General features: G+C 32.5%; 7 protein-coding genes across 7 annotated transcripts; 2 read left to right on the forward strand and 5 right to left on the reverse strand.

Annotated features, from left to right (window-relative positions):
• On the forward strand, positions 1,379-3,077 carry LOC18595152 (flavin-dependent oxidoreductase FOX1). The gene has a single exon (XM_007022982.2). The coding sequence runs from the start codon at positions 1,379-1,381 to the stop codon at positions 2,990-2,992; it is 1,614 nt and encodes a 537-aa protein (XP_007023044.2). The 3' UTR covers positions 2,993-3,077.
• LOC18595153 (flavin-dependent oxidoreductase FOX5) lies at positions 5,140-6,816 on the forward strand. Its single transcript, XM_018122975.1, has one exon. It carries the CDS (start codon positions 5,147-5,149, stop codon positions 6,749-6,751), a length of 1,605 nt encoding a protein of 534 aa, XP_017978464.1. The 5' UTR covers positions 5,140-5,146; the 3' UTR covers positions 6,752-6,816.
• Positions 12,970-15,620, reverse strand: LOC108662400. Its single transcript, XM_018122732.1, has 2 exons — positions 14,400-15,620; positions 12,970-14,298 (listed from the first exon to the last, which is right to left on the reverse strand). Exons 1-2 carry the CDS (start codon positions 15,618-15,620, stop codon positions 12,970-12,972), a joined length of 2,550 nt encoding a protein of 849 aa, XP_017978221.1.
• On the reverse strand, positions 22,808-26,713 carry LOC108662401. The gene is made up of 4 exons (XM_018122733.1): positions 26,636-26,713; positions 25,961-26,080; positions 23,165-23,314; positions 22,808-23,067 (listed from the first exon to the last, which is right to left on the reverse strand). The coding sequence occupies exons 1-4, from the start codon at positions 26,711-26,713 to the stop codon at positions 22,813-22,815; spliced, it is 603 nt and encodes a 200-aa protein (XP_017978222.1). The 3' UTR covers positions 22,808-22,812.
• LOC108662402 lies at positions 38,228-40,147 on the reverse strand. The gene has a single exon (XM_018122734.1). The coding sequence runs from the start codon at positions 40,145-40,147 to the stop codon at positions 38,228-38,230; it is 1,920 nt and encodes a 639-aa protein (XP_017978223.1).
• LOC108662403 lies at positions 47,723-53,889 on the reverse strand. Its single transcript, XM_018122735.1, has 3 exons — positions 53,808-53,889; positions 50,978-51,055; positions 47,723-49,711 (listed from the first exon to the last, which is right to left on the reverse strand). Exon 3 carries the CDS (start codon positions 49,691-49,693, stop codon positions 47,723-47,725), a length of 1,971 nt encoding a protein of 656 aa, XP_017978224.1. The 5' UTR covers positions 49,694-49,711; positions 50,978-51,055; positions 53,808-53,889.
• Positions 63,041-64,689, reverse strand: LOC108662404. Its single transcript, XM_018122736.1, has 2 exons — positions 64,355-64,689; positions 63,041-64,241 (listed from the first exon to the last, which is right to left on the reverse strand). The coding sequence occupies exons 1-2, from the start codon at positions 64,687-64,689 to the stop codon at positions 63,041-63,043; spliced, it is 1,536 nt and encodes a 511-aa protein (XP_017978225.1).

Here is a 72,089-nt window from a genome sequence, read left to right on the forward strand (position 1 = left end):
ATTATTTTCCCTCAAGTGATCTTATTTATGTAACCATTACTTAATCTACCTATACTAGTATTTCTTCCCTTTTTAGCTCTTTTTTTTTAATTTTTTCTTTAATAACAAATTAATTTTAGAAAAGTGAAAAGTAAATTTAAAATATACAAATAAAATATTAAAAAAAAATAAGAATATAATTTTTAAACATCAAAAAATTTTTTTATTGATGTCATTTGACTCATAAGGGTTGCTCCGTCCAAAAGTGTTATAGATTGACCATGTAAAGACTGCGGATTGTGCCACTCTATCTTTTTTTCATATCTATGTGATCTTATATTTGGTGGACTGATTCGTATACTATTAATTCATCAAATAATGTTATTTCATACAAGTGTACAAATAAAAATTTAAAAATATTTTAAATAAATATCTTAAAATTATGAATATTTATTTTTTAAGCTTCTTAATTTTTAAATTTATTTATTAGTGAAGTGATATATTTAGTTCAATTCTATAACATATAAAATCCATGCATTGAGATAGTGTATCAAACACAAATCTTTTATCAAATAATTAAAAAAATAATGATATTTGTCATGAAAAAAATTATATTTGTCAAACAGCTAACAAAATATCATCCGATCTTCCAGTATTTTAATAAAATTAAAAGAAACTGAGTTCATGTCTTACCAAAAAGGGGGAAAAGTGGGAATGTGGCCCAGCATTGATTATCTTTTTCATAGGCACACGAAACTTTGTGCACGAAGTGATTATTTCCCTTAAGTTTTATTTTGTTTTCATTTTAGTCCTTATTTTCAAAATTAATGCAATTTTAACACAATATTTAAAATAATGTCTTTCTCCTAAGAAAATAGTGTTATTTTGTTTTATTTGGAAAATAGTGTCTTCTCCCAAGATATGGATAAATGCTATCTACTTCTTTTCTCTAAGGACTTAAGTGAAAAGCCTTCAAATCTTTTTAGGCTATAGTAAAATCTTATGAACTAGCAGGGTAGAAATTTTAATTTCTAAAAAACTAATGGGTAGAGCTGCGTGTCCCTGGAGGCCTAAGACCTTCTTGGCTGAATTATTGATACTAGTTTTGAAGTCCTAAAGTTTGAATCACACCGCTGACCACTGTGCTTACGATCAAAGAAATGTTTCTTAAAGTAAAATCGCCTAGAATCTGCAAAAATCCCTGCAGATTTCCCACTTCCTTATCCGGACACGCTTACTTTGGTATTAGAGTTATTAATTTTGCGACAGTATTAGCTGGCATTCACTCTATAATGACCTTCTGTTACTCTATAAATACACCATAGAATGGAAACAAAGAAGACTACACAAGCCAATTGGGTTGAGGTTGTGTGTACTTCTATAGTTTGCTAGCAGAAAAATGAGGGCGTCAAGGTCTATACTTTTACCATTTCTTTCAACCCTTTTGTTCTCGATTCCATTGGTGACATCATATTCAGCGCTTGATGATTTTCTCCAATGTCTTCCCAAACATTATTCCGATCCTTCTAAACCCATCGCTGATGCCATATACACTCCCACCAATCCTTCCTTTCAATCTGTTTACGAGCTGCATGCGTATAACCTTAGAGTTTTAACACAGGCAAATGCAACCCTGAAACCTATGGCCATTATAGCTGCTCTGCATGAATCTCATGCTCAAGCAACTATCTTTTGTGCAAAACATTTCGGTTTGCAGATACGACTTCGAAGCGGTGGACATGATTATGAGGGCCTTTCATTCGCGTCCTCTGTCCCATTTGTCATCCTTGATCTGTCTAATCTTCGATCTATACAGATTGATATGGCTAGAGAGACTGCATGGGTTCAGGCAGGGGCAACCACTGGAGAACTCTATTATCGGATTGCAGAGAGAAGCAATGTCCATGCTTTCCCAGCTGGAGTCTGCACCACCTTAGGCGTAGGCGGTCATTTAACTGGAGGTGGCTACGGGCCTATGATAAGAAAATTTGGGCTTTCTATAGATAATGTCATTGACGCGCAATTAATTGATGTCAATGGTAGAATCCTTGACAGAAAGTCCATGGGAGAGGATGTCTTTTGGGCTATCAGAGGTGGCGGTGGAACTAGCTTCGGAGTCATTCTCTCATGGAAGATCAAGCTGGTTCGAGTCCCTGCTAAAGTAACTGTTTTCGAAGTGAAAAAGACTTTGGAACAAGGGGCAACAGATCTTGTTTATAAGTGGCTACAAGTTGCCTATAAACTCGATGAAGACCTTTTTATCCGTATCACCCCCGTAGCCATCACTGGGAATGGCAAGGGCAACAAGACGGTACAAGTCTCTTTCATTGGCCATTTTCTTGGACAAACCGACAGGCTTCTCCAACTGGTGCAAGCTAGCTTTCCAGAATTGGGCTTGCAACGAAATGACTGTATAGAAATGAGTTGGATTGAATCCACGCTTTACTGGGCTGGCTTCCCCAACGGGACATCCGTTGACATTTTGCTCAATAGAGTGCCACAGAGCAAAGTCTTCTTCAAAACCAAGTCTGACTACGTTAAAAACGTGATTCCAAAGGCGGGTTTAGAAACCTTGTGGAAGATGATGATGCGAATAGAGAGCATATGGATCCAGATGAACCCTTATGGTGGAAGAATGGCTGAGATTCCCGAGTCTGAAACGGCATTCGCACACAGAGGTGGAAACCTTTACAAAGTTCAATACACCGTACACTGGTCGGAAGAGAGCAGTGAAGCCACCAAAAAGTACGTAGGATGGCTAAGAAAACTGTACTCTGCCATGGCTCCCTACGTCTCTAGTAGACCAAGGGAGGCATTTCTCAACTACAGGGATCTCGACATCGGCAGCAATGGCAGCAACAGCTCGGATTTTGCCGTTGCAAAAGTTTATGGCGCCAAGTATTTCAAAACTAATTTCCTGAGATTGGCACGAGTCAAGGCCAAGGTAGATCCCGAAAATTTCTTCAAAAACGAACAAAGTATTCCGCCATTTCCATCTTCGAAGTCAAAATGAGCACTATATACAAGCCTTTTTTAATTTGTTATTGTCAAAGAATTAGTAGTTCTTCGGGTTTATATTTGATACACTATCCATCAACCTTGTCATCTGGTCATCTTGATAATAAATAAATTTAAAAGTTGAAATTCTCAAAAATAAATTTTTACAATTTAAAAATATTTATTTTGAAAGATTTTTAAACTTTTACTTTTATACATTTGTGAGATAACACTCTACAGTGATTAATAGGATTCACCGTGAGTAATAGTGTATAAATACATCGACAATAAATAAAAATATAAACCTTAGTTTTTCTTGTTCATCAAATTAAAGTTTATCCTGGATATATGGTTGGCCACTTGGCCTATGTGATTAAACCGTCAATTTTTTTGTTTTATTTTGAAAGCCCTTTTATATGAATATTGATGCATTTCCATTTTTAGATACAAATAGAAAGTTTTGTTTGTAACAAACTATGAGGAAAAAAAAAGTTTACCAAATCAATATTAGTTCTTATTGGATGTTAAATTTTATGAGTTTAAGATTCTATTTAGAGCTACATACAAAACTCACCTTTTACCAAACATGCAGCTAGTATGGCTAATCCACGATTTTGGGGTTTAATCTATAAATGGTTATTTCGTAGAATAATCATTCAATGAACTAAGTTTGATCATTTAATTTAATTTAATGGCATACATTTTTTACTCAAAAAATTATATTCAAATCTTCTTTAAACAAATCAAAGTAAGAGTCTAATATTTAATAATCATCTTAAAAAATTAAGATAATAGTTTTAAAATATTTTTGCACATATATTTTATATTATTGACTATAAATATGATAAGTTACTAGACATTAGCAATATTATTTTTAAAATAATAACTTTGAAAAATATTATTTAATACATATCTAACATGACTTTTTATATTAGCCTTCTCTTGGCATCCATCATGGCTGGATGCAACCTTGCAGACTTGCAGTGCCGTCCAACGAAAATAGTATAGAAACAATTAAACCATATCTTCTTATTGATTACTCCCCCATTAATGTGCTGCAGAAATATTTTATTGTGAAACAATTATTTGTCAAAGTCAAATTCTTCTTTGAAGCAGCCTAATAATATGTATTAAGTCATAAAATGACATCTAAATTTTAAATATAAATTTGATTAAAAGCAAAAGCGTACTATAGTCTTCACAAAAATTTGGAACCCCTTACACCACATTTATATATATATATATAATTGGAGTATTTTTTTTTTTGGAAATCAATTGAACTTCTAACCTTTTCTTTAAAATTAATCAAAGCCCTTATTTAGATGTAAATTTTAATATCAACCGTTAATTAACTTCTTCTGTATGCTAGTTAGAATATAATTACCATTCCAAAAAATCATTTCAAATATATATTGCCGACCTAACATTTTTTGGACATGTGCCAAAAAAAGGAGATTGTCATTTATTGGGTATGTGTAGAATTAAATAAAAATACCAAGTATTTTATTTTGATACGGTACGCATTGGATTGCAACGGGGAATATTACTGGCTTGTAAAGGAAGGTAACGTGTACAACTTGGATTCGAGTAGAACGTTAGACTTCTAACTATTTGGAGTTTCTACATTAACTTACAATTTATTAACAAATTTTTTAATTATGCAAATTAATAACAAGATAAAATATTTGCATTAAAGTATTTAATTTAAGGTGGTCTGCTGCTAAGACCTTGACCTTGGCTACTCGGTGTAGGTTTTAGGAGAAAACTGTTTTTGGTTCAGCTGGCCCTGAGTCTTCTGGTGGTCTGGCATCTCGACGTGATCTTGATTGCTATGTGGTACTTTGTGCTGCGGCCGATCAAGGGCTAGTTAAGTTCAGGAATGTTTTGACTTTGCTTGATTGTAATCCAGGGCACTTTTTTAGTTTGAACTTGTAAAGACAATTCATTGCTTACCTCCCATTATGTGAAAGTCAACTATAAATATTTTAACTTGCAAACTTGTTAACATGTTACATCCGGCGTGACAATTTAGTTTACTAGAAAAGTCAAATCCAACAGGATCCTAGTCAGGGTTCAGCTTGAGTACATATCTTAAATATTCTTAACTCTCAACAAATACATATGCATTGATCAAAGGAAAACAAGAGAGAATTTAATCACCAACAGAAACATGAAGGCTTCAAACTCGATGCTATTGATCAGAATTGTTTACATCCTCTTTTTCTCAATTCCGTTGGTAAAATCAGATTCAGGTCTGGATAAGTTTCTGCGATGCCTTCCTAAACATTCCAATTCTTCTAAACCAATAACTGATTCCATATACACCCCCAATAATTCCTCCTTTCAATCTGTTTTGGAGTCAAGTGCAAATAACCTTAGATTTTTAACTCCTCTAACTCCGAAACCAGGGGCCATTATAGCAGCCCAGGATGAGTCCCATATCCAAGCAACCATTATTTGCGCAAAGCATTATGGCTTTCAAATAAGAACTCGGAGTGGTGGTCATGATCACGAGGGTCTTTCATATGTGTCTTATGTTCCATTCATTGTACTTGATCTGTTTAATCTTCGGTCTATCCAGATCGATTTGGAAAGTGAGACGGCATGGGTTCAAGCTGGGGCGACTATTGGGGAACTTTATTATCGGATTGCAGAGAGAAGTCAAGTCCATGGCTTCCCAGCAGGAATTTGTCCCACTGTGGGCATTGGTGGGCACGTCGGTGGAGGTGGCTACGGGCCCTTGATGAGAAAATATGGCCTCACTGTGGACAATGTCATTGATGCACAAATGATTGATGTCAATGGTAGGATACTAAACAGAGAGTCCATGGGAGAAGATGTATTTTGGGCTATCAATGGAGGTGGTGGAGCTAGTTTTGGGGTCATCCTCTCATGGAAAATCAAACTGGTTCGCGTTCCTGCGAAAGTCAATGTTTTCCAGGTGCTAAGGACTTTGGAACAAGGGGCAACAGATATTGTTTATCATTGGCAACAAGTTGCCCATAAACTACACCGAGATCTTTTTATCAGAGCCACGCCTGTTGGGGTAACTGGAACCAGTGGCAACAACACCGTCCAAGTTTCTTTCGTAGGTCAGTTTCTTGGAGGAACCGAAAGGCTTCTGCAACTGATGAATGCGAGCTTTCCTGAATTAAGTTTGAAGCAAGATAATTGCTTAGAAATGAGTTGGATTCGGTCTACCCTTTTTTGGGCTGGTTACCAAAATGGAACATCCGTTGATGTCTTGCTCAATAGAAGACAGAACAAATTTTTCTATAAAGTCAAGTCAGATTACGTCAAAGACGTGATTCCTGTGACTGGATTAGAAACCTTATGGAAATGGTTGATGGAAATTACTGATAGTAATTTTGTTGAAATGAGCCCCTATGGTGGTAGAATGGCTGAGATATCAGCATCCGAAACGCCATTTCCACATAGAGCTGGAAACCTTTACAAAATTGAGTATGGAGTATACTGGACGAATGGTAGCATGGAGGCCAGAAAACAGTACATCAACTGGTCAAGAAACGTACATGCTGCAATGGCTCCGTACGTCTCCAACAACCCAAGGGAGGCATTCCTCAACTATAGAGACCTTGACCTCGGCAGCAATGGCAGCAACTATACAGATTTTGAGGTTGCGGAAGTTTATGGAGCTAAGTACTTCAAGGGCAATTTCCTGAGATTGGCTCGAGTGAAGGCCATGGTTGACCCAGATAATTTCTTCAAAAATGAACAAAGTATTCCACCATTTCCACATCAAAACTCCCATTAGGAGGACGTTAAGCCTTGTTTTTATCTATTTTATTTCGTCCTACAATAATGCCTTGCTGGTTTATATATTATATATTATGTAGCATATTCTTATTGATATCATTGTGCAAAATCCTAACTAGATGTTTACAAAGAAAATGATGCAAGGTTCTCGACCTCTATTCACAACTAGTGCTTAAATCAATCAATCATGCTTAAAGTCCCTAATTAGTATTATAACAAACCTTAATCTAAACTTGAACTACATAAATCATGATCAAAATTAAAAAAAAATAAGAGAACAAAAAAGAGTACTCGAATCAATGATTACACGAACATGTACCTTCGAGTTAAAACTTACACAATAAAAACATATATATTTGGTGAAGAAACGATGAAGACAATTAACATAAATTTAAAAAAATAATGAAAAAAATTAACATAAAATAAGAAGACTTGAGAACATCACCTTACTAACTAACCGGGAATCTTTGCATCCTGAAACGAGTAAATCACCGGAGGCATTGGTCCTCATGACTACCCTTTCTTTAACATAATACTTATTTTCTGGTTTTTAAAGCTCCAAGTGCTCAATTCACCTCCAACTAGCATTGACAACAAGGTTGCCTTTGAGAATGTATAAATGCAGCATCCACGTATTTTATAAAACAGAATATTTGTTCAAGCACAGCCTGGCAGTGCTCATCATTCAAAAAAAAAAAAAAACTAACCGGGAATCTTTAGATCCATGCTAACCAAGAATCTTCTTAGTAAGCAAATGGGAAAATGACCAAATCATCCATTATCATTAGCTGAATGAAAAATTGAAGAATATTTAGTGAAAGTTGTGAAATTCTTTGATGAGATACGATTTAAAAAAAGATAAAAATGGATTTGGTGAAATTCTATGATGAGAAATTGAGAATGAAATAATCTAAAAATGGTGCTTGTTTAATTTTCTACCGAGCTTAGTAACACGAAATACCCAAAGGGATCTTAAACGTTTGCGGTTCTATTATAGATATCTTCAAACATTTGATTCCCTTCTCCATTTGATCCAAACAAGGATGATCTTTGTCGTCCATGAAGCAGAAGAGTCTTAAATTCTTGCTTTTCAAGATTATCGGATGCCCAGTAATTGTTAATTCTTGTCCTTGTTTGTGTTCGACTTATTGCATCGGAATTTCGTCATTTTTAAGTGAAAATAATTATGAGCCTTGTCAAAAGCTTAGGAGAGAATCCTAATAATTATTTTCACAAAGAAAATTATCTCTAAATAATTATAATAATGTAGACAAATAAAAATAAATGTGGCAAACCAAATTGTGAATAATTCACATATTGCATCATGATGCATATATATTTGTTTTCATCATATGGAAGCTAACTGGTGATGGAATTTTAAAGAATTTGTAAGTGAAAACTTTCTTGAAAATTTCTAAATGAAAAAATTCTCTAAAATTTTATCAAAATTATGAAAAAATTTAGATTTCTTTCTAATATCAAGGATTTTCATTTGCCCATGAGATAAAAGTAGACCTATCAATGGATTAGCGGGTTCACCAACTTGCGAGCTTAGCTTGAATCGAGCCTAGTCTTAGACAAGATTTTCTTGATCTGAGCCCAGTCCATGATATTATTATGTTATGAGATAAGAGTCCTTAGGCCGTACCTATTCAACAATTAGGGACACTATTGGCATTCGCAAGAAGAAAACCGAGAGCCTCCGATCGAACACTAGCCAATTGATCTTAACATTCATAAGATGACAACTTTTTAATATCAGGAGCAACAATGGAAGGATGGTTAACAGAGGGGCCTTTTTTCATTTTCCCAACACCCTTAACCACATCAGCCTAAGTTTTGTGCTGATGAGAGGCCTCAAACTTAGAGCAATTTTGAAAAGAGTCAAAAGACATGAAATTCCCAGTAAGAGCAGTCCTATCGTAGATGCTAACCAATTTTATATATACTAGGAAGACAGCCCGCGCGATGCTGCGGGTTGTTAATTAGATAAAAAAATTTCAATAATAGAAAGTTATTTATGAAGTAAATTAATTTTCTTACATAATAGTTGATTGTATATAAAGGAGAAAACAAATTTGTACATTTGTGGAAAATTGAAGTGTTAGAAGAACATAAGTAATAGAAATTGTATATTACATATTTGTAAAGTAAGAGGTGTTTATGTAGTTTTTGAAATATACATAAAAAATGGTGTAGACATATTGATAGTAGTAACAAAATAGTAGCATACAAAATTTGGTCATTGTGATATTATCTGTTGATTTTTTTCATATATATTGTTGTAATATGCACATAACAAAAACATTCTGCATATATGGCAGAACTTATTGCTTTGTCCAAAAAGTTTGATGCTTATTCCTTTGCTTGTGTTTTGCATCTCCTGTTTACATGATAGAATTACATACTTTTTATTTTGATTCTCTTTATGATATTATTGTGTACACACAAATTTCTCATCGAAATTTCTTGATTTGAAAATTATGAGACAAATACAAATATTTGATGAAGTGAGTGATGATCTTTGGAAATTCCTCTTATTAATTTTTTCAATTCGTCTTCAAGAGTCACAAACTTGAACTTAGTCTTGATCACGAACGTGCTTGATCTTCACGTCAAGGGTCTTCACGACTTAATCTTGATCACGAACGTACTTGATCTTCGCGTCAAGGGTCTTCACGACTTAGTCTTGATCACGAACTTGCTTGATCTTCGCATCAAGGGTCTTCACGACTTAGTCTTGATCATGAACGTGCTTCGCTTAATATCTTGATCACGAACTTCGCTTAATATCTTTATCACGAACTTCGTTTAATATCTTGATCACGAACTTCGTTGTCACTTGATCACGAACTTCATTGTTGCTTAATCTTTACTTCAAAAATCTTCTATTCTTTTTGATCTCTGAAATGCTCTCAATATTCAAATGCTCCCAATCTTCGAATGTCTTCGAATCTTCGAATGCCTCTGAATCTTCGAATGCCTCTGAATGAATGAAAATGGCTAGGGGGAGCCCTCTATTTATAATGTTTGGTGGGAGACTTTGATGAGAATATAATCTATTTGAATTATCTCTAAATTATTTTAATTTATTTAGAGATAAATCATGATGACTCATTAAAAGTCTTTGGATTGGTCGGACCTTGAGTCCTTGAATTTTGATTAGCCAAAGTTAGGTATTATCTCTAAATTATCTCAATTTATTATAGAGATAAATTAAATAATCCAATTTGAGTTTTATCTCTAAATTAATATAATTATTAGAGATAAATTAAATGACCAATGATTAAATTTTGATTGGTCAAAATATAAATATTATCTCTAAATTATTTTGATTTATTTAGAGATAAATTGAATGACCAATAACTAAATTTTGATTGGTCAAAAATATGAATATTATCTCTAAATTATCTTGATTTATTTAAAGATAAATTGAATGACCAATAACTAATTTTTTTGATTGGTTCAATTTAAATATTATCTTCAAATTATCTCAAGGGATAAATATATACCAATAGGTGAATTGGTTCAACTATATGTTTTTAAAATAATCCAACCAATAAATTAATTATTTTATAATTAATTACATGGTTATGACATCATTAAATCCACATGGCAGCACGTAATTGGCTGATAATTTTTTTCTCCTTCTACAAATGCCCCCTCAAGACTTGTTCACACATGATTTTGAATGTAACAAGTGGACAAGTCTTGAAATTTTAAAATTTTTAGGATTTCTTAAAATCCTAATGTGTCTTGGCATAGTTGCAATCCAAATTAAATTTGAATTATGCTTGCTCATTGGTAAGAGAATTATAATCTTGGAAGATGTATATTTCAATAAAACTACTTGAAGAAGTATATTGCAATAAAATTGTTTGAAGAAGTATATTGCAATAAAGCTATAATTTTGAAAGAGGTATATTGCAATAAAACTATTTAAAGAAATATATTGCAATTAGGATTACATTCCTTAATCAACAAGGACTTTGTCTTTTTACTCTATAAAAAGGGAATTCCCTTGTCAATTTGCACATCAAAATCAACTTGAGCATTACTGATATTCCATAAGCAAGCAAGACCGATTTTTTCATCTTCTCAAAATTATAAGGTATGCTGTCCTTTCTTTCTCTTCCCTTTATTAACATGGCAGTAGAATTCGCCTGCTTATGGGCTTTTTTAATTATGCAACTCCCATTATTTTGCATGCTAAAATCTTGCAAGCTGCCATTTATTCCAATTCCCAAACTACAAGCCGCCACTTGTTTTAATTCCCATGTTAAAAGCATGCAAGCCACCATTTATCCAATTGCCATGATAAGCCACCATTNAAAATCAACTTGAGCATTACGGATATTCCATAAGCAAGCAAGACCGATTTTTTCATCTTCTCAAAATTATAAGGTATGCTGTCCTTTCTTTCTCTTCCCTTTATTAACATGGCAGTAGAATTCGCCTGCTTATGGGCTTTTTTAATTATGCAACTCCCATTATTTTGCATGCTAAAATCTTGCAAGCTGCCATTTATTCCAATTCCCAAGCTACAAGCCGCCACTTGTTTTAATTCCCATGTTAAAAGCATGCAAGCCACCATTTATCTAATTGCCATGATAAGCCACCACTTGCCACGTTACAAAGCCAAAAGGGAGCCAAGAATTGGCTAAAGTCTTTTAATCCTCATGCTTTTGCCATGTTATACAACTAAGCCAAGATTTAAACAATTGACTAATGCCCACGTTACATCATCTTTCTGCCACATTTATAAGGCTCATGAACTTTGTATCTTGCCACATTACACACTTAGGAAAGAAAATTATATTAGCCATGATTTCTTTCAATTGATATGCAAGCCGCCACTTGTCTCCATTGCCATGCCAAACCACCATTCATCTTGCCACATTACATGAATATAGGCAAACATTCAAGAGGCCAAGAATTGGCCAATATGTTCTTATCAATTTCCTGTACGTACCATTGTAAATTGCCATGCCAAGGAAATCCAACGTTGCCATGATTTTTTTTTATTGCTTCTAACTTTTTTTTTTTTTTGTAAATTGTTGTTTTAGACTAATAATTTGATATTTTATTGACAGTTAAATCTCACACTTATCAGTCTATAATCAAAGCAAGCTCAAATTGAAGCAGAGAAATTGGCAGCAATTTAAAGTGATGCTCTTTATAATAGCACACAATTTATTTTTCTCGGAGAGTGCTCTTTATCATAGCACTTATTGATCCTTGGGGGGTGCTCTTCATAATAGCACACAATTTATTATCCTTGGAGGGTGCTCTTTATAATAGCACTTATTGATCCTTGGGAGGTGCTCTTTTAAACAGCACACAATTAATTATCCTTGGAGGGTGCTCTTTATAATAGCACTTGTTGATCCTTGGGAGGTGCTCTTTATTCTAGCACATAATTTATTATCCTTGGAGGGTGCTCTTTATAATAGCACTTGTTAATCTTTGGGAGGTGCTCTTTAAAATAGCACACAATTTATTATCACCATGGTATACTTCAAGGATTACAAAGATCTTTTCATTGTCTCCAAGAATGAAGATATGAAGAAGAGGTTGTTTCTTCCCATAGCGAAACTGTTGATTCAGCCTCGTTGAAAAACATAGTTGAAGAATACTTTGGACAAGTTTGTAAATTTATTGACCTTGAACCATCCTTCAATAGTACGTTTGATTTATTCTTCGATATTTTATCTTGGTAGCTTCATCATCATAAAGAATTGAGCCATGCTTGATGCAAGAGTTTTTTTTTTTTTTGTGGTGTGACTGAACTTGGCAATGGAACCAAGCTGCCTACGTACCTCCTAATACAAAGAAGGATCAAGTCATAACGTAGTTCATTTTTTTTTTTGCCTTAACTTTTGCCTAAATTGTCCTATTAAGTATTTTCAACTTAGCAAGCTTTTTTTTTTTTTGCCTTAACTTTTGCCTAAGTCGTCTTGTTAAGGATTTTCGACTTAGCAGGCTTTTTTTCTTTTTCGCCTTAACTTTTGTCTAAGTCGTCCTGTTAAGGATTTTCAACTTATCATGCTTTTTTTTTTTTTGAAGCAGTTTAAGCTCTTGCTAAGGAGCATTTGACCTTCAAGCATAATAACGTTTCAAGAATCTACCATTGATTGGGCCAACTCTTACTCCATCTTGATCAACAATTTTGTATGCGCCATTAGTGTAGACTTCTTGAACAACGTATGGTCCATCCTATTTTGAGAGAAATTTATTACTCATACGATGTGTAGTGTTTATGGGTCTTCGCACTGCAAGAACTAAGTCTCCCACTTGGAACGATCGTGGTTTAACTTTCTTGTTGAAAGCTTTAGACAATCGAGCTTGATAACATTCTAAGCGTTGTTGTGCTTCCAACCTTTTCTCATCCAATGCTTCAAGTTCTTCAAGGCGTAGGCGAACATTATCTTCATTTGAAAGACCTTCTTGAATGGCAATTCTCAATGATGGAATTTGACGCTCTAATGGGAGGACAACTTCCACACCATAAACAAGCGAATATGGAGTTGCTTGAGTAGGTGTACGAAATGTCGTACAATAAGCCCATAAAGCTTCCCCTATTTTCTCTGGCCAATCTTTCTTTGCCCGATTAGCAACTTTCTTGAGACGATTGCAAAAAGTCTTATTAAAAGCTTCTGCTAACCCATTTGCTGGTGCGTGGTACATAGAAGAATTATATTGATTGAAGTTAAATTGTGCACATAACTTCTCCATTATGAATTGTTTTCCATTATCTATTATGATGCATCGTGGCACGCCATAACGATAAATGATATTTGTTCTAATGAAGGTAGCAACAGTTTCTTTCTTTACTTCTCGATAAGAGGCTGCTTCCGCCCACTTTGAAAAGTATTCTGTGGCTGCGAGTATGTAGAGATGCCCTGTGGAACTCTTAGGTAATGGTCCAACCAAGTCGAGTCCCCAAGCATCAAATGGCCATGATGTAACTGTTGGGTGGAGTGGCTCAGGGGGCTGATGAATGAAATTGGCATGAAATTGACATGCTTGACATCTTTTAACATAGTCCATGCTATCCTTCACCGTTGTTGGCCAATAGTACCCCATTCTTTTGATTTGGAAGTGCAACTTGGCTCTAGATTGATGCGCCCCACAAATTCCTGAGTGAGCTTTTTGTAAAGCCTTGTATGCTTCTTCATCTCCTAAATAACGAAGAAAAACTCTGTCAAAGGAACGACAATATAGTGTATCTTTGAAATAAATAAATCGAGGAGCTCGACTTTTTATCTCTGTTTTATGTCTTGGATCATTAGGAAGCTTGCCATGCTCTAGATAGTCACTCAACGGTTGTCGCCAATCTTCTTTTCCCACTTCAAGGACTGAGACGACATTAGACTCTACGTCGACTTCTTCACTTAGAGTGATTGGTGGTATGATCCATCGCTTGCAAAGATGCACTTTTAATTCTGTATTTGGTGAGGCAATTGCTGACGCTAAATTAGCCAAATAATCTGCTTGCCTATTTTCTTTTCTAGGCACATGTTCTATGCTAGTTTTGTCAAACCACTTCAAAAGTTTTTTAACATAGTTGACATATGGCAAGAGCTCAAGCTTTTTAACTAAAGTGTAAGGACTTGGTTTATAACCAACTTAGAATCTCCAAACACCTTAAGTTGAGTGATTTGCATATCCACTGCCATCTCCAAACCTATGATCAAGGCTTGGTATTCTGCCACATTATTGGAACAATTTTTGATGAGAGTAAATGCGTAAGGCAATACTTCTCCTTCTGGGGTGATAAAAATGACTCCTGCACCTACCCCATCTTGTCGAGCTGCTCCATTAAAGTATAGCTTCCATGGCCTAGGGATTTCAATGCAAAGAACATCTTCATCTGGGAGATCTTCAAAAAATTTCCAATCATCTGGAATTGGATGGTTTGCAAGAAAATCTGCAAGTGCTTGTCCCTTGACAGCTTTTTGAGGGATGTATGTGATGTCGAACTCTTGTAACAAAAGAGCCCATTTTGCCAATCTCCCACTTAGCATTGATTTTGACATAAGATACTTGAGGGGATTTGCTCGTGAAATTAAGTGCACAGAATGAGCTTGCAAATAGTGCCTTAATTTCTTTATGGTAAAAATTAATGCCAAGCATGTCTTCTCAATGGGAGAATAATTTAATTCTGCACCATTAAGAGTTCTACTAAGGTAGTAAAGTGCATTTTCCTTTCCTTCATCATTTTGTGGTGCCAATAGTGCTCCTAAAGAGCGTTTTTGTGCCGCAACATAGAGGATTAATGGACGTCCTGGTGTAGGAGCCCTTAAAATTAGAGGCCTTAGTAGATAAGACTCTATGCTTTTAAAAGCATTACTACAAGACTCATCCCAAATAAAAGGCGTATCCTTTTTCATCAATCGACTGAATGGTTGACATCTACCAGCCAAGTTTGATATGAAGCGTCGAATATAAGCCAATCTTCCTTGCAAACTTTTAAGTTCGTGGAGATTGCTTGGCTCAGGCATTTTCATGATTGCATCTATTTTTGATTGATCAATTTCAATCCCACGATGGTGCACTATGAATCCTAAAAATTTTCCCGAAGATACTCCAAAAGCACACTTTAAAGGATTCATCCTCAATTGATATCGACGCAATCTCTCGAATACTTGGCAAAGATCTTCAAGATGATCAACCCTCTTTTTGGATTTAACCACCAAATCATCCACATAGCATTCAACATTCCTATGTAGCACATCATCGAAAATCTTTTGCATTGCCCTTTTATAAATGGCGCCTGCATTCTTTAACCCAAAAGGCATAACTTTGTAACAGTATATTCCTTTAGGAATTCGAAATGCAGTGAGCTCTTCGTCCTTTGGATCCATGAGAATTTAATTATAACCAGATGAGTCATCCATAAAAGATAAAGCCTGATGGCTAGTTGTTGCATCCACCATTATTTCTGTCAAAGGGAGAGGAAAATCATCCTTTGGGCAAGCATAGTTCAAGTCTCGAAAATTCACACAAACTCGAATTTGGTCATTCTCTTTCTAACTGGAACAGTATTTAAGATCCAAGTAGGGTACTTGACTTTTCGAATAAAGCCATCCTCAATGAGTTTATTGACCTCAACCTCTATTTGGGGAATCAAGTTAGGGTGAAGACATCGTTGAGCTTGTTTAATGGGTCGAACGCCTTTCTTTACTGCTAGGTGATGCACAGCAACTTTAGGGTCCAACCCTGGCATTTCTTTGTAAGTCCATGCAAAGACGTCTCGATACCTTGTCAAAAGGTCAATATAAGATTTTTCTTCTTCAAAAGTTAAACTAGCACTTATGAAGATTGGACGAGGATCTTCTGTAGTGCCTATGTTAACTTCTTTTAATTCATCAATTGTAGGTCGATTTCCTTCCTTTAATGACGGAGGAGCCTCTTGGATATCTTCTTCTTCAGATTTTTCATCACTTTTTACTATAGACATGTGATTACATGTGAAGATCTCCATTTCTTCTTGCTCTTCTTCTTCTAAAGATGAGGCTTGTTTAGTCACAATCATAGTGCACCTTCTAGCCTTTAATGTTTCATCATTTGTTACAATCCATTCACTTTTTCTTTTCATTCATGAAAGGATGATGCTATGAAAATCTTTTAATTCATATGTCACGAGGCTCTTTTTATTCCTCTTTTGTGAAGGTTTTCTTTTTACCCTCGAACTGATGGGATCTCTTAAAGTCTCTTTTGTATAATCTTTGTTGATATGATTAAATACTGAACCTCGATTTGAGGGCATGCTTAATCGATCAAAAACTGAAGTTCGAGTTGTGACTGTGCCCAAGCGATCGAAAACTGAAAGTTTAGATGACTCTACCGGGGTTTCTTCCTCATCGTCAACTTCAGTCGTTATATATCTTAAAGCTTCTTTATGAATCTTCAACTTTAAGGATGTAAATCCCAACCCTGATTTTGTAACTTTGACAACATTTGCCTTTTTTTGCCAAACTTTACGATTCTTGGAAGGATCTTGTGAAGTTTCTTTGGTTGGTTCACTAAGCTCATGTACCAACTTAGAAACTTCTTCTTGTTTGTAGCCAGCCCTTATTAGAAGCTTATAAGCATTAGGGTCGAAACCATTAGCTCTTTGAGAAAGAAGATCATCGTGTTCAACCAATGGCCATTTTGTTGGCCTTACGAATCCCTTCAATGGAGACTTAGTGAATTTTGACTCTTTTAAACTAGTAAGTGGCAAAGTCAAATTTTTTAAGCCTTCAATAAGGTCATTATTTTCCTTTGTAGATGAAGATGATTTCTTTCCCTTTCCCTTTGATGATTGTCCTTCGTCATTTCCCTGATCGCCTTTGGATTGTACTTCTTCGACAAAAGTACTTTCCAAGTAGAACTTAGCATCAGCCAAATGTGCCTCTGCTGTAGTAAATGGCTTAACATCTACTATGACTGTCTTCACTTGATCATTTCTACAATATTTGAAGCATTGATGAAGCGTCGATGATACTATACCATTTTTATGTATCCAAGGTCGCCCTAACAACATGTTATATGTTGTCTTAGCATCAATCACATGAAATAATGGATTAGATTCCATATCATCAATGAAAAGTTGAAGTCTAACTTTTCCTATAGATCTTTGCCATTCAAGATTACAACCTCGGATCATCAAGTGACTCTTTGATAATTCATCAAGAGGAATCCCAAGCTCTTTCATTGTTTTTAGTGGGAGTAAGTTGACAGTAGATCCATCATCTATTTGGATTCGATTGATCTTCTGTTCACGACTATATCCCTGAACAAAAAGAGGCCGATTATGAGGGGTAGACCCCAACAATAAGTCTTCGTCAAAAAATGTAATTGCTGCACCATAAGAGGAATTAGAATTGAACTTAAATTTTTCTTCACTCCCAACGTCTTCATCGATTTGGAAACATGATGTGGGAATTGGATTTTGATTTTTGAATTGCATTGGCATGAAATCATTCAAAGTGATTGGTCGTCTAGGCCTTTGCACCATCAAATTTTCACACTTGCCCATACTTATTTTTCTTGGCATTGCTTTTAGCATCATCTTCCTAGATGGTTGTTTCACCATTTTGGATCTTTTTGGCACTTGCATGTCCTTGGGAAGACTTTTCTTTTTTTTTCTCCGATGAGTAACTAGGATCCATCCTTCATTGTCTAGATCCTCACTTGTAAAGCCACAAGCTTTGCCCCCATTATCTTGAGGATTGGACATTTTTTTTACATTCGGAGTCAACATTATATAGTCGAAGGACCCGAACTTTATCTTGCTCCACACTTTAAGTGGAGAAAGCATGCTTGCTGTTGATGCTACATTTGCTGTAGCCATTTCTTCTTCAAACTCAATTTTCCCATCCTGGTATAAACTTATGATTTTGTCTTTTAAGACAAAACATTTTTCAATGGGGTGACCAATTAAACGATGGTACTTGTAGTAGTTTGAGTCATTTACTTGATCAGCTTCTTCCGATCGCTTCATTTCTGGCAATTGGATGAGCTTAGCTTTCAGAAGTTCTTCCAACATTCCTACGATATTTGAGTCAGGGAAAGGATACTTTTTCTCTTGTCTTTCTTTCAAAGATTCTTTCTTTTTATCCTGTGAGGGACTAGGCTTTGTTTCTTGGGTTTTCTTTGAATTGGCATTCATTTTGATAGGCTTGGTATTTACAGTCATAGACTGTTTTCCTTCGCCCTTATCTGCCAAAGCTTTGCCCCATTTGCGGAGATCTTGCTTACCTTTCCTTGGCTCTTGCACTGGAGGTCTTTGATTTCCAGCGGCTAACATGCTTAATTCCATGTCATGAGCGCGAGTAGCTAATTCCCCAAAAGTTTTAGGCTTAATGCCTTGAAGAATATAGCGTAACCCCCAATTCATCCCTTGGATGCACATATCAAGAGCTGAGGACTCAGACAATCGCTCTTTGCAATTAAGACTGAGATTTCTCCACCTATGGATATAATCAATCACAGGCTCATCTTTCCATTGGTGCGAACTTGTAAGTTCAATCATACTCACCACACGTCGAGTGCTATAGAAGCGATTAAGGAACTCACGTTCTAATTGCTCCCAATTATCAATCATCCCAAGCTCTAAGTCTGTGTACCAATCAAAAGCATTGCCTTTTAAAGAGCGAACAAACTGCTTCACCATAAGATCACCATAAGTGCCAGCGTTGTTACAAGTTTCTATGAAGTGTGCAACATGTTGACGAGGATTTCCTTTACCATCAAACTGTTGGAACTTTGGTGGCTGATAGTTTGGTGGCATCTTCATGCGATCAATCCTTTGAGAATATGGCTTGGCATATGTGTATGAAGGTTGAGTGACACTTTCCACTTGTTCCTTGATGGCTTCTTTGATGAGTTCCTTCAATTGATTGATGACTGCTTCATTAGATTTTTGTTGGAGATTATTTTCCACTTCTGTAGTGGAATTCTCCTCATTATCTTGGCGTTGATTTTGACCAAGATTCATTGGTGCCTTTCCAGTAAGGCTACTAAATTTTGCCATCATTGAGGTAATTTGTTCATCCTTTTCTCTGATGCTTGTTGTTAGAGATTCCACAGTCTTTGCAAGAAGCGCAACTTGTTCTTCTAGAGATGACAACCATCATTCCAGAATCGACTTTTGATAAAGAGCTTTGGTGAGGGGATGATGAAACAGAGCTACTGCTTGAGTAGCCATCATATTCCTTGAGTTGATTGGTACTTAATCCTTTAGAGGAAGCAAGTTGCATGGTAAGGACTTCTTCGGAACTTGGAGAAGAAGCATCATACAAAGGATTTTGGGTTAAGGACTGTGAGAGTTTGATCATACAATTTAGTAAGAGCTTCTGTTTTTCTCCGAGTACCATATGGATGTGTTGGAACATCTGTGCTTGATGATGAGGTTGGAAAGACTATAGGATTCACTCTAGCAGGCTTGACAATAGGTTTATTGGCGATACTCCTCTTACGAGCCATTTCAACTTGGAGATATTTGGAGATTTGCTTGAAGAAAGAAGATGAGAGGCAGAGATTGTCCCACTAGGTGTGCCAGAAATTTGTACACACAAATTTCTCGTCGAAATTTCTTGACTTGAAAATTATGAGACAAATACAAATATTTGATGAAGTGAGTGATGATCTCTGGAAATTACTCTGATTAATTTCTTCAATTCATCTTCAAGAGTCACAAACTTGGACTTAGTCTTGATCACGAACGTGCTTGATCTTCGCGTCAAGGGTCTTCACGACTTAATCTTCATACGGACGTACTTGATCTTCGCGTCAAGGGTCTTCACGGCTTAGTCTTGATCACGAATTTGCTTGATCTTCGTGTCAAGGGTATTCACGACTTAGTCTTGATCACGAACTTGCTTGATCTTCGCATCAAGGGTTTTCACGACTTAGTCTTGATCACGAACGTGCTTCACTTAATATCTTGATCACGAACTTCGCTTAATATCTTTATCACGAACTTCGCTTAATATCTTGATCACGAACTTCGTTGTTGCTTGATCACGAACTTCATTGTTGCTTGATCTTTACTTCAGAAATCTTCTATTCTTCTTGATCTCTAAAATGCTCTCAATCTTCGAATGCTCCCAATCTTCGAATGCCTCTGAATCTTCGAATGCCCCTGAATCTTTGAATGCCTCTGAATGAATGAAAATGGCTAGGGGGNCTTCGAATGCCTCTGAATCTTCGAATGCCTCTGAATCTTCAAATGCCTCTAAAATGAATGAAAATGGCTAGGGGGAGCCCTCTATTTATAATGTTTGGTGGGAGACTTTAATGAGAATGTAATCTCTTTGAATTATCTCTAAAATTATTTTAATTATTTAGAGATAAATCATGATGACTCATAAATAGTCTTTTGATTGGTCGGACCTTGAGTCCTTGAATTTTGATTGGCCGAAGTTAGGTATTATCTCTAAATTATCTCAATTTATTAGAGATAAATTAAATAATCCAATTTGAGTTTTATCTCTAAATTAATATAATTATTATAGATAAATTAAATGACCAATAATTAAATTTTGATTGGTCAAAATATAAATATTATCTCTAAATTATTTTGATTTATTTAGAGATAAATTGAATGACTAATAACTAAATTTTGATTGGTCAAAAATATGAATATTATCTCTAAATTATCTTGATTTATTTAGAGATAAATTGAATGACCAATAACTAATTTTTTGATTGGTCCAATTTAAATATTATTTTCAAATTATCTCAAGGGATAAATATATATCAATAAGAGAATTGGTTCAACTATATGTCTTTAAAATAATCCAACCAATAAATTCATTATTTTATAATTAATTACATGGTTATGACATCATTAAATCCACATGGCAGCACGTAATTGGCTGATAATTTTTTTCTCCTTCTACATATTGTTGTAAAAAAAAAGTAAGTGAATCGAAAGAGTTTACCTATTCAATTTTCATCTTCTTTCCTAAGGACTCCTCTGGAAATAATTCCTTTGCAACTTGTACATTTGTTGGTGATGGTGGCATTTCCAATTGGTTGTCTTGGATTGTCAGCAATGATGGTTGGGAACATATAGGTTGTTCATTTGTACATTTTGGATGTTGCAGTTGAGGAGTCTGTCAGGTTGGCAAAGTCAAAGATTTTGAAAATTGTGAGTCCAGCTTCTATTGCTTTTCCTGTAAGGCCAACTTTGAATGTTTTTCTTGCATTGATGAGTGTTTTGACAGGAAGTGGAAGTACCATTTTGTCTATTGTTTTGATTGCAACCAACTCACCAATGGTAGCACCGATTAGCTTTTCAGCTTGTTGACCAAAAGCAAGCAGTTGAATTTTTCCAGTTAGATCTTCAACTATTAGTTCCAAAATCATTCTGCAGTGAAAGTTGAAAATTTGCATCATTTGTACAATTTATAAAAATAAATTTTTTAGTAATGCCAATTGGAAGAAACTTTAAAGGTACTTACGTTAAAACTGGTGTTTTTTCATCATGGATCGGGCACCAAAATTTGCCAGCACAGAATCGCAAACCTACTGCACATTGATTACAGGCGTTGTAGTACCATCCGTTTGGTGCTTGAACATCAATGATGTTTGCAGTGAGTTGGAACTTTGTATTCTATCATTTTCAAAAACAATATTGTGTGCATGTAAAAAACAGTATGATTTTTGTTTCATTAAGGATGTTAAACTACTGATTTTTGTTTATTTGTTAGAAAGAGGTAGAAGTATATTTTACCAATGCCTTTTTTGGTTCAATTGCCAGCAGATCAGCTACATGAATGTCTGAGACTGTGGATTGTTGTGTAGAGTGAAATTGAGTGCATGCTTCCAACAGTTGAAGGTCTGCTTGTATGGGTTGTTTTTGGTATCTAGTAAATAATGATGCATTGTTAGTTTTTTTGTTTTTTCTGTTAATGTTAATATTTATTGTTGAATGTAATAACAAAAGGGTGATAACATTACCTTTGTTTGAGTTCATGGACCTCTGAAATTTCAGGATCAATGTATATTCTTATTGCTGAGCAAGATGATGCATACAATGATCCTACAAATTGGCAGCACTTATTTGTTAGTATATTTTGTATGTATAATATGCAATGCTGTTAGTATAATGCTAATATAAGATATACTCACGCATGTAAGTTTTAATCATCAATCCAGCAAATGCAAGCACAACATTTGTGTTTCTCTGTAGTATTTCTTGTTCTTGAATGGATAATGCTATATCTCCATACAACACAACTTTTAAGCTCTCACAACTGTATGAAATTATGAAATAGTGCTAGTTATTAGTTATGAAATTATTGTAGTATAATTCTAAAAATTTCAAAGTTAATATTATTTTTCATTTACCTTGCATTTTGGATGTAGATGTCTCGTTTTTGAACAGGAACATCTCTATTGTTTAGTTGCACTTTTGTTACAGGTGTTATTGTTGTGACAATGCCAATAACATCTAATGTTATTTCATGCAAAAACAATTAAGAAAAAATGAGAAAAGTTGTTGTAAAATAAACTATGATTTTGTAGTGTATTTTTAAGGTTACCTGTCAAGATTTTTTTTTTTTATATCTTATCAGGAAGATCTTTGAAGTGAACAAAATTGAAGTAGTAGTCTGGATATTGAGTGTTGTCTTCAACAATTTCTTTTACTTCTGACATTCTTGATAGAACTATCATCAGGTCTTCAGGAAGAACATTGAAGTTGTGCTTTGATTTCATAATTCGATACTTGTCAATGAGATAGACAGCACCTTCTTTCAACATTGGTATAAATAGAGGTGCATCAAAACCTCTAATCATCGCTTGCATAACATTTTTCTGTGAGTAGGAATAATGATTAAGTTAAAAACTTGTTTTATTGTTTGATATATTGTTTTTTACAATTAGGCAGAGAAAATGGTGTTGTGAAATTTACCTTGACATCAGCAATTAAAAAGTCAAGACTGAGTAGATTTTTTGGATTGTTTGGAGTTGTAGATTTCCAAATCCTAAGAATCTTGACTTTGATTGGTGTTGGTGGTTTGAACAGCTGTAAGTCAATAAGATATTCATTATCCATTTCTTCCTGCAAAAGCAGAATGGAAAAAGGTAATTAGTTTTCAATTGAAACAGTAATCATAATTGGTAAAAATTATAATCAATGGAGTTAGTAGTTATGGACATTAGGTTGTAAGAATATGAAATATAAAAATTTATTTTACACTTAAAATGAATAATAATATTCAAGTATAATAAACAAAAAGATATTAATTAAATCAACAATATGTACAGGAAATAGTGCAGAAAATAAAATACTATAAATATCAAATATAATCAATTTGTAGTCAATAAAGTATAATATAGGAAAGAAAACATAGAGAATTGTCTTAAAGAAAGGAAGAAATTGCAATGACCTGGTTGTAAATGGATACAGTTTGCAACAGATTATGAGATCCACAAATGAAACAGCTAATAATGTAGTAAAAGTTGAGGTGCAAAAGATAAGAGGATCTAATTAGATAAAAGGTACTAATGCTGAGGCTAAGGAATGTTAGAAAGAAAGAGGTTGTATGCAGTTAAGCATGATAGGGATTTGTTGGATTGTTAGTGTTTTTGTGTCTGTCAGCAACAAAATGTTTTTCTTATTGCTAAGTTCTTTTGTTGAAAGTGAATTTGTTTTTTTGTGTCTTTTTAATTGAAATGCAGGGTTGTTTTGTTTTTGAGTGCTGTGTGGTCTCTTTGGGAAAAAGGATGGAAAGCTGTAGGTTTTTTTGTTCCCTATAGCTCTATACAGGGGTTGACACCTATACTACGAATTGTCTGTATGTATTTGGTTGTATAGTTTTATGATCAATACAAATTTTTTGAACTTCAAAAAAATATTTGATATTTGAAAAGTAATAGAATAAAAGAAAGGAAAATAATAAAAACAAATTCTTAAACACTTCAAATTGAAACATCTTATCATGAAACTGATAAATATCAAAATTATATGGAACAATCAAAACAATAAAATAGTAAAAAAAAACAGAGGTCTTCTTATTAGTTAAAGAACAACCAAACCATAACAGAAAAATTGACTTAGACAAAATAAAGTATTCCTGTAGCTTATATATTGTAAAACTTATTGTTTTATGCACATAGAAGATACAAAACATAAGCTAACATTAAACTATTGAAAGAAAAAAAAGAATCCCTAACAATCAGTGAAGAAAAAAAAAGAATAATAAGAAAAAAGTACAGTCTTTGGAAACTAATGGAATACAAAAAAATCAAATAGCAGAACATACACAAACGAAAACCAGTGAACAATATTAGACAAAGTAAATGTTTGTATTACAAATAAACACAATCTAACTATAATAACAAAACCAAAAAAATACATCATTGATAATCAATCAAAAACAAAAAACAATAATAAGAAAAAAATAGAACCTTTCGAGATGAGTGAAACAGATAAAAACAAAGAACCAGAATGTAGATAAACCAAAAAGGCAAAGAGTAATCTAGAAGCTAAACGTGTCTCTTATAAACAAAAAGAAATAAATGTGTCTCTTACAAAGAAAAAAAAAGTATAATATTTATAATACAAAAAGGCAAAGGAATTGGAAAAACTGATAAATAGTGGGACAAACTCAAATGACCGGTCAATAACAGTGCCTGCATTAACATAAAAATTATACAGAAAAGTCATGCCAACTGACAATTGACATGACGAAGGAAGAGAATATAAATTTGTATATACTTTATGGTTTTCTTGTTTCTAATGATCAAAACGACACAGTTTCAAAAACTAATAAAACTCTAACAGCAAAACCCAACCTCTCACAGTAGTACCTAAATCAAAATCCACTAAATAAGTTAACTATTCAATGTTCCTAAAAATTTTCTGATTTTATCTATCAGGAACATAAGAATATGATCAATCGATACTGATAGAACCACAATTTATGAACACATATAACCACAACTTATATTAAACGATGTGAACTAAAAATAAATGGGATATGTAAATACCTTTAACATATAATAATGTTAAATTCAAAATGCCACCCCCTTCCCAAAAGGCAAAACTGTGGTGTATATCATAAACCTTTGCCATATCTATTTGATAAAAATCAATCTCAAACTATTTGCATAAAATTGACGAAAATCTTTATAATAGTAAAATAGAGAACATGATTACCACTTAGATATCAATTAAAGGAACGCCACTACAGTATGAAAAAACAAAGTTAGACATGAATAATAAATCGTAGCAATCAAACTCAACGAAATGTTAAAAATCCTTTAATTCAGACTAAATACTGTTCAATAGTTAAACATAGCATTTGTTTTTTCACAAAAAGACTGAATATTCAAAAATAAAATAGCAAAAAGAATAAAGTGAGCTTCAAAAAGAGTGAAATATGCAATATTAATAAATTTAATTTTTCCTAAACCCCTCCCTCAGTCCAACCAAAATTAAGAAGATAGTGATAAAACGACAATAAATCCCAATTGCAATAACAAATAGTGAATCATATAATACAAAAACAGATGATATGCTTAGAGTGGTTAGGTCTTGTGACGATCATCATCGGATGATTCGGCAAGACCTTGGACTTCTTCGATCTGTAACTCCTTGCCATCGAGCTCTAAAATCTGTTGGATCTATCGCCTTTCTACTTCCTCTCTTATTTCCTTGTTTTGAGCACTTTGCTGTTTTTTCTCTTTTTTCTCTTTTCATTACCTTGTCCCTGCCACCGAAACCGTCGCCCACCCCACAACAATTTTCCCTTGGGAAACTGAAGAACCGTTCATTCCTTCTTCGCCCACTCTCTTCCCAATCAACCAAAAACGATTTATTGCCCTACCTTTCCCCATTAACCAACAAAAAACAATCGAATTCTTCTCTCCTTTGCCTCCGTTAAACCTTTCAACCACTGCAGTTCTTCATCCCTTCCTTTTTCAACTTTTTTTGTTTTCTCTACTTCTTTCAATAACTTCCGGCTGTCCCTATCTTCTTGTTGTTCTTCTCCTTTCGTTGGATACAAATAAAACAAAAAAAAATCTAAAATGACTTGCTTCCTATTGTTCTTCTTTTTTCCTTGCAGGTGAACAAAAGGGAAAAAGAACCATAAAATCACTCACCGTCCTCAGCTAATAACAGGAAAAAACAATCTAACCCCACCAAAGGAGCAAAACGACGTTGTTTTTATCAAACAAAGGGGCAAAAGGCAAGAGTTGACAACCTGAAAACGACGTCGTTTGGATGGAAGAAAAAAAAATAGAACATCCAATTGAATGACACTTGTCATTCAATTGGACATACAATTGAATGAAATTAAAACAGTGACTCCTGATTCTCCTTTTATATATAGTATAGATATATATATATATATATATATATATATAATCCACTCACCTGGAAGATACAACTTCCAAAAAGTGGTGAAGCAGAGTGGAAACTGCTTTGATGCATGCTTCCTGAGTCAATGCGCATTTGACTGAAAGCAATGAAACTTTTAAAGCGAGGTTTGGATCGATTGATAAAAAAATTATCAATAAAAATAATATATAAAAGATATAGTATTTAATTTTTACTGAAGGGTAGTCTTATTATTTTTTTAATGTCATTTAAGAAAAAAAAGAGGTGGTCAAGGTGTAGAAGGAGAAAAATTATCAACCAATTACGTGTCGCCACATGGATTTAATGATGTCATAATCACATAATTAATTATAAAATAATTAATTTATTGGTTGGATTATTTTAAAGACATATAGTTGAACCAATTGGTATATATTTATCCATTGAGATAATTTAAAAATAATATTTAAATTGGACCAATCAAAAAATTAGTTATTGGTCATCTAATTTATCTCTAAATAAATTAAAATAATTTAGAGATAATATTTATACTTTTGACCAATCAAAAATTAGTTATTGGTTATCCAATTTATCTCTAAATAAATCAAAATAATTTAGAGATAGTATTCCTATATTTGACCAATCAAAATTTAATTATTGGTCATTTAATTTATCTCTAATAATTATATTAATTTAGAGATAAAATTGGATTGTTTAATTTATCTCTAAATAAATTGAGATAATTTAAAAATAATACCTAACTTCGGCCAATCAAAATTCAAAGACTCAAGGTCCGGCCAATCAAAAGACTTTTAATGAGTCATCATAATTTATCTATAAATAAATTAAAATAATTTAGAGATAATTTAAAGAGATTACATTCTCATCAAAGTTTCCCACCAAACATTATAAATAGGGGGCTCCTCCAAGCCATTTGATTCATTTAGAGGCATTTGAAGATTCAGAAGCATTCGAAGATTGGGAGCATTCGAAGATTGAGAGCATTTCAGAGATCAACAAGAATAGAAGATTTCTGAAGTTAAGATCAAGCAACAACGAAGTTCGTGATCAAGATATCAAGCGAAGTTCGTGATCAAGATACTGTGTTCATGATCAAGATTAAGTCATCAAGACCCTTGAAGCGAAGATCAAGTGTTCGTAATCAAGATTAAGTCGTCAAGACCCTTGAAGCAAAGATCAAACAAATTCGCAATCAAGACTAAATCCAAGTTCGTGACTCTTGAAGACGAATTGAAGAAATTAATTAGAGGAATTTACAGAGGTCATCACTCACATCATCAAATATTTGTATTTGTTTCATAATTTTCAAATCAAGAAATTTCGACGAGAAATTTGTGTGTACACAAGGATCTAAATTTTTCTTTAATTCAATGAAGAAAGAAAAAAAAAAAGAAATCTCACCCCCAAGAGCTGGTGAAGGAATGCTGGAGCCTCCTTTAATACTTCATAAGCAGCCAAGGAGCCTTGAATGAAAACAATTAAAGAGACTCATAAATTTATAGCACTGTAGAAAAGTTCTTTTAAAGGCTTGAAGCAAGGAATGTCCTTGAAATGAAAAGAAAAGAACCAAATTAAAAGCAAGCAGTCATAAAGATGGATTCTAGACCTTAGTTTTGTATAACCAACAAGGACAAGTAACAAATAGTGTCGTCTCATGAAATATGAGTTTAAAGGAATATATCAAGGCTTATGGTGCAAAAAGTGCATGTAAAATATTATTAATTACTCTTATTTTGTTAATTAGTGTTCTAATTAATTAAGAACAATTACTAAAATGTTATTTTTTACATTTTAAAACAAAAAATTATTTTTATTTCAAATGCAGTAATTGATAAATAGATAGATTGATGATTTAGGATACATTGAATGAAAATATTACTTTTAAAAATAACCTTACAAGTAATCTTTGCGGTGCATATCATATGCATCCACGTGTAATTCTATTTTTCCTTGGAGCATCTTTACGAGTGCATATGCATCCACATCTAATGCTATTCTTCCTTCACGCAATTGTCTGTTAGATTCTCAAGGGAGAAGACGAGCGTATTTCATCAACAAATTCAAAGAAGAAACAAGCAGGAGTGGGAAAATTTTATTACTTGGGAATTTCGTTATTTTTTCAAATTGTCAGAGGCCTTACAACTCTAAAAGTTACAATTTCCATACTAATTAGCTTGGTCCAAGACTCTTGTCTTGGACTTATGGTGGGCAATGGTAAATCAAGATCCTTTTGGAATGAAAAGTGGACTGATGACACTGGAAATGAAAGCCTATTGACTTTGTTCACAAGTGAATTAATGGAATTTTTAGAGAACGTTTGTAAGTCTCAAGTTTTCTAAATTTTTTTAAGTGAAAATAATTATGAGCTTTGTCAAAAGCTTTGGAGAGAATCCTAATATTTATTTTCACAACGAAAATTATCTCGAAATAATTATTATTTTTTTAAGTTAGAAGAATCTCTCGGGGGTAATAAAAAATATATGATTCGATCATCTATTATTTTTTTTGTCAAAATAAGATAATTTTATTAATATATAAAAATCGATACAATTACTAATATCCCAATTAAATAATTATAATGATATAGATAAATAAATGTGGTGTAGGAAATCGTGAAAAATTGGCAGATTGCATCATGATGCATATTTGATTTCATCATACGAAAGCCAACCAATGATGGATTTTTAAAGAAATCATAGGTGAAAACTTTCTTGAAAATTTTGAGATCAGAAAATTTTCTAAAATTTCATCAAATTATTTTAAGTTTAGATTTCTTTCCAATATCAGGGGTTTTCATTTACCCAAGAGATAAAAGTGTCATTTGTTTATTTCAAGAGATAATTTTAAGGCAAGAAAATAAACTAGTTTCTTAAAATTCTAGGATAATGACAAAAAGTCAAAAAAATAATAATAAAGAATAGAATTGAGAAAAATAAAACAAAAATAGAATAGGTTAAAATCAAAGTCCTTTTCCACAAAATATTCAATGAATCCAATAATGGAGCTTCTTCAAGGAAATAAGAATAGGACATATTGAATGAAAATATTACTTTTAAAAATAACCTTACAAGTAATCTTAGCAGAGCATATACGTCCGCATATGTAATTCTATTTTTCCTTTGAGCATCTTTAGGAGTGCATATGCCGCCACATCTAATGCTATTCTTCCTTCAAGCAATTGTCTGTTAGATTCTCAGGGCATAGCATGGAAAACAAGGAACCTATGTCATCAACAAATTCAAAGACGAAACAATTCATTAATGTACAAACAGGAGTGGGCAAATTAAAAATTAAAATAAACACATATTCATAAAGTATAAGATAATCAAGAAAATACCGACATCCTAATAATTATGATAAGTGGATTCTTGACACTGTGAGAAGGAAAGAATGGCAGTGGAGCATTGAACTACAGAGACAATTGCTTTGGTCACAAGTAAATCAATGGAATTTTCAGAAAACGTTGTAAATATCAAATTTTTTTAGTGAAAATAATTATGAGCCTTGCCAAAAGCTTTGGAGGGAATCCTAATAATTATTTTCATAAAGAAAATTATCTCTAAATGTAATATCTCGTGCCTTCGTTTAATTATCAATAAGATCGTGTCGATAAAACGAAAGGTCACTTGCTGCAAATTTAAGTGTCGAAAAATAGTTACGGGTGAAACGAATATTTTAAAATAAAATAATATCAAAATGTCAATATTTTATTAATCACAAAAATTAGTCTGAAAGGAGAGTATAAGACTAATTTAAGTGAGCGAGAAGAGGTAAGGAAGAATTGTGGAGAAAAATGACGGTAATTGTACCGCGTGATTTTATTAAATCGAGTTAACGTGGGTAAGTAAATATTTAAATATTATATTGACACCGCGTTGAAGTGTAACTTTAATATTTTGATTGTATACATGTGAAAGAAGAAAAAGAGAAGGAAATTAGAATTTTTAAACGTGTTGAAAGGATTAAATTTTAAAATATAAAAATTAAAAAGTTATGTAGTAAATAAAATGAAATTGAAGATTTATATATAAATTTTAATATTTAAAAAATTAAAATAAATAAATAATAATAAAATAAATAATAAAATAATTGAGAAATGATGGATGAGGATAAAGAAAAGTCAAATAAGAGGTAAAGTGAGATAAAGTGGAGAAATAGAAAGAAAATAGTTGATAAGTACATTAACTTGTCCAATTTATCTTTATATGTGAAAAGTCAATATCAAATAAATTATTATCTTTTTCCTTCTCACCATAATCGACACTTTAAGAAACAAAGAGTCAAAACCATTTTAAGGCAAGTGTGTTAAAAGGTGGGCCGGCCAAGTAAACAAAACTATGATAAAAGAAGTAGATAGAAAAAGGGGTGGGGGAACATTGACAAGAAACTTGTCATGTGTCGACCCCATCATGAAGCAACATTAGGCAAGCCTTTCTTTTGTCTCTTTCATTTTATCATCAGCCAATTGAGAAGATAAAAAAAAGGGAGAAAGAGCCGATTGTGAGTGAAAGATGTGGGGGCCGGCCAGTGCATATAATGAAAGAAGAAATGAAACAAATAAAAAAAAGGATGATGGGACAAGAGATGTCCGGTTTTTCTCCCCCAAACGGCAGCACATGAAATTAATATTTATTTGTCCTTTTTTCTTGCATCAGCCGGCCAATTAAAAAAAAATAAAAAGAGAGAGGAAGAGAGTGGTCTGGAGAGTTGGGACCCGAGAGACAGAAGGAAAATCTGCCAAGCCGGGAACAAAAGGAAAGAAAAAGAGAGAAGGGAGTTCGGCCAGACCAGGAGAGAAAAGAGAAGGAAGAAAGGACAGAAAAAGAGAGATGGAAGTTCGGCCGCACCAAAGAAAGAAAAGAAAGAAAGAAAGGGAGGAAAAGAAAGAGAGAAAGCTGGACTTGTGGTGACCGGGTTTTGATGAGAGAGAGACAGAGAGAGCTTGTGCTGTCCATCGATACTGGTTCATGAGAAGGCCGGCTGGAACAAGGAGGAAGATAAAGGGAAAGAGAAGAAAGGTGGAGACTTGGTCCACTCAGCCCAAATGAGAAGTACGAAAGTAAAGATAGTGTATTGTTGCGGTACGTCGGAGCAAGTAACGAGCAATCGGTAAATAGAAATAGTGATGTAATGTCTCATTATTGTAAGGTGCGCAGGAAATGTTTATTTTAAAATTTTTGTAATTATATATATATATATACATAAGTATGATTTATTTTACATGTAAAAATTATGAAAAATATGAATTGATAGAATTTTAAGAAATTTTGTGATTGTTATGATTTTAAAAGTGTTTTGAGTATATAGAATAAATTATACATAAAGTGTTCTAAATCAAAAAATAAGCTCTTCAAGATGATTTATATCTAAAAAATGTGTCTTATTATTTGTGTGGTGTGTATTTATAGAATTTATTACATATTTATCATGCTATTTTAGTATAAAAATATCATGCAAATATTTACAATGAAAATCTTATGAAAAGAGGGTTTTAGTATGATACGGTGATCAATATTTTGAGAATAATTTAAAATAATTTTTTGAAAATCAAATTTGAATTTTTAAAATGTTTTTGTTTAATCGAGAGATTCGATAGTAGATCGGATATCACATCGGTTAAGTGTGATTCTCGTGCACGAATGAGCTCTAGTTAGTGAACTTTCGGATTGTCAACGGATGAATAGGCGTGGCGGGGGTCACAACCTGTGATGTTTGTGTGCGTGACTAGGCCACCAGTGATAAGTGGTTGCGACCATTTGATATCTTCGATGTTGGTCAACATCGTTGAGACTGTCATGGCAATGTGGGTATCTGGTAGAAGTGATGCTCCCGGATGTTATTACGTGGTAGCGGGATCACGAGTTTATTTCTATTCCCTACTTGAGAGTGGCATCTTTGAGTTTTCAAACTCATATTTCTTTATATGGTGAAAACGAAATTAAACGGTTTTTCCGCAACTTTCTTATTTTTACGGTGAAATGAATTTTAACTTCTCGAATACGAGGCGATTTGTGATTTACATGTAAATTTAAATAACATTCAATTTTATAGGAGCTTGTCCGAATTTATTAATTTGATTTGAGTAAAATGTCAATTGATTTCGACGGTGATATTCTTTTATGTACAATTGTTTTAAATCAATATTTCAAATGATTGTCTTGAAAAAGGTTATTGATTTGTTTTTGAGTGGAAACTTTTATCTGCTTTGATTGATTTACCACTTGAAATGATTCCAATGCATAAGAAATTCTCACTTTTTCATACAAGGCACAAACTACCGTTCGAAATAAATAGTTTTTATAATCTTACATTTTAATATTCAAAATTATCTGTTGTTTACTTGTTTCCCATCTACGTCTTATTCATGGAACCGATGATTACTGAATCTGTGACACTCACACCTCTCTTTTTCCCTTTTTGCAGATAGGGATCGGCATAGCGTGTAATCATCGGCGCGTATGGTTCACTGTGGATAGGTAAAGGCATCTCATAGCATTTTTTCTCGAGTCGTTTCGTTGTTAAAGGTCGAGTTGTAGTACTTTGGTATTATTATGTAAATAAATATTAGTTTTGATATAAATTGTCAAACCCTGTTCTATAAAATAATTATGACGTCATTTACATGCTCAATCGAATATTTGCATATTTAGGAATTTCGAGAAATCGTTAAAAGACGATATTGCTCCTAACAGTACTATTAAGTCGATTAAATCTCGAATTAGTTCAAATAAGAGTTTTAAGCTAAAATTAAGAGTTTCACGTTCTAGGGATGACTCAAAATGGTAATTCAGAGTTCGATGATCAATTTGGAGTCAAACCAAAATTTTCACTATCTAGGGGCAAAATGGTCATTTGTCACTTGGGGACAAAATGAGAATTTTAAGAAAAGATTTTTTTTTGGCCCCATTTAACTTATTGGAGTATGATTTGAGTATTAGAGTATAATTTGAGGGTTTGGCAGTGAAAAAGTTTAATTCCGGTGATTTTTAGAGTGTAGGGGCAAAATCGTAATTTTTTCACCGACAGACAAAATTTGAGATTTTGAGAGAAATTAGATCACATTTGACAAATTGGAGAATAGTATGAGTATAAGGGATGAAAAATATATCAATGGGTAATTTTTCAATTTTTGAAGTAAATGTAATTTTTGACTTTTGCGGGAGTAAAAGTGTAAATTTTAAAAATTACTCCACCAAGACTTTGGATGAGTCTGAGAATTTTATCTAAGCTATGGATATATGGGACAAGTGTATGGTGAAAATTTGGAAACAAATGGATGGCTAGAATTTAAGAAATTAATAAAACAAAAAAAATGAATAAAATAATATTATCTTATTTTAGCCTTTAAAAAGGTCAAAATTTTCAGAATCTCATCTTCTTCAAGCCGTCCAAACCAGGAGGGAAAAGGGGGAAAAGAAATAAGAACCCTAGCTGAAAATTTTGGGGAAAATCAAGAGAAATCAAGAAATTAAGCATTAAAAAGGTAAATTTCATTGATTTTCCTTGTGATATTCACTACCCATGCATTTTTTTCTCATTTTCATGCAAAATTAGAAAGTGGGTATGGACACCCATGCTGGCCAAACCTCCATAGATGAGTTTTGAGCTTGAGTTTTAGTTGATTTTAATTGAATTAAGTAATTTTAGTTAGGTTATATTGAAATATAACAAAAATAAGTTAGAGAAATAACTTTCTCCCATTGAAACCCATTATGCCGAATTTTTTAGGGGAATATTGGCTGCTGATCTTGATGTTTTATTTGAGGAATTATGATGAATAATGATGAATTATGAGCCTAGAAAAATAATGAGAATTTTCGGAGAAAAAATATGAATTTTTACCCACTAGGGGTATTTTCGTAATTTGCTATCGAGACTGATAATTTGCATCACACTAAGGGACATTAAGTCAATTTGGGTGCAATTGAGGTATAGAAACTGAAAAAAATTAATTTGGAGTTTAAACAGACGCATATATCGATTTATCGGGTAAAAGATTGAAATAGGCTAACATCACGTTTAGGTAAAATTTAGACATTTTGCACTTCATATCATGCATTAGTAGCATAAAATTAGTTTATTTTGGTTTAGTACCAAAGTAGTAAACCTCTTAATTGTGCAATTTGTCAAGGTGGCGAATCCTCTTGTAAGGGCAAAGAAATCGCACCCGAGAAGTAATAGTTGGAGTACTCGAATTTAGTTTTCGAAAACTGTGAGTAAACTTATTATCGTCTTAATTATCTAGAGTAGTTTTATACAATTGTGTGATTTTATGAAAAATGGGTTTAAATGGTAAATTGCTATGTTTTAGAAGAAATTGTGATTTTATAAAATGATTTTATAAATTTTCTAAAAAATCGAATACTATTTTTGAAAATAGAGTAATTGGAGACTGCCTACTTGTGTTGTAAAATTATGATTTGAATTAAATGGCTTGTGATAAATTGGCATGATTGGCTGAATTTATACTTGTGTTGAAAAATATGAACTGTCTGTTTTGCCTTGATAAATTGGTTAGTAATGTAATTGCCATACTATGCCATTGAGATTTGATCAATTGGTGGATTATAGATTAGCTATTGCAGTGGTGGGGGGTTCCGTGGACCAGCCTATTAGAGGGGCACGGTAAACTCCTTTATATTCTCACCTCGGTCGTAGAGGCGCGTAAGGTATCTCCTGAGGTGGACTTTTTGAGTGTACTTTACGTTAACCACCACGTGAGAGTGAGACTCAGCCAACGCCAAGGAACGGTTGTGATGTTCAACGAAAAATGTGTTTTATGCGAAATATGAATTTTTAACAGCCTTGGTGGTCTCAGTGGGATACCTTGACGAAGGTACCCGCGAGAATGATTTTGGCAGGAGTCAAGTTTTGTGAGATATATAAGCCATGTTGATTAATTAAGTAAACTGAATATTCATGTTATGAAATATATATTGGAAAAGAATATTTTAATTCGTCTCCATTTACTCGTCTTTAGATAGTTTAGATGGTGTCTGTTTACTCACTGAGATTTTATAATCTCACCACCCTCAATTCCCCACATTTTAGTCTTGGGATAGCCGGTAGATAGCCGATTGCATCAAGGAATTCAGTTAGCCTTGCATCGACAAAATTGTAGGTTCACAGACTCGCATCTTATTGGTTAATTGGAGGCCCACGTGTCATTGTAAAAGTAATTTTATACTTTAGTTATTTGATTGAAAGTATGTATGAACATATTTAGCTTTTACACCATGTTTTTGGTGGGTTTTGGTGTTTTCGAAAAAAAATAACGAAAATGCCCCCATGAGTTAGAAAATAATATTTTATTGTTTTGATTTGAAAAAGACTTATGATTTCTTGAAATGCGAGATTTAATAACTGTCGCTCACTGGGGAGATGCATAAGCTGATACTAAGTCTTGCGGGGTTTCGATCGGTATTCGGGGTAATAAGTGCCTATCGAGACGTCGCGGAGGTTGTCACGGGCCCGATGGAGAGTTCCGGGTCGTGACATAAATGAAAATTTGAGATTTTTTTTGAACTCAATGTATTTAATCGTGATGTTATGACTTAAAGATCAAAATTGAATTACTATGCTTATTGTTGAATTTATGTTATAAATATATATGGTTTAAGTATTAATACGGTTTAGTAAAAGTGTACAATGAGTTATTGAGCAATTTCATTAAGGCTTGCTCGGGGACTTGAGGGGATCTCTCAGAGGTCTCGGATGTCGATAGCGACCAAAGAAGGGTCATTACACTAAAAACTTATAATAATATAGATAAATAAGAATAAATGTGAGAAACAAATTTGTGAATAATTTGCAAAATGCATCATGATGCATTTTTGTTTTAAGATTATATATATAAAATAAATTATTTTGTAACATAAATTTAGAATTTGATGGTATATTTCATCAGTGGTTAGGTTGAAGAGTAATTAAGACTGTAATTGTGTCTAAAAAAATTAAAAAAAAAAAGAGGGAGGAAGATTGATACGTAGCAACTACTTCATATAGAAACTTAAAACTATATATGAGGGCTTTGGCATATCCCTTACAGGTTCAGCCACCCTCTAGGGTTAGGATTATAGCCCCAGCTCTTTCATATCCCTATATATATATAATATATATATACTAATATAATATATATATATATATTAATATATATATATATTAAAACTAAAAAAGAAAACTCGAGTGCTTTATTGAATGATTTTGAATATTTAGTTTTCTATGGTTTGCAAAACAAATATTTATCATACATTTTTGTCAAGGAAAGAAGAATTATGGTGTATGAAATGGTAAATTAAAATAATTTTTTTAAAAAAATAAAATAAAATTGTGCTCAAATTACAAAATCTAAAATCAAATACTTTATTTTGAATATAAGAATGTGCTGAAATTACAATGAAATACACTGGTAAACTAAAATAAGCTTCAGGACTCTGATTCGGTAGAGTGGGTTGCTTGCCCATCTGGAGGAAAGTCAAGAGGACTAGAAGTTTTATGCGACCCGAATTTTTTGTGACAATTCTGTCGTGGTTGGCGAAGCTGTCTTAACACACGCGTAGTATGGACAGCATTGTAAGGCATTTCTTTTTTTTGAAAAATGATGTTATGAGCCTCAAACACCAATATGTCATTCCAAATCTCTTGCTTGTTGTAATAGATTTTCCATGGCATATTAATATGGTTCGGGTATTGAAAAGTTGTACATTTATATGATCCATAACACCTCAGCACTGTAAAGCGTTAATTGTATTGTTGCAGGAGACGTAAATACCTGATGCAAGTGATAGAGTTTTGGTGCTCTTATATGTTGCTTTGAGTGGTGGTTGGTGGTTGGTGATTGCTCTTATATTGTGATTGCCAATTTCCTTGTACGGGGATTCTCACAGGTCTTATTTAGATATTAGGAGGTAATTGCTTTATGGTTGATTTTGTTCATAAGCTTATATTGGCGGAAGGTGTTTTAGGGGGTTTTTGTTTTGCTTTGATTTTATCTATGAGGCTGTGTGTGCGATGGGATTGTACTTGGGCAGGTGGCGAAATGGTGTAGTTGTTGCATTTTTTTAGTGGGGATCTGGGTGAGACAATGGGGCGATATAGTGACTGAGTTTATTTGGTTTTGTTGAGGTGAGGTTTCTTCCAAAAGTTACGGCTGTGTCGTGGTTCTCCTTATATGATTACAGTGGTGTTGTGAGTTTTTTGCAAGGGATATAATTTGATAGATTTTCTTGGCGGCAGGGGAGCATATCTGATTCTACGTTGTCTTTAGGATACGTTCACTCGGCAGGATTTGGATGTTTACTGACTAGGTTGGATTCTTGGTGTTGTTTTTGATGGCTAGGGCTATGGAAATTGCTGTTATAAGGACTATGGTGTTCGTATCAGGTGTTTTCCTCCTTGTCTTGAACAGTTCCTCTCATATGAACTGTCTCTTTTCATTACTTGGCTTTATGCAAAGTTGACAAATAATCTGACTTGAGTAAACAATAAATAAATATTAAAACTAAAAATCAAAAACTCAAATTTTTTTATTGAATAATTTTGAAAATATAAACCATTGAATATCTAATAGAAATGTGCTTAAATTACAAGATCCAAAATGAAATACTTGACCTAAATATATGAATGTGCTTATGCCAATTGACGGTTTGTAGGGAGTTGGCCATCGCATAATTTCCTATCTTGGTATTGGCCACTGATGCCAAAATGTGCCATAAGAAGGCAAACGTGAGTGAGCAGTTCTCCGCCTTTGGCGAGTTGTCGACCATGCTCTTTCCATCCACAATGACCTGCGGCATATGTCAATAGTTCCACCCACACTTTATTCATCATCTCCCACTTTTCTTCCCTCCACCAGTTTCTCTTGCTCAGATTTTGCAATTTTTCCGCAAGATGGTAACCATTCCGAATAATACTATATTGCTGAGATCGAAGTAGTTCCAATTTTTGACACCCTTCAAGCAACTCTTGGTAGGCTTCTTCTATTTGTATGCCTTTCCTTCCTTTAAAAAAATCGAAGACGTCCTCACAGGCCATTCTGTATCTTATTTCACCAATCCCTTTGGGCAACATATTTGAACAAAAGACCAAAAGATAAAGCATGTACTCCGATAGGCATCTGCTGATTTTACTGCAGTTGAGACTATCGAGATCAGTTGTCTTAATATAATCGTGGTAACAGAGCTGGGTAGCAAAGTGCCAAAGAAGAATGCTTTCGTCAAATTCTACATCAATGGTGCTCCATTTAAGCTCATCGAGGAGCTTCATTTCATTAAGTACACATTCACCTCTGTAATTCAATAGTTTGATGCATGATATGCGACCAGAGTAAATTTCAAGCTCTTCAGTTCTCCTATGTAGATGATGGAAGATAAGGCGTTTTAGATCGTCATCTATCCCTTGCTGCCATTCCACATTCTGATGCTTCTCTAACATTTCATAGATGCCAAGTAACTGTTGAACTTTAATCCACATGGTTGCCTCCTTTGGAAGGCAAAAGCTCACAAGGTTGTACTTGGCTATGCTTCTCGACCACCTCTTATATTTTGTCACTTGTTCTAAAGAACATTTTTTTCGCGCAACCAGATAAAGCTTTAGCCAGTCAGAGGAAGCAAGCATGAGTAGCGCATAAACCTCCAAAACAACGGCTCCAACTAGCAATAAGTAAGTTATGGAAATGTCGACCGGTGAGTATTCATGCTCATCGATGATGATTGAGAAGGTAACCAATGCAGAAACAGAGGCCAAACAAGTAATGCAGCGGAAAAAGATCCCAATACATGAGTAGACTAGTCTTGCTTTGGTGTACAGCAAATCATACAAAAGTCCCAGCTCATATTCTACCATTTTGAAGGCCACTCTTGGTTCAAGTCCTCGAATTAATTTGTTGCAACGGTATCCCTGATGATGATCAAAGATAAGGTCTGCAAATAAACTTTGTAGCTTCTCAAAAAAGATAGCAACTAGAAGTGGGAACGAGTCAGGTCCACAATTTTCTGCCGGAAAGTGTAAACCAAACACATAGTGTAATGAGGAAGTTCTAAAATGCTTCGTGCTGGAGGACATGAGCACGTAAGTCCTTTCCCCATACTTGATAATTCCTGCAATGAACACTGGAATGGCTATACACGAGATGGTGGTGTCACCGTCAACCCAAGACCTCAATAACACATAAATTGCAACTCCAATCTCAAAAACAAGGCCAACAAGATGCCTTAGCCACAACTCATTGTCTTCTAAGGAGTAGGCAGTAATAGTGTCTGAGCCACCGAGGTGCAAGAGAAGGAATGGAGCCCAAAATGACTGCAGTGAGTGGTTTTGATTTGGAGCATTACTTCCCAGGGACCTGGCAAGAATGCCCAATGCAACAGTTGCCACCCAATCTGCTGACAAGTATGCAGACCAAACAAGGAAGTTGATCCATGTACTTGTCGTACTCTTTCTTTTGGAACCAAAGGCAACGAGTATTACCTGTAATGAGAGGCTGAGCAAAACCAACACTCGTATCTCCCAACCATTCCAAAGTTTAATCACTGTTTCAACGAGCGCCATTGCTGGTCTCTTACTTTGCCTAAAACATAAAATAGTGTTTGCGTCTATAACTATATTTATTTTGTGAAATCCCAAAAAGTGAACATAGGAAGATGGACAAAGAAAAAATGAAGATGAGAGCATTAACTTTCAAAATTTCTTTATTATTCTAATTCCATGATGTATTTTTTGTTATCAATTTCCTAATTGAAGAGTTTGTTAATATAAGAATGGTGTATATTAATTAATATAATAGGATGACAATATTATATTTTAGAAAAATAAACAACCAATGAGATATATAAATATAATAATTTTATTAATTTTTGACAGATAATTTTCATTAGTAAGATGTTTAGCAATTAAAAGTTAATTAATTTTAAATAATAATATAGTAAAAATTGACTAATTATAAAGGACATCTAATTCCATAATCGCATGTATATTATTATTTATTATATATTTACTATTATTAATATCATTTAAATAAAAAAGTTTGCAATGAAGCGTATTACTGATTAATGGTTATATTAGCAATATGCTAAAATTAAAGAAATTGCATTTAACTTATTGACTCTTTTTACAAAATTTTATGTTTTGGTTAATTCTATAAACCTTATAATTTTATATGTTACTTCTAATTATATATGAAAAATCTCTTCCTATACACTTGCAATCACCATGTATTTTTAGTTGGATATAAAATTTATCGAAACTCACTATTTATGTTAATCTTATAATTATTTAAAGTCTCAAATCATTTAATATAATACAAATTCTAGTTTGTGATATAGTTAAATTTAAATTTTATGAAGAATAATTTTTTTTATGGAAAGGGGATTCAAATCCATACTTTTAAATAGAGAGATCATGCACTAACTAATAAGCCAAATACTCAAGTGCTTATAAAAAATAATTTACTTTAATTAAAAGTTCAAGGTTAATAAGAAAAAAGACAGATAAAAATTAGACAGTTTATGCATCAATTGTAACATATAAAGAATTCCACTAGAAAAAGTTAACATATAAAGAATTAATTGAGAGTTATGTATGTACACAATTATTTACACAATTTTTATTTAAATATTAAAAGAATAAGGAGATTTGAACTCAAACTTTTTTAAAGAAAAAACATACACTTACTTTTAAGCTAAATACTCAAATTCATTATTATAAAGTAAAATTTTAAAGTACTAATATGATCAAATCAAATTGATTGTGGCTCTAACATGATATTACTTTTGAGTCTTAATCAATAAATCCACTCTCCTGAAAAATACAACCCCCAAGAAGTGGTGAAGCAGAGTGGAAACTGGCTTGATGCTTCCTGAACCAATGCGCCTTTGACTAAAAGGAATGAAACTTTTAAGTACTAATATGATCAAATCAAATAAGTAGGTAAAAATATTCCAATTCCCTAATCAAATGCCTTTAAAAAAAAAATCAAATAAGCAGGCACACAATCTAACATCATATTACTCATGAAGTCCTGATCAATTGATAATATTTATACATTTCCTATGATCAATATAACATCATTTTCTCCTCGATCCTCCTTTTGTAGTAGATCCTGTGTTGCTGCGCATTAACTGTTTTTTATATTTTTCAGTGTTGGGGTGTTGCGGACTTCATCTGTGCTTAATCTCAGCTTATATTCTGCATTGGTTTATAAAGTGTTGCAAGTGATGAAATAGTTCTATCGGTTGGGATATTGTTTTATTTTTGTTTTCTTAGTTTGACTGGTTCAGTTACAGACCTTTTTTCTTATAATTGAAAGAAGGAAGATTTGAACTCTATTCTCTATACATCAATCAATGAGTCAAATATTTAGGTGTAAATTCAGTTATAAACTTGTTTATATATTAATTTTTTTTTTAAATGTGATTTATTGAATTGCTTCTAACCCAACACGTCATAGGTAGTCTTTAGCTAATTGTCTTAAGACTCCCAATAACATAAAAGGTTTGGCTTGAGTGTAAACCTGTACAATTGCCAACATTCAACCACACAAAAAGAAATTGGTGCCTCTTACTAGAAAACTACCTTGCTACTTAATAAAATTGAATTTTGATTGAGCAAACAAAAATTAATAAAAAAACTATAAAATATATAGTATTTAGTTAAACTTCAGTCAAAGGGTAATATTATCATTTTATAAAATCATTAAAAAAAAAGAGGTGGTCAGACAACAAATGATACAATTTCATTTTTATATAATCATATTCAAGGATATAAACCTTTTTTTAGTTTTATGAAGAAAAAAAAAAAAGAAAACTCACCCCCAAGAGCTGGTGAAGGATTGCTGGAGCCTCCTTTGAAGCTTTCTAATCAGCCAATGTGCCTTGAATTAAAACAATGAAAGAGACTCATAAATTTATAGCAGTGAAGAAAAATTCTTTTAAAGGCATGAAGCAAGGAATGATAAGAGAAGAACAAATTTTGGACGTTTGCTTTGGCATTAAGTTATCCAAGTATCAAGGAAAAGTAATACAGCATGTCTCATGAAATAAGAGTTCAAAGGAATACATCAAGGCTTATGCTTCAGAAAATGCATCTAAAATATTATTAATTACTCAGATTTTGTTAATTAGTGCTCTAATTAATTAAGAACAATTAATAAAATGTTATTTTTTACATATTATAACAAAATTTATTATTTTAAAATATTTTATTTCAAATGCACTCATTGATAAATAAAAAGATTGATGATTGAAATACACTTAATGAAAATATTACTTTTGAAAATAACCTTACAAGCGTATTTGCAAGAAATCTTAGGAGTGAATATGCCTCCACATCTAATTCTAATTTTCCTTCAAGCAATTGTTTATTAGATTCTCAGGACAGAGCATGGAAAACGACGACCCCTTTTTTAATTATATAAAGTAAAAAAGAATTTTATTTAACGACGAACCTAATTCTATTGTTCGTTCGTGTCTTTGTTTGTCTACAACTTACATGAGAGTCTAATTATTTTTCCAAACTGTGAAAGGCCTTACAACTCTAAAAGGTACAACTTCAATAGTAATTAAATTGGTCTAAGACTCCTTCATATAAAATCCATATTCCTTCGTATAAATATATATCTCAAATAAATTTTCAAATGATTAGTGGATTGGTGTTGGTAGATTGCTCAAGCAAGCCTCTATTTGATCATTTATTTATTGTAAAATGTAAGTTTCTTTATGTAAATGAAAAAAATATGTATAAATGATAATTCATCAATATTTTAGTGTATTTTCTAATTTTTTTATATAATTATATGAATTATTATAAAAACACATTTCAAGTTTTGCGATACCATTTAAAGTAGATTCCATGAGTTAGGTGGTTCAACTTGCGAGTTTGGCTTGAATTGGACCCTTGATATTATTAATTTATGAAATAACAATCTTTGGGCCATACCCTATACAACAATAAGAGACACTTTTGATATTCTTGAAAGGAAAACCGAAAGGCCCCTAGCTAACACTAGCCAATTGGCCCTATGGTGTCTGTGGATTACCGTTGGAGATTGAGCACTTAAAAAACTTGCCTTGATGTTTGAAGGCTTCCATTCATAGGATTTTGAGCTTTGAGATTTTGACAATTAGGATTTGAAGGTATAACAATATTTTTACTACTAATTAATTACATTTTCTATGTTAAACAAACCAAATATTTGATTTTACTATTGAAAAGGATTTTAAATTCCACTGCAATAGGCTCTTGTTGATTGCATGATTTCCCAACAATCATCACTAGACAACCTTTTAATATCAGGAGCAACAATGGAAAGATGACTAACCAAGGGGCCTTTTCTCATTTTCCCAACACCCTTAACCACATCAGCATACGTTTTGCGCTGATGATAGGCCTCAAACCTAGAGCCATTTTGAAAACAATCAGAAGACCTAAAATTCTCAGTCAGTGCAGTCTTATGAAATTCGAGGAGAGAGTATAAGTAGTTATTCACCACATGTTGAGCATTTTAAAGAAAGTCACAAGACTTTTGACGCAGAAATCTAATGCTTTCTTATGGAAAGGCAAAGATACAAAAGCTACAAGAACTAAAGTTAATTAGCTGGGACTAAGGTTTCCATCCAAAGAATGAAGGGCGTTTAGCGTTTAGGCATCGAGAAGATCTCTCCTTGGAATAAAGCCTGTATGATGGAAAACCGTTTGGGCTATTCTTATTCAATCAGGGTCATAACGTGTTGCTTGCATCAAATCTTATATATGCACTAACAGGCAGAAGTCTGTGATCTATTCCTCTGTCTAGTGATTGCTCATGGGGGTGGAAGAAAATCTTGAAACTAAGAAACTATATCAAACCCTATGTGCAAAACATAATAGATTATGGAAAACCCACAGATTTTTGGTTTGATTGCTGCCAACCTAAAGGGCCTTTGTTGCTTATGCACTATAATTTCATGATCTCTTCCTTTTCAAGTAAAAATGGTAACTGCACTTGAGTATTTAACTCATTGATTGATACATGATCCATTGTCTAAAAAATAATATTCGAATCCTCTTCTCCAATTAAAAAAAAATAAAAGGGACAACTGTAGTTAATGTTGCACTCTTCCCTTTCAAGCAGAAAGGAACAATTGTCATTAATGCTGCAAGTTTGGTTTGGCCTTTGGCTAGATCAGATGATTTAGTAGAGACTCAATGCTCCTCATATGATGTTATTATTCTTAATCCGAGACGGAAAGATGAAGCCATCTGGACTTAGTCTAGCAATGGAATGGGAAGTTTACAATCTCTAGTACTTTGAATATCGTTAGACATAGAAAACCATCTTCTCTTGAGCCTTATAGAGAAGAAACACTGCTTACCTGTTACTTGAAGAAGAATACAATCGTTCGAGAGATTTTAATAATTTAGATAGATGACATGATTTTGAGGTCGAGACAGGAAAGGGGCATGAGATCAGGGTAGGGGATTTGCATTCATAGCTCTATCTTTATACATGTACAAATTAAATTCAAATTATACTTAAATGACTCTTAATTATCAAATCAATATATAATTAATGACATTCAATAAAAGAAACAAATTAGCAAATCAACGTATTAGTATATAGTTAAAAATTAGTCAAAATACCCACCAAGTTCTGTACCCATGCATTTTATTCATTTAGTCTCTGTACTCAAAATCGAAACAATTTAATTCCTTGATTTTAGCAATTGATATAATTTAGTCCCTCTCACTAACGGTATTGAATTTTACTGTTAAAAAGATGATGTCAGCACTGACATCAACATTGATGTGACATATTTTGCTGGTGTGGCATCGACTTGATGACATGGCAGCGCCATGTGGCCCTAATATGTTGTCGTGTCAGTGCCACATGGTAGATAAAAAAATTTTTATGCTACGTTATAGAGATTAAATTGAATAAAAATATATACTATATGGACTAAATTGAACAAAATTGAGATTTTGAGGAACTAAATTGAAAAAAATATTTAAAAATTATAAATCTTTAAGTAGATGATAGATATACTTATTAATAAGTTAAATATTTAAGTACAAAAGATTTATGGTGTTATAAATATATATAAATATTTTCTTACTTGATTATTTGATTGTAAAATATGTATATTAATTTATCTTCTTTACAAAAATTAAGTTTGAATTCTCCTTCTATAAAAAAAATTTCAAAAAAATTTTCATACATAAAGTCAAATTTAGATGAATAACTTGCATTATGTTGAAATAAAATAATATAAAAAACTAAATAATTTTTTCTTTTATTATAATAGCACAAAAATTTGAAATTTATTTGACTTAACTTTTAACTTGAGTTGAAATTAAATTAGCATAGTGAGTTGACTTAGTTTTTTGTTTGAAAAAAATGAAAAAGGGAGATATAGAGTTAGCGATGATTATAAAAATAATTCTTCATTCTGACTTACTTAATTTGGACATGACAAACCTCTTATTATAATCATAAAATCCGAGTTACTTCACCTCTTCAATTTTTTATATATTTTTTATGTTTTTGTTTTATCTAATATGTCAGGTTATATTCTTTAGGTTGAAATTTCTTAGATTAAAGACTGTATTTATGGTTGATAGAGTTAAATATAATTGTAAATATTTATACAATTTTATATTGTATTTACAAATTTTTTGTAGATCTAAAGTTCACGAATTAAATTGTTACAACCGTATCCCTGACGTTGATCAAGGATAAGGCCTGCAAATAAAAATTTTAGCCTCTTGAACAAGCTATCAACTCGAAGTAGGAAGGGGTCAACAAATAGGGCAGCTCCAAATATATCTGCGTCGTTGTATAGGTATAAACGTAACAAATTGTGTAATGAGGAAGTTCTAAACTGCTTCGCGCTTGAGGTCATGAGCACGTAAGTCCTTTCCCCATACTTGATAAGTCCTGCAATGAACACTGGAATTGCTATACACGAGAAGGTGGTGTCACGGTCAACCCAAGACCTCAATAACGCATAAATTGCAACTCCAACATTGAAAAGCGCATTAATATGATTCTAGCATTGAAAAGCTGTACATTAATATGATCCTCAACACCTTAGCATTGTAAGTTGTTAGTTGTATTGTTGCAGGAAATACCTGACGCAAATGATAGAATTAATCATGTGTGTTTCTTTGCGTGGTGGTTGGTGGTTGCTTTTGAAATTGTGTTTGGCAGTATTCTCGTACAGGGATTCTCACCGGTCTTATTTAGATATTAAGAGGTGATTGCTTTATGGTTGATTTTGGTCGTAAGCTTGTATTGGCGGGAGGTGTTTTGGGCGGGTTTTGTTTTGCTTTGAATTCATCTATGAGGCTGTGTGTGTAATGGGATTGTACTTGGGCAGGTGGCGAAACAGGGGGTTTGTTGCATTTTTTTAGTGGGGATCTGGGTGGGACAATGGGGCAATATAGTGACTGATTTGGTTTTGTTGGGGTGAGGTTTCTTCCAAAAGTTACGGCTGTCTCGTGGTTCTCGTTATATGATTACAGTGGTGTTGTGAGTTTTTTGCAAGGGATATAATTTGGAAGAGTTTTCTTGGCAGCAGGGGCGCAAATCTGATTCCACGTTGTCTTTAGGATACGTTCACTCGGCAGGATTTGGATGTTTACTGCCTAGGTTGGATTCTTAGTGTTGTTTTTGATGGCTAGGGCTATGGAAATTGCTGTTATAGGACTATGGTGTTTGTATCAAGTGCTTTGCTCCTTGCCTTGAGCAATTCCTCTCATATGAACTGTCTCTTTTCATGACTTGGCTTTATGCAAAGTTTTATGTATCACAGTGATGTTTATAAAATAATCTTTGACTGAGTAAACAATAAATAAACGGTAAAACTAAATATCAAAACTCAAGTGTTTTATTGAATAATTTTGACAATATAAATCATTGAATATCTAATAGAAATGTGCTCAAATTATAAGATCTAAAATGAAATACTTCACTTTAAATATATGAATGCGCTGAAATTACAATGATATATTAAAAACAAAATCCTTAAGATGGTATAAAATGATTATTTTATGTCAACAACTATTTCTTCGAGTTCAAAATTTGACACATAAGTATACATGTTAAAAAATGCCATTAACAGATAATTAAGCTTCAATTTTTGAATGATCCTATGGTTGACGATGATGACTGATCTTAATTCTTTCCCACCATGTCAATAACTTCTTCTTAGGGAGTTGGCGAAGGGATAATTGCCCATCTCGGTATTGGCCACTGATGCCAAAATGTGCCATAAGAAGGCAAACGTGAGTGAGCAGTTGTCCGCCTTTGGCGAGTTGGCGACCATGCTCTTTCCATCCACAATGACCTGCGGCATATGTCAATAGTTCTACCCACACTTTATTCATCATCTCCCACTTTTCTTTCCTTCCCCGGTTTCTCTTGTTCAGATTTTGCAATTGTTTCGCAAGATCGCGACCCTTCAAAAGGATACTAGACTCATCAGATCGAAGTTCTTCCAATTTTGGACCCCCTTCAAGCAACTCTTGGTAGGCTTTTTCTATTTGTATGTCTCTCTTTTCTTTAAAAAAATCGAAGACCTCCTCACAGGCCTTTCTGTATCTTATTTCACCAATCCCTTTGGGCAACATTTTTGAACGCAAGACGAAAAGATAAAGCATGTACTCCGATAGGCATCTGCTGATTTTGCTGTATTCATTAATGAGACTATAGAGATCAGTTGTCTTAATATCATCATAGTAACAGAGCTGGGTAGCAATGTGCCAAAGAAGAATGCTTTCGTCAAATTCTACATCAACGGTGCTCCATTTAAGCTCATCAAGGAGCTTCATTTCATTAAGTACACATTCACCTCTGTAATTCAATACTTTGCTGCTTAATTCGGTATTATCGAAATCTTCAAGCTCTTTAGTTCTCCTATCTAGTTGATGGAAGATAAGGCATTTTAGATCGTCATCTATCCCTTGCTGCCATTCCACATTCTGATGCTTCTCTAACATTTCATAGATGCCAAGTAACTTTTTAACTATAATCCACTTGGTTGCCTCCTTTTGAAGGCAAAAGCTCACAAGGTTGCACTTGGCTATGCTTCTAGACCACCTCCTACCCTTTCTCACTCGTTTTAAATGACATTTTTTTTGCACAACTAGCCAAAGCTTTAGCCAGTCAGAGGAAGTAAGCATGAGCAGCGCATAAACCTCCAGAACAACAGCTCCAACCAGCAATAGGTAAGTTACGAACCTGTCCACCGGTGAGTATTCATGCTCATCGATGATGATTGAGAAGGTAACCAATGCAGAAACAGAGGCCAAACAAGTAATGCAGCGGAAAAAGATACCAAAACATGAGTAGACTAGTCTTGCTTTGGTGTAGAGCAAATCATACAAAAGTCCCAGCTCATATTCTACCACTTCGAAGGCCACTCTTGGTTCAAGTTCACGAATTAATTTGTTGCAAAGGTATCTCTGATTTTGATCGAGGAGAAGGTCTGCAAATAAAAATTTTAGCCTCTTGAACAAGCTATCAACTCGAAGTAGGAACGAGTCAGCTCTAAACATTTCTGCCCCGCTGTCTTCATATAAACGTAACAAATTGTCTAATGAGGAAGTTCTAAACTGCTTCGTGCTTGAGGACATGAGCACGTAAGTCCTTTCCCCATACTTGATAATTCCTGCAATGAACACTGGAATGGCTATACACGAGAAGGTAGTGTCACCGTCAACCCAAGACCTCAATAACACATAAATTGCAACTCCAATCTCAAAAACGAGGCCAACAAAATGCCTTAGCCACAACTCATTGTCTTCTAAGGAGTAAGCAGTAATAGTGTCTGGGCCACCGAGGTGCAAGAGAAGGAATGGAGCCCAAAATGACTGGAGTGAGTGGTTTTGATTCGGAGCATTACTTCCCAGGGACCTGGCAAGAATGCCCAATGCAACAGTTGCCACCCAATCTGCTGACAAGTATGCAGACCAAACAATGAAGTTGATCCATGTACTTGTCGTACTCTTTCTTTTGGAACCAAAGGCAATGAGTATTACTTGTAATGAGAGGCTGAGTAAAACCAGCACTCGCATCTCCCATCCATTCCAAAGTTTAATCGCTGTTTCAACGATCGCCATTGCTGGTCTCTTCTTTGCCTAAAACATAAAATAGTGTTTGCATCTATAAGTATATTCATTTTGTGAAATCCCAAAAAGCGAACATAGGAAGATGGACAAAGAAAAAAAGAAGATGAGAGCATTATCTTTTCAAATTTCTTTATTATTCTAATTCCATGATGTATTTTTTGTTATCAATTTCTTAATTTAAGAGTTTGTTAATATACGAATGGTGTGTATTAATTAATATAATAGGATGACAATATTATATTTTAGAAAAATAAACAACCAATGAGATATATAAATATAATAATTTTATTAATTTTTGACAGATAATTTTCATTAATAAGATGTTTAGCAATTAAAAGTTAATTAATTTTAAATAATAATATAGTAAAAATTAATTAATTATAAAAGAGATCTAATTCCATAATCACATGTATATTATTATTTATTATATATTTACTATTATTAATATCATTTAAATAAAAAAGTGTGCAATGAAGAGTAGTACTGATTAATGGTTATATTAGCAATATGCTAAAATTAAAGAAATTGCATTTAACTTATTGACTCTTTTTACAAAATTTTATGTTTTGGTCAATTCTATAAAACTTATAATTTTATATGTTACTTCTAATTATATATGAAATATCTCTTCTTATATACTTGCAATCACCATGTATTTTTAGTTGGATATAAAATTTATCGAAACTCACTATTTATGTTAATCTTATAATTATTTAAAGTCTCGAATCATTTAATATAATACAAATTTTAGTTTGTGATACAGTTAAATTTAAATTTTATGAAGAATAATTTTTTTTTTATGAAAATGGGATTCAAACTCATACTTTTAAGTAAAGAGATCATTCACTAACTAATAAGTCAAATGCTCAAATGCTTATAAAAAATAATTTACTTTAATTAAAAGTTCAAGGTTAATAAGAAAAAAGACAGATAAAAATTAGACAGTTCGTGCATTAATTGTAACATATAAAGAATTCCACCCAAAAAAAGTTAATATATAAAGAATTAATAGAGAGTTATGTATGTACACAATTATAATTATTAAGGTTTATCTTTAAATATTAAAAGAATAAGAGGATTTTTTTTTTTTTTGCTCAGCAATAAGAGGATTTGAACTCAACTTTTTTTAAAGAAAAAACATACACTTACTTTTAAGTTAAATACTCAAATTCATTATTATAAAGTAAAATTTTAAAGTCCTAATATGATCAAATCAAATTGATTGTGGCTCTAACATGATATTACTTTTGAGTCTTAATCAACAAATCCACTCACCTGGAAAGTACAACCCCCAAGAAGTGGTGAAGCTGAGTGGAAACTGGCTTGATGCTTCCTGAGCCAATGCGCCTTTGACTAAAAGGAATGAAAACTTTTAAGTACTAATGTGATCAAATCAAATAAGTAGGCAAAAATATTCCAATTCCCTAATCAAATGCCTTTAAAAAAAAAATCAAATAAGCAGGCACACAATCTAACATCATATTAATTACGCATGAAGTCCTGATCAATTGATAATATTTATACATTTCCTATGATCAATCTAACATCATTTTCTCCTCGATCCTCCTTTTGTAGCTGATTCGGTGCTGATGCGGATTAACTGTTTTTTATATTTTTCAGTGTCGGTGTGTTGTGGACTTCATCTGTGCTTAATCTCAGCTTATATTCTGCATTGGTTTATAAAGTGCTGCAAGTAATGAAATAGCTCTATCGGTTGGGATATTGTTTTATTTTTGTTTTCTTAGTTTGCTGGTTCAGTTACAGACTTTTTTATAATTAGAGGTGGAAAGATTGAAACTTTACTTTTCATATACTAACTAATGAGTCAAATGTTCGAGTGTATATTTAGTTGCAAACTTATTTACATATCAATCTTTTTTTTCTTTTTAAAAGGTGATTTATTGAATTGCTTCCAAGCCAACACGTCATAGGTAGTCTTTAGCTAATTGTCTTAAGACTCCCAATGACATAAAAGGTTTGGCTTGAGTGTAAACTTGTACAATTGCCAACACTCAGCCACATAAAAAGAAATTGGCGGCTCTTACTAGAGAACTACCTTGCTACTTAATAAAATTGAATTCTGATTAAGCAAAAAAAAATTAATAAAAATTATAAAATATCAGCCAATGTGCCTTTAATGAAAACAATGAAAGACACTCATAATACAGCATGTCTCCTGAAATATGAGTTCAAGGGAATATATAAAGGTCTAAGCTGCAAAAAATGCATGTAAAATATTATTACTTGCTGAGCAAAAAAAGAAATAATTATTACTTACTCGGATTTTGTTAATTAGTGTATTTAATTAATTAAAAACAATTATTAAAATATTATTTTTTACATTTATTTGTATTTTATAATTTTTTATAACTAAAAAAAAAATTCAAGTAGACCTATTCATGGAGTAGGCGTCTTAAAACATTTCTATTATGAAATAAGAGTCTTTAGGGCGTAGTTATACAACAATTAGAGATACGTTTGGCATTCTTAAGAAGAAAACTGAGAGCCCCTTATCTAGCACTAGCCAATTGATCTTACCGTTTGTGTGAATTAGCATCAGAGGGTGGACACTTGAAAAATTTGTGATTTGCGACAACACTCCTTTGTGCTTGGATGTTTCGTTCATAAGGTTTTGAACTTTAAGATTTTGAGATATGAGATTTGTAGGTATAACAATCTTTTTATTACTAGTTGGGGTTTCCTATGTTAAAGAAACCAAATTTTGATCTTTCTATCAAAAAAATTTTGAATACCGTTACACTTTGCTCTTGTTGGTCTCAAATTTAAATCTTGCGATGGGTGTTGTATGATCTATGGATGGGAAAAAAGAACCTCTCAAACTATAGTCCAAAATTATACATACAAAAAAAATTAATATATTAATGAAATTAGAGATAAATAATTATTATAGTTTCGTTGATTCTTTAAATGGAAATTCTTGTATATGAAAGTTCTTTATGTTTGGCAATATATAATAATATTTGCAAGTTGGTTGAAAATGGATCAATTTAAGCATGAATTCAATCAACAAAAAAAAAATTACAATTATATAAGTTTGATTCAGTTCCTATATGAACCGTTTAGGTAGTCTATGCATTAATTGTCACATCACCAGTCTAACCAATTCTTGGTTAAGAAAGCTATGGAGGTTATATATAGGAGTTCAATCTCAAGCAGGCAACCTGAGGGCTTGGTATTCTTCTATCTGGAAGTTAACTGTTCCCCCTGTGCTTTTTTTGGTTAGTGGTGTTGCATTGGAAATCATTCCCACAAAAAGCTTCTTAAGGACCAGGGGAATTTCCTTTGAACATGAGGATGTTTTATGTTCACGGTGTAGACAAATAGAGGAAGAATATGCACAAATCTTACTCTCTTGTGAGTTCTAGTAGGCGATACGGAGTCGTGTTTTCTGTTGATGGGGATTTCTGTGGGTTGCTCCTCTTCTATGCAATCAATGGTGGAATTTTGCAGAAACCTTTTTTCATAGCACCTTGAGAAAAAGGTGGATAGCTATGATAGGAGCTACGGTAAGGTCTTTATGGTTCGCTAGAAACAATTTGATTTTTAACACTATGAAATAGAGAATGAGAATGCTATTGCGGAGATAGGATGGTGGACTATGCCTTGAATGTTGACTAGGTCAAAGAAGACGTGGACCTGAGAAAAGGGGTTGTTTGGACTCTCCCAAGTGAAGATGATCTGAAATTCAATGTGGATGGTCCTATTAGAGGTAAGTCGAGGGTAATGAGCTGTAAGGTTGTGCTTAGGGACAGTAATCGTAATGTAATGGGTCTGTTCTTTGGTCCTTTAGGTGAACTTGAGTCTAACAAAAGCTGAAATTCTAGCTATTGGAACTGCTTTACAATTTTATGCTGCGTCCCAGTAAAAAAGTACGAAATCTTTGGTGATAGATTCAAATTCTTGTGTTGCACTTTTATGGGCATTAAAATCAGATTGTACACCATGAGTATTGTGGGAGGGTCAAAATATATGTAGTGTTATTTGTTGAAAGGGTAGTATCATTATTTATAAAATTGAATATAAAAAGGGGTGGTCAGTTGTCAAATAACGCAAGAGAGTGTGCATGTGTGTTTGTCTTACTCACCTGGAAAATTTTACAGCCCCCAACAAGTGGTGATGCAGAGTGGAAACCGCTTTGATGCTTCCAGAGCCAACCCGCCTTTGACTGAAAGCAATGAAACGTTTAAGTAGTAATATCAAATCAAATAAGTAGGAACACAATGTAGCATCGTATTACTCTTAAGTCCTGATCAATTGATAAAAAAATATTAATAAAAATAAAACAAAAAAAGATATACAAAATTACCCCCAGGAGCTGGTGAAGGAATGCTGGACCCTCCTTTGATGCTTTCTAAGTAGCCAATGTGCCTTGAATGGGAACAATGAAAGAGACTCATAAATTTATAGCAGTGAAGAAAAGTTCTTTTAAAGGCATGAAGGAAGGAATGATACGAAAACAACAAAATTGAAAGAAAGCAATCATAAAGATGGATTGCGCTCCTTGGTTTAGATGCCTCCACATCTAATTCTGTCCTTCCTTCAAGCAATTGTCTATTAGATTCTCATTAATTACAAACAGGAGTGGTAAAATTGAAAATAGAAATAAACACATATTCATACTTTATGTGCAGCCAACCAGTTCCAGCCCGAAGAATTTTGAATGCTGCTTGTTTAATTTTCTACCGAGCTAAGTAACACGAAACACCCAAAGGGATCTTAAACATTTTCGGTTCTATTATAGATATCTTCAAACATTTGATTCCCTTCTCCATTTGATCCAAACAAAGATGATCTTTGTCGTCCATGAAGCAGAAGAGTCTTAAATTAAACAAGGATGATCTTTGTCAAAAGCTTAGGAGAGAATCCTAATAATTATTTTCACAAAGAAAATTATCTCTAAATAATTAAAATAATGTAGATAAATAAAAATAAATGTGGTAAACCAAATTGTGAATAATTCACATATTGCATCATGATGCATATATATTTCTTTTCATCATATGGAAGCTAACTGGTGATGGAATTTTAAAGAATTTGTAAGCAAAAACTTTCTTGAAAATTTCTAAATGAAAAAATTTTCTAAAATTTTATCAAAATTATGAAAAAATTTAGATTTCTTTCTAATATCAAGGATTTTCATTTACCCATGAGATGAAAGTAGACCTATCAATGGATTAGGCGGTTCACCAACTTGCGAGCTTAGCTTGAATCGAGCAAAGTCTTAGACAAGATTTCTTGATCTGAGCCCAGTCCATGATATTATTATGTTATAAAATAAGAGTCCTTAGGCCGTACTTATTCAACAATTAGGGACACTTTTGGCATTCTCAAGAAGAAAACCGAGAGCCTCCGATCGAACACTAGCCAATTGATCTTAACATTCATAAGATGACAACTTTTTAATATCAGGAGCAACAATGGAAGGATGGTTAACAGAGTGGCCTTTTTTCATTTTCCCAACACCCTTAACCACATCAGCATAAGTTTTGTGCTGATGCGAGGCCTCAAACTTAGAGCAATTTTGAAAACAGTCAAAAGACATCAAATTCCCAGTAAGAGCAGTCCTATTGTCGATGCTAACCAATTTTATATACATATATATATATATATATATATTTATAATCCACTCACCTGGAAGATGCAGCACCTCAGAAGTGGTGAAGCAGAGTGGAAACTGCTTTGATGCATGCTTCCTGAGCCAATGCGCATTTGACTGAAAGCAATGAAACTTTTAAAGAGAGGTCTTGATCAATTGATAAAAAAATTATTAATAAAAATAATATATAAAAGATATAGTATTTAATTTTTACTGAAGGGTAGTATTATTATTTTTATAATGTCATTTAAGAAACAAAAAGAGGTGGTCAAGGATCTAAACTTTTCTTTAGTTTAATGAAGAAAGGAAAAAAAAAAGAAAGAAATCTCACCCCCAAGAGCTGGTGAAGGAATGCTGGAGCCTCCTTTGATGCTTTCTAAGCAGCCAATGAGCCTTGAATGAAAACAATTAAAGAGACTCATAAATTTATAGCACTGTAGAAAAGTTCTTTTAAAGGCATGAAGCAAGGAATGTCCTTGAAATGAAAAGAAAAGAACAAAATTAAAAGCAAGTAGTCATAAAGATTGATTCTAGACCTTGGTTTTGTATAATCTACAAGGACAAGTAATACATAGTTTCGTCTCATGAAATATGAGTTTAAAGGAATATATCAAGGCTTATGGTGCAGAAAGTGCATGTAAAATATTATTAATTACTCTTATTTTGTTAATTAGTGTTCTAATTAATTAAGAACAATTACTAAAATGTTGTTTTTTACATTTTAAAATAAAAACTTATTTTATTTTAAATGCACTAATTGATTAATTGATAGATTGATGATTTAGGATATATTGAATGAAAATATTACTTTTAAAAATAACCTTACAAGTAATCTTTGCAATGCATATCATATGCATCCACATGTAATTCTATTTTTCCTCGGAGCATCTTTAATTACGAGTGCGTATGCATCCACATCTAATGCCATTCTTCCTTCAAGCAATTGTCTATTAGATTCTCAAGGGAGAAGACAAACCTATTTCATCAACAAATTCAAAGAAGAAACAAACAGGAGTGGGAAAATTTTATTACATGGGAATTTCGTTATTTTTCCAAATTGTCAGAGGCCTTACAACTCTGAGAGGTACAATTTCCAGACCAATTAACTTGGTCCAAGACTCGTGTCTTGGAGTTATGGTGGGCAATGGGAAATCAAGCTCCCTTTGGAATGAAAAGTGGATTGATGACACTCGAAATGAAAGCTTATTGACTGTGGTCACAAGTGAATCAATGGAATTTTTAGAAAACGTTTGTAAGTATCAAGTTTTCTAAATTTTTTTAAGTGAAAATAATTATGAGTTTTGTCAATAGCTTTGGAGAGAATCCTAATATTTATTTTCACAAAGAAAATTATCTCAAAATAATTATTATCTTTTTAAGTTGAAAGAATCTCTCAAGGGTAATAAAAACTATATGATTTGATCATCTATTATTTCTTTTGGTTAAAATAAGATAATTTTATTAATATAAAAAAATCGATACAATTACTAATATCCCAATTAAATAATTATAATGATATAGATAAATAAATGTGGTGTACGATATCGTGAATAATTCGCAAATTGCATCATGATGCATATTTGTTTTCATCATACGAAAGCCAACCAATGATGGATGTTTAAAGAAATTGTAGCTGAAAACTTTCTTGAAAATTTCAAGATCTGAAAATTTTCTAGAATTTCATCAAAATTATTTAAAGTTTAGATTTCTTTCCAATATCAGGGGTTTCATTTAGTCAACAGATAAAAGTGTCATTGGTTTATTTCAAGAGATAATTTTAAGGAAATAAAATAAACTAGTCGCTTAAAATTCTAGAATAATGACAAAAAGTCAAAAAAAAATAATAAAGAATAGAATTGAGAAAAATAAAAAAAACATTATGAAAAAAAAGAAAAAATAGGTTAAAATCAAAGTCCTTTTTTACAAAATATTCAACGAATCCAATAATGGAGCTTCTTCAAGGTAATAAGAAAATAAATTATTTTGTAACATTAATTTAGAACTGTTGAGAAAAAAATTAATTTAAAACTTGATGGCATATTTCATGGGGTAAAATTCAAAAAACTCTCTCAAAATACTTCAAAAAGAAATTTTTGGTCCCTTTTATTTCAAAATAATGTTTTCGGTCCCTTGATTGTTAACACAACAATTAAAAAAATTATTCTCAATACTACATATATATTTTAGAACACAAGAAAAAAAAAACTTTCTGCAACAAGTAAATTATAAAGAATTTGGATTCCATTTGATAAATGATGGAAGCTCAAGTATTTATATTTATTTTCAAAACATAACACTTCTATTATTTTTAATTTTTCGATTTTTGTCTTATTCAAAATGATTGACAACAAGTTCTTTATATAAACTTGCAAGTATCTCTTCCCAAAGACATAACCCTTTCATTAGAACACCTTTTGTTTAGATATCTCTACATTTTGCAAGACATAATCCTTGATAAAAGTATTGTTTCAATAATTACCTTATGAAAGGACAATCATTCATACCATAAGAAATAATTTTTGAACTACAATATGAAAAGATAACATTTCGTATCCAAACTCTTAAGGTGTGGTGTTTTTCAATTGTCTCAACTTTTGGATTTAAAGGTATTTTTTCAATATGTTACTTTTCTAAGAGATATAACCATTCACATTAAAAACCCATTTATAATCTAATAGTTACATTATATGACATAATCTTTTATTTTGAAAATACACTAACATTTTATATCAATAAATATTTCTTTGATTCAAATTTGACGCGTAATATATAATTAGGTGTCAATATTTGAATGAAATGATTAACCAAAAAGGCCAAAAATAATTTTTTTGAAAGACGTAAAATATCCTTTCTTGGGCACTTGTAGATGGTAAAAGCTCTGATCGTGGAATTGCCCACTGATGCCAGAATGTGCCATAAGAAGGCAAACGTGAGTGAGCAGTTGTCCGCCTTTGGCAAGTTCACTACCATGCTCTTTTTATTCACAATGAGCTGCAGCATATGTCAGTAGTTCCACCCACACTTCATTCATCATCTCCCACTTTTCATTGCATCTCCAATTGCCTTGGTTCAGGGGTTTTAAATTTTGCAATTGTTTTGCAAGCATGCACCCCTTGGATGGAACAACGAATTTGGATTGAGCATTTTCCAATTTTTTAATGAGAAAATTGTGAGAAATAACTTTCCTCATAAGCCCAATTCAAAAATATCATTTTTATAATTTTAACTATTTTTGGTTAATTTTTGACATGACTTGATAATAATACATTTTAAATAATTTCAGACAAATTAAAATGATTTCAGTTTTCTCTATCCCACAATCCAGACAAAACTTTTAAAATTAAATTTCAGTTTCTCTTTCTGGTCAAATACTGTTTATCTCACCATCCAAAGCGCAGAGATGACTTCAACCTCTATTTTATTTTGTTTTATTTTTTTGGATGGTGGATCTTAGGGTTCTCAAGGGCGATGAACTGCGATTTTGCTCTTTGCAGACAGCGATTTTGCTCAAGGAGAAGGAACAGCTAAAGCATGTTTGATGGGTTTTATTATGGTTCACGATTTTGTTGTGTCTGGGATTAGGATAATTGTTAAGCATGTTTGCTAAGGATTTTGATTTTTTTTATGAGATTTTGATTTTTTTATGGGATTTTGAGTTGAAATTATATTTTGTAAATGAGGTATATTTTGTTTTTGTATAAGGGGAGTGAGCAAGGCCCTCCTGATAGGGCTATATGTTGTCTTGCTTTGGAGGGTTATGGAGTTTTGTAACCTATCTTTTATGAAATGCATAATTTCATGGCTTAGCAAAAAAAAAGTATGTGTTTTAGGTTCTTGGGTTTATTGGTTTATTCATAGAATCTCAAAGTTGAGGAGTTGAAATTTATTAAAATGGTTTTTAAGTATTGCGAGACTAGTTTTTAGGTATTACGTGACTTAATCATTGTGTGACTAGTTTTTAGACATTACGTGATTGGTTTTAGGCATTACGTGACTAGTTTTTAGACATTACGTGATTGATTTTTAAGCAATATCTAAGTCACACAATGCCTTACTAACTAGTCACGCAATGCTTTATTAACAAGTCACGCCATGCCTATCAACTAGTCACGCAATACCATATCAACCAATCACACAATACTTAAAAACTAGTCATACAATACCCAAAGTCAGTCACGCAATACTTAAAAACTAGTTATACAATGCCCAAAAATCACAAATACTACTGAATTTCATTCAACAAGATCGACAACTTCAAACGACACACCATATTCCATTTAAAAACATAATTATCGAATATGCCTATTTGACAAAGAATGCTCAAAATGTTCAAAGTTTTTCTTCATATATCAAAAATCACTCCAAAATACTTAAAAATACTCAAAACACTCAAAAGTTTTCTTCGTGTATCAAAAACTACTCCAAAATGCTCAAAATGCTTAAACATTTTTCTTTCTGGTAAAAAATACTCCAGAAATGAATAGTCTGGCAAGAAAAACTCAAAGAATATGAGTTGGTTTGAGGCGCAGACCTAAATATACTTGACCCGTTAATAGGTTTCAGATTGAGATGCGAAACCAAATAACTGGGTCAGTTTCATTAAGGGTAATTTTATCCAAATTTTAATTCTTTTGGCTAAAAACAGTTAAAATTATGAGGAGACCTATTGTCAGAAACACTTTATGCATGAGGCCTATTTGAAAAAAGAACCCTTTTTCAATTATATTGCTTCTTTTTAAATCATCACTGCCCCTTTGAAGCAACTCTTGGCAAGCTTTTTCTATTTGTATGTGTTTCTTTCCTTCCAAAAAACAGATGAGCTCCTCACATGCTTTTTTGTATCTTATATAACCAATCCCTTTGGGCATCATATTTGGACACATGACACCAAGGTAAAGTTGTTAGGATTCGACCTCATACTCAAACATGAAAATAATTAATAAATTAAAATTATAATGCAGCGAAAAAATAAAATAATATTTAATCAGAGAAACAGTCGAATCCTACAAGATTAATGTTTGTGTTTTTCATGTAACTTTCAATTTGATTATGAACACTCGTAAGTTTAAAAGTTACATACCTTACTCTAGATATCATAATCAATAGCCAATTAAATCAAAATCCTTACTTCTTCATCTTTAGGATTTGTCAAATCTTTAGCCACCCAAGTGTTTGACCTCTAACAGTAATCCACACAGTGACTAAATAAGACTTTCTCTAAGGTATGATTTTTACTTCTACTAGCAAGTTTTGTTTCTAAAATAAAAAGATCAAAAATTCTTGCCGAATCTTATTTTTTTCAAACAAAGAAAACTATTTTTTTTCTTTTCTTATTTTATGAAACGACTGAGAAGTAGTTTAAGGCTTAGAGTTTTTTTTTTAGTTTACTAATATAACATGTTTATATAGCCAAACTAATTTGTAACCCTAAATACAACAATTGTATTTTAATTTAATTAAGTCTCTGAGAACTTAATTAATTTTTTACTTTATTTTGGTCTGTTTCAATTAAGTCCAACTTAATTAATTATCCTTATTTAATCTCAATCATGTCACTTAATGTGTGTGACCCATTAGACTTCTAACATGTTGGCAATAAATATAAATTATAATCAAATATCAATTTGATAATTAATTTATATTTATAGATTATGAGTGGCATCTAGCAATACATCATGACCACCAAAATATTAGAGAGTCAATTAAAGAATTTGACAAAGCCCTTCAGTGATAAGCCTCTCAGTGTAATACGGTCCTTTCATCAAATATCCCGAATATGTCATTAAGTGTGGCTCGGTGTCTACTTATGACATTCAATATTAGTTCTCATAATTCATGACTAACCTTATAAATTTAGAAAACTAACTTTCCTCAAATTCATCATGCTTTGGCCAAAGACTTTATACAAGTTAATCAAGAATTGAGAACAAGTGAGATACATCCCCTCATATCACTTGGGGTGATGAATCCTCTCTTGACCACTCATTCACTTTCGCATGCTTCATGGCATACCCAAACATACCCTATTTAGGCATCTGGTCACCTCCAAACCCGTAAGGGTGAAATCAAAGTATGTTATTCCCCATACAAAATGACTTGGTGTCTCAAGTCTAAGAACTAGTTGCATGACTATCACATGAGAACATTTTCCATAGGCACTTGAGTTAAATACCAAATGAAGTTCTCATAGCAGGTCATATTCAGTGAACTTGTTCTTTAACAAGCACCTACACGTTATCCTCCAGTATCCCATATATTTCAATCTATGAGATCAATTGTTTACTTTCCAAGTAAGGAGGCTTAACATGTACTAGTCTTTGAACATTGTCAATGCCTTGTCTTGACAATACAATGACCAAGAACAATTTTAAGAACATAGCTTTGATGCATAGTGATCTCATAATTGTAACAACTTTACAATTCTCTTGCAAGGCCTTTATTTTCCATGGGCTTCATCCAATTAGTACTTAATAACTCTTTATTATTGCACTAACATGAAGGAAAACCTCTATCACATATAATTATGTGATTAAATATGCATTAAATGACAGTATATATTCCTTGATCAATCCAATTGGCTCAAAGGCATATACCAACAAAAACATGTACTCTAATAGGCATCTGCTGATTTTGCTGTAGTCAATGACTCTCGATTTCTAAATATCATCATGGTAACAGAGTTGGGTAGCAATGTGCCTAAGAAGAATGCTTTCGTCAAATTCTACATCAATTGTGCTCCATTTAAGAAGCTCAAGGCACTTCATTTCATCAAGCACACAATCACCTTTGTAATTCAATATTTTGACAGAAAGAGGTATGCTTGTCTTTTGCCACTTGCAAATAGCTTTGTAACCTGAATTTGACGGTATCAACAATGCAGTTAAAAAGATCATCAACATCCCCAACTTTCTTTAAAAATTTATAGGTGAGAAAAATTTCTAAAATTTTATCAAAATTATTGAAAGTTTAGATTTCTTTCCAATATCAGGGGTTTTCATGTACCCAAGAGATAAAAGTGTCAAATGTTTATTTCAAGAGATAATTTTAAGGAAACAAAATAAAATAGTTTCTTAAAATTCTAGGATTATAACAAAAAGTCAAAAAAATAGTGATAAAGAATAAAAATAAAAAATTGAATGATTTTGAAAATATATAAATAACCAAACCCATTGAATATTTAATTTTCCAATGGTTTGCAGAACAGCACCTTACATCTTTGCCAAGGAAGGAGGAACTATGGTGTAAGAAATGGTAAACTGAAATAGATTGTTTTTTTAATAGAAATGTGCTCAAATTAAAATACTTTTATTTTAAATATATGAATGTGATGAAATTACAGTGAAAAATTAAAAAAAATGCTTAAAGATAATATAAATTGATTATATACAATTAATATATCTTATCCACCTATAAAGTTTCCAAGTTTTTCTTTTGGAGGGTTTGACACTAGGGAGTTGGAGAAAGTAAAAGCTCTTATCTTGGAATTGTCCACTAATGCCAAAATGTGCCATAAGAAGGCAAACATGAGTAAGTAGTTGTCCGCCACTAGCGAGATGTTGAGCATGCTCTTTCCATCCACAATGACCTGCGGCATATGTCAGTAGTTCCACCCACACTTTATTCATCATATCCCACTTTTCTTTGCGTGCCTGGTTCGGAGGTTTTAAATTTTGCAATTGTTTCGCAGGAATGCACCCTTTGGAGAGAATAACGGGCTTGATTCAAGCGACATTCAATTTTTCCATTATGTTGTTTCCTTGCAAAATATTAGTGCCCCTTTCAAGCAACTCTTTGCAGGCTTCTTCCATTTGCATGTCTCTCTTTCTTCCAAAAAAATCGATCACCTCCTCACAGGCTTTTTTGTACCTTATATAACCAAACCCTTTGGGTAGCATATTTGGACACATGACAACAAGGTAAAGCATGTACTCCGATAGGCATCTGCTGATTTTGCTGCATGCATTGAGACTACTGAAACCCTGAGTCCGATTATCATCATGGTAACAGAGTTGGGTAGCAATGTGCCAAAGAAGAATGCTTTCGTCAAATTCTACATCAGTTGTGCTCCATTTAAGCTCATCAAGCACACATTCACCTCTATAATTCAATACTTTCTTGCATAATTCAGCATTAGAAAAATCTTCAGGTTTTTGAAGTCTATTACCTAGTTGATCAAAGATGAGGCATTTTAGATCGTCATCTATCCCTTGCTGCCACTCCACATTCCGATGCTTCTCTAATTTTTCATAGATTCCAAGTAACTGTCCAACTTTAATGCACTTGGTTCCCTCCTTTTTGAGGCAAAACTTCATAAGGTTGTACCTGGCTATGCTTCTAGACCACCTCTTATCCCTTGTCATTCGTTTTAAAGAAAAACATGTTTCTTGCCCAACTAGCGAAAGCTTTGTCCAGTCAGAGCAAGTAAGCATGAACAGCGCATAAACCTCAAGAACAACAGCTCCAACTAGCAAGAAGTAAGTTACGGAAATGTCGACCGGAAAGTGTTTGTGCTCATCGATGATGATTGAGAAGGTAACCAATGCAGAAACAGAGGCCAAACAAGTAATGCAGCGGAGAAAGATTCCAAAACATGAGTGGACTAGCGTTGCTTTGGTGTAGAGCAAATCATATAAAAGTCCTAGCTCAAATTCTACCAATTGAAAGGCCTCGTCTGGTTTCAAGCAGCGAATCATATTGTTGCAAAGGTGTCCCTGCTTTCGATCAAGGATAAAGTCTGCAAATAAGACTTTCAGCCTCTTGAAAAAGAAATCAACTCGAAGTAGGAAGGTGCCATCAACTGGGCTTGTTACAGAATTTTCAACGTCGTTGTCCTTAGTTAAAGCTGTTTCTGAGAATAAGGAGGTTCTAGCTTGGTGCTTGAGGACATGAGCACGTAAGTCCTTTCTCCATACTTGATAATTCCTGCAGTGAACACTGGCATGGCTATAGAAAAGAAGGTGGTGTCACTGTCGAACGAAGACCTCAATAAAATATAAATTGCAACTCCTGTTTGAAAAACAAGACCAAGAAAATGCCTTAGCCATAACTCATTGTCTTCTAGAGAGTAAGCAGTAATAGTATCTGGGCCACCAAGGTGCAAGAGGAGGAACAGAGCCCAAAATGACTGGAGTGGGTGCTTTATCGGAATATTATTTCCCAAGGACCTGGCAATAACACCCAATGCAACAGTTGCCACCCAATCTGCTGACATGTATGTAGACCAAACAAGGACCTTGACCCATGTACTTGCCGTACTCTTTCTTTTGGAACCAAATGCAACGAGTATTACTTGTAATGAGAGGCTGAGTAAAACCAGTACTCGTATCTCCCATCCATGCCAAAGTTTTAGCAGTGTTTCAACAATAGTCATTGCCGGTCTTTTGTTTGCCTAAAACAAGAAATAACTATACATATATAATTAACTTCATGTTTGGACATCCCAAAAAGCAAACATAGGAAGATGGACAAAGAAAAATAGAGAAAAAGGCATTAACTTTTCAAATTTCTTTATTATTCTAAACTCCTTAATGTATTTTTTGTTATCAATTTCTTAATTTGGTAGCTTGTTTATAGAAAATTGGTGTATATTAATTAATATCATAGGATGACAATATAATATTTTAGAAAAATAAACAACCAATGAGATATATAAATATGATAATTTTAACAAATTTTTGAAAGATAATTTTATTAATAAGATATTTCACAATTAAAAGTTAATTAATTTTAAATAATAATATAGTAAAAATTAATTAATTATAAAAGACATCTAATTCCATAATCACATGTTTATTATTATTATTGTTATTATTATTATTATTATCATTATCATCATCATCATCATTATCATTATCATTTAAATAAAAAATTTGCACTGAAAATGTATTACTGATTAATGGTTATATTAGTAATAGGCTAAACTCAAAGAAATTGCATTTAACTTATCCGTGCAAGTGAAAATGCTATCTATTAATCAAGAAAAATCTCTTCCCCGATATAAAAGTTATTGAAACTCACTATGTAAATCTTATAATTATTTAAACTCTTGAATGATTTAATAGAATACATATTCTAGTTTGTGATGTAGCTAAATTTAAATTTTATGAAGAACAATTTACTTTAATCAAAAGTTTAAGGATAATAAGGAAATATATAGATAGATAAAAATTAGACAGTCCAGGCACTAATTGTAACATATAAAGAATTCCACTAAAAAAAGTTAGAATAAAAAAATTAATAGAGAGTTATATATGCACCTAATTATTTAAAAAATTATCAAGGTTCTTTTGATATATTAAAAAAAGTCTTCTTTAACTACACCCAACCCCTTCTTGGTATTAACTATTCTATGTCTAATGGAATAGCTTCAAAATTTGTTAAGACTAAATTACCCCTCATAAGTTTAGAAATTTACAACCCTTCGAATATTAATGTTTAAATTATAATAAAATATTAATATTTAAAATTATCTTTTATTAATATTTTAAATAAATTATTTATTATTAATTATTAATATTTAAACAATAAAATAAAAATAAATAAGCATAATAACATTTAAATTATGAATAAAATATTAATATATTATAATTTTAATGACTAAATTATAAATAAAATATTAATATTTAAATTATAAATTATTAATGTTTTAAATAGATTAATTATAAATTATTAATATTTATAAAATAAAATAAAAATAAATAATCTCATAAATAATAAAAGATATTTTGTCTTTTATCGTTTATTACTTTCTTATTCCAAATTAAGCTATTTTTACCAATCAAATACTGTAATAGGTCATAATAACTATTCATTTCCTATTTCAATTATCACATCAAACTACGTAATAACTATTATATTTTTATTTTAATTTATTTTTATAAAATAATTATTTTATTATATTATTATGTATTTCACAAACCAAACATGCTGTATTAATTTAACATGGCCAGTGACATCATTTCAATAATGAATGAATGAACCTATCTCTTGCTTATTAAAATAAAAAAAGAGGAAATAATCAAATCAAACTGATAGAGACTAACATCATAGTACTTTTGTGTCTTAATAAAAAAATCCACTCACCTAGATACAGCTCCCAAGAAGTGGCGAAGTAGAGTGGAAACTGCTTTGATGCTTCCTGAGCCAATGCGCCTTTGACTAAAAGGAAAGAAATTTTTAAGTACTAATTGATCAAATCAAATAATTTGGCACACAATCTAACATCATATTACTCTTGAAGTCCTAATCAATTGACAAGAAAATAAATATATTATTTTCTATGAGCAATCTAACATCATTTTCTCTTTGATCCTCCTCCTGTAGTTGATCCGATGTTGATGCGCATTAACTGTTTTTTATGTTGTTCAGTATTGGGGTGTTGTCGGCTTGATTTGTGCTTAATCATAAGGTGTTGTGAGTGATGAAATAGCTCTATCTCTTGGGATGCTGTTTCATTTTTGTTTTCTCATTCTGACTGGTTCAGTTACATACGTTTTTTTTTTTTTAATAGCGGTTCAATTACATACTTGTTTATGTATTACTCTATTGATATGTAAAAAAAATTGGTTTTTAATTAAGAAAAAATTGATAAAAATATTAAATAAAAATAATATATAAAAGATATGGTATTTAACTTTTATTGACTTAGATTTCAGTCAAAGGGTAAAATTATTACTTTTATAAAATCTTTAAAAAAGAAAAGAGGTGGTCAGACAACAAAAGATACAATTTCATTTTTATATAATCATATCCAAGGATCTAAATTTTTATATATTCTTTTTTATATAATTTCATTTATGAAGGAAAAAGAAAAGGGAAATCTCAACCCCAATAGCTAGTGAAGGACTGCTGGAGCCTCCTTTTGATGCTTTCTAATCAGCCAATGTGCCTTGAATGAAAACAATGAAAGACACTCATAAATTTATAGCAGTGAAAAAAAATTCTTTTAAAGGCATGACGCAATGAATGATAGGAGAAGAACAAAATTTGGATGCATGCTTCGGCCTTAAGTTGTCCAAATATCAAGGACAAGTAATATAGCATGTCTCATGAGATATGAGTTCAAAACATATATCAAGGCCTATATATGCTGCAAAAAGTGCATGTAAAATATTATTAATTACTCGGATTTTGTTAATTAGTGTTCTAATTAATTAAGAACAATTATTAAAATGTTATTTTTTACATTTTATAACAAAATTTATTGTTTTAAAAAATATTTTTATTTCAAATGTAAACATTGATAAATAAATAGATTGATGATTGAAATACACTTATTATTTATTATATATTTACTATTATGAATATCATTTAAATAAAAAAGTTTGCAATGAAGAGTATTACTGATTAATGGTTATATTAGCAATATGCTAAAATTAAAGAAATTGCATTTAACTTATTGACTCTTTTTACAAAATTTTATGTTTTGCTCAATTCTGAAAACTTATAATTTATATGTTCCTTCTAATTATATATGAAAAATCTCTTCTTATATACTTGCAATCGCCATGTATTTTTAGTTGGATATAAAATTTATCGAAACTCACTAGTTATGTTAATCTTATAATTATTTAAAGTCTCGAATCATTTAATACAATACAAATTCTAGTTTGTGATATAGCTAAATTTAAATTTTATGAAGAATAATTTTTTTTATGGAAAGGGGATTCGAACCCATACTTTTAAGTAGAGAGATCATGTACTAACTAATAAGCCAAATGCTGCGATGCTTATAAACAATAATTTACTTTAATTTAAAGTTGAAGGTTAATAAGGAAAAAGATAGATAAAAATTAGATAGTTTATGCATTAATTGTAACATATAAAGAATTCCACTAAAAAAAGTGTATATACACAATTATTTAAACAATTATCTAGGTTTTTATTTAAATATCAAAAGAATAAGGAGATTTGAACCATCTCTTTTTTAAAAATAACATGAAGCTACTTTAAGCTAAATACTCAAACTCATTATTATAAAGTAAAATTTTAAAGTACTAATATGATCAAATCAAATTGATTGTGGCTCTAACATGATATTACTTTTGAGTCTTAATCAATAAATCCACTCACCCGGAAAGTACAAACCCCAAGAAGTGGTGAAGCAGAGTGGAAACTGGCTTGATGCTTCCTGAGCCAATGCGCCTTTGACTAAAAGGAATGAAACTTTTAAGTACTAATATGATCAAATCAAATAAGTAGGTAAAAATATTCCAATTCCCTAATCAAATGCCTTTAAAAAAAAAATCAAATAAGCAGGCACACAATCTAACATCATATTACTCATGAAGTCCTGATCAATTGATAATATTTATACATTTCCTATGATCAATATAACATCATTTTCTCCTCGATCCTCCTTTTGTAGTAGATCCTGTATTGCTGCGCATTAACTGTTTTTTATATTTTTCAGTGTTGGGGTGTTGCGGACTTCATCTGTGCTTAATCTCAGCTTATATTCTGCATTGATTTATAAAGTGTTGCAAGTGATGAAATAGTTCTATCGGTTGGGATATTGTTTTATTTTTGTTTTCTTAGTTTGACTGGTTCAGTTACAGACCTTTTTTCTTATAATTGGGAGAGGGAAGATTTGAACTCTATTCTCTATGCATCAATCAATGAGTCAAATATTTAGGTGCAGATTCAGTTATAGACTTGTTTATGTATTAATTTTTTTAAAAAATGTAATTTATTGAATTGCTTCTAACCCAACACGTCATAGGTAGTCTTTAGCTAATTGTCTTAAGACTCCCAATAACATAAAAGGTTTGGCTTGAGTGTAAACCTGTACAATTGCCAACATTCAGCCACACAAAAAGAAATCGGTGGCTCTTACTAGAGAACTACCTTGCTACTTAATAAAATTGAATTTTGATTGAGCAATCAAAATTAATAAAAAAACTATAAAATATAGAAGAAATTGTGAGAAGTAACCCTCCTCATAAGCTCAATTCAAAAATAGGCGCATTTTTAAAAATAACTCTTAAAGATAGGATGCTTTAAAAATAACTCTCTTTATAATTTCAACTATTTTTAACCAAGTTTGACAAAAATATCCTTAATAAAATTACACGTTATGATGTTACACGTTATATACAAAAACATGTTACATACCATGGGTTAAAAAAAATTGTTACACACCATGTTGAAAAAAATATTGTTGTAACATGCCATATATAAAAACATGTTACATGTCATGTTGAAAAAAAAAATATTGTTATTACACTCCATGTACAAAAACATGTTACACGTCACTAATAAAAAAAGGTTGCTACATGCCATATTAAAAAAAATTATTGTTACATGCCATATTCAAAAAAATTTTGTTATACTTTAATGTTTAAAATGTTGTTTTTATTTACGAACCAAAATTTCAAATCCTCTTAACTCTCTTCAATTCTTTTTTTTTTTTGACAATTTGGCACCGACTAAAGTGTTTTAAACATATTTTCATAAATCAAAACACAAATTTTTCTTATCTAAAACACCTATTTCGACTAAAAATAAAAAAATTTCCATTGAAAACCTAGGTTTATAAATTTCAAATTCTTAAGTTTATTGGTATCTAGGTTCTAAATTGATCCAATTAAAAGCTATTTCAAACGTTTGTAATTATTTTTACTATTTTAGTTTCATCCAAAAGATCTAAAAACCCTTTTTTACTTTTGTGAAGAAAAAAAAAAAGAAAACTCACCCCCAAGAGCTGGTGAAGGATCGGTGGAGCCTCCTTTGATGCCAATCAGCCAATGTGCCTTGAATGGAAACAATCAGAGCTGGTGAAGGATCGGTGGAGCCTCCTTTGATGCCAATCAGCCAATGTGCCTTGAATGGAAACAATCAAAGAGACTCATAAATTTATAGCACTGAAGAAAAATTCTTTTAAAGGCATGAAGAAAGGAATGATAAGAGAAGAACAAATTTTGGATGTTTGCTTTGGCCTTAGGTTATCCAAGTATCAAGGAAAAGTAATACAGCATGTCTCATAAAATAAGAGTTCAAAGGAATGCATCAAGGCCTATGCTGGAAAAAATGCATCTAAAATATTATTAATTACTCGGATTTTGTTAATTAGTGTTCTAATTAATTAAAAACAATTATTAAAATGCTATTTTTTACATTTTACAACAAAATATATTATTTTAAAAATATTTTTTTTTTCAAATACAATCATTGATAAATAAATAGATTGATGATTGAAATACACTTAATGAAAATATTACTTTTGAAAATAACCTTACAAGCATATTTGCAAGAAATCTTAGGAGTAAATGTCACGACTCGGAACTCCCATCGGGCCAATGATAACCGCCGCGACGTCTCGATAGGCATTCATTACCCCGAATGCCAATCGAAACCCCACAAGGCTTAGCATCAGCTTTCGCATCTCTTCGGTGAGCAACAGTTATTAAATCTCACATTTCAAGAAATCATAAGTAATTTCCAAATCAAAATAATAAAATATTATTTTTTTAGCTCACAGGGGCATTTTCGTCATTTTTCTTCAAAAATACCGAAACCCGTCAAAACATGGTGTAAAAGATAAATATGTTCATACATACTTTAAATCAGATAACTGAACTATAAAATTACTTTTACAATGACACGTGGGCCCCCAACTGACCAAGAAGGTGTAGGGCTACAAACCCTTACTTTCTAGGATGCAACTCCGAGATTAATTCTCGTCTTAATCAACTATCAACAAACTATCCTGAGCTTGAAAAATGGATAGAAAGAGGGGTGAGATTATGATTACATAATCCTAGTGAGTAAACAGATACTATCTAAACTATCTAAAGGCGAGTAAAGGGAGACAATTAAAAATAGTTCATTTCAGAAAATTTTTCACAACACGAATATTCATTTCAACCAAATAATCAATATGGCTCGTGAATTTCTCAAAACTTGGCTCCTGCCAAAATCATTCTCGCGGGTACCTTCGTCAAGGTATCCCACCGAGACCGCCAAGGTTGTTAAATGTCCCATACCCATAAACATGTTTTCGCATCTGACACACAACCATTCCTTGACGTTGGTTGAGTCTCACTCTCACGCGGTGGTTAACGTGAAGTACACTCAAAAAGCCCACCTCAGGAGATACCCTACGCGCCTCTACGACCGAGGTGAGAATATAAAGGAGTTTACCATGCCCCTCTAATAGGTTGGTCCACGGAACCTCCCACCACTGCAGTAGCTAATCTTTAATCCACCAATTGATCAAATCTCAATGGCATAGCATGACAATTACATTACTAACCAATTTATCAAGGCAAAACAGACAGTTCATATTTTTCAACACAGGTATAAATTCAGCCAATCATGCCAATTTATCACAAGCCATTTAATTCAAATCATAATTTACAATAAATCACATGGTCTCCAATTACTCAAATGTTCAAAGCCATCACTCAATTTCAAGACAATTTTATGAAATCATTTTATTAAATCACATTTTGTTTATAAAACATAAAGATTTACCATTTAAACTCATTTTTCATAAAATCACAAAATCGGATAAAAATCACTTTAGATAATTCAGAAGATAATAGGTTTACTCACAGTTCTAGGAGTAGAAATACTCTTATTTTCAGTTCGCGGGTACAGTCCTTTACCCGTATCCAATGGCTCACCACCTAGCCATAATCCATGACACATATTCCAATTAAATTGTGTCTAACAGTCATAAGCTATTTCAGGCTCGATATATATATGCATGATATGAAATGAAAAATGCACGGGTAGCCATATAGACCTGGTATTGGCCTAAGTCGATTT

Source organism: Theobroma cacao, chromosome 6 (genome assembly GCF_000208745.1).
Source record: "Theobroma cacao cultivar B97-61/B2 chromosome 6, Criollo_cocoa_genome_V2, whole genome shotgun sequence".
In the NCBI taxonomy this organism is placed as follows: domain Eukaryota; kingdom Viridiplantae; phylum Streptophyta; class Magnoliopsida; order Malvales; family Malvaceae; genus Theobroma; species Theobroma cacao.

Excerpts from the sequence above, each read along its gene's own strand:
- LOC18595152 (XM_007022982.2), top strand. The coding sequence starts at position 1,379 with ATGAGGGCGTCAAGGTCTATACTTTTACCATTTCTTTCAACCCTTTTG.
- LOC18595153 (XM_018122975.1), top strand. The coding sequence starts at position 5,147 with ATGAAGGCTTCAAACTCGATGCTATTGATCAGAATTGTTTACATCCTC.
- LOC108662400 (XM_018122732.1), bottom strand. The coding sequence starts at position 15,620 with ATGGATCCAAAGGACGAAGAGCTCACTGCATTTCGAATTCCTAAAGGA. Across the intron at positions 14,299-14,399 it reads TGCAAATCACTCAACTTAAG|TGGTTTGACAAAACTAGCAT; the intron begins GTGTTTGGAGAT and ends AAACTTTTGAAG.
- LOC108662401 (XM_018122733.1), bottom strand. The coding sequence starts at position 26,713 with ATGCGCATTGACTCAGGAAGCATGCATCAAAGCAGTTTCCACTCTGCT. Across the intron at positions 26,081-26,635 it reads TTGGAAGTTGTATCTTCCAG|GGCAATAAATCGTTTTTGGT; the intron begins GTGAGTGGATTA and ends GGGGAAAGGTAG. Across the intron at positions 23,315-25,960 it reads GTTTCGGTGGCAGGGACAAG|GAAGAAATGGATAATGAATA; the intron begins GTAATGAAAAGA and ends CTGCTTTTGCAG.
- LOC108662402 (XM_018122734.1), bottom strand. The coding sequence starts at position 40,147 with ATGGCGCTCGTTGAAACAGTGATTAAACTTTGGAATGGTTGGGAGATA.
- LOC108662403 (XM_018122735.1), bottom strand. The coding sequence starts at position 49,693 with ATGGCGATCGTTGAAACAGCGATTAAACTTTGGAATGGATGGGAGATG.
- LOC108662404 (XM_018122736.1), bottom strand. The coding sequence starts at position 64,689 with ATGACTATTGTTGAAACACTGCTAAAACTTTGGCATGGATGGGAGATA. Across the intron at positions 64,242-64,354 it reads GACAATGAGTTATGGCTAAG|GAATTATCAAGTATGGAGAA; the intron begins GCATTTTCTTGG and ends TGTTCACTGCAG.